The sequence below is a fragment of the Triticum urartu genome, chromosome 2, assembly GCF_003073215.2.
Source record: "Triticum urartu cultivar G1812 chromosome 2, Tu2.1, whole genome shotgun sequence".
Lineage (NCBI taxonomy): Eukaryota > Viridiplantae > Streptophyta > Magnoliopsida > Poales > Poaceae > Triticum > Triticum urartu.
The window spans coordinates 10892753-10964841 of NC_053023.1; the positions used below are offsets into that span (position 1 = coordinate 10892753).

Genomic DNA, 72089 nt, shown 5'->3' on the forward strand with positions numbered 1-72089 from the left:
TTAGTCCTGGTAGTATTTTGCAAATTATGTTGTAGATCAATAGCTCGCATTGTTGCTTCCCTGTGTTTATTTTGATATGTTCCTAGAGAAAATTGTGTTAAAAGGTGTTAGTAGCAATGATGCGGATTGGATCCGTGATCTGAGGTTTATCCTCATTGCTGCACAGAAGAATTATGTCCTTGATGCACCGCTAGGTGACAGACCTATTGCAGGAGCAGATGCAGACGTTATGAATGTTTGGCTAGCTCAATATGATGACTACTTGATAGTTTAGTGCACCATGCTTAATGGCTTAGAATCGGGACTTCAAAGACGTTTTGAACGTCATGGACCATATGAGATGTTCCAGGAGTTGAAGTTAATATTTCAAGCAAATACCCGAGTTGAGAGATATGAAGTCTCCAACAAGTTCTATAACTAAAAGATGGAGGAGAATCGCTCAACTAGTGAGCATGTGCTCAGATTGTCTGGGTACTACAATCACTTGAATCAAGTGGGAGTTAATCTTCCAGATAAGATAGTGATTGACAGAATTCTCTAGTCACCATCACCAAGTTAGTAGAACTTCGTGATGAACTATAATATGCAAGGGATAACGGAAACGATTCCCAAGCTCTTCGTAATGCTGAAATTGACGAAGGTAGAAATCGAGAAAAATATCAAGTGTTGATGGTAGACAAGACCACTAGTTTCATGAAAAGGGCAGAGGGAAGAAGGGGAACTTCAAGAAGAACAGCAAGCAAGTTGCTGCTCAAGTGAAGAAGCCCAAGTCTGGTCCTAAGCCTGAGACTAAGTGCTTCTACTACAAAGGGACTGGTCACTGGAAGCGGAACTACCCCAAGTGATTGGCGGATAAGAAGGATGGCAAAGTGAACATAAGTATATTTGATATACATGTTATTGATGTGTACTTTACTAGTGTTTATAGCAACCCCTCAGTATTTGATACTAGTTCAGTTGCTAAGATTAGTAACTCGAAATGGGAGTTGCAGAATAAACAAAGACTAGTTAAGGGTGAAGTGACGATGTGTGTTGGAAGTGGTTCCAAGATTGATATGATCATCATCGCACACTCCCTATAATTTTGGGATTAGTGTTGAACCTAAATAAGTGTTATTTGGTGTTTGCGTTGAGCATGAATTTGATTTGATCATGTTTATACGGTTATTCATTTAAGTAAGAGAATAAATTGTTGTTCTATTTACATGAATAAAACCTTATATGGTTACACACCCAATGAAAATAGTTCGTTGGATCTCGATCGTAGTGATAGACATAATCATAATATTGAAACAAAAAGATGCAAAATTAATAATGATAGTGCAACTTATTTGTGGCACTGCCGTTTAGGTCATATTGGTGTAAAGCGCATGAAGAAACTCCATGCTGATGGGCTTTTGGAATCACTTGATTATGAATCAATTGATGCTTGCGAACCATGCCTCATGGGCAAGATGACTAAGACTCTGTTATTCGGAACAATGGAGCGAGCAACAGATTTGTTGGAAATCATACATACTGATGTATGTGGTCCGATGAATATTGAGGCTCGCGACAGGTATCATTATTTTCTGATCTTCACAGATGATTTGAGCAGATATGAGTATATCTACTTGATGAAACATAAGTCTGAAACATTTGAAAAGTTCAAATAATTCCAGGGTGAAGTGGAAAATCATCGTGACAAGAAAAAAAAGTTTCTACGATCTGATCGCGGAGACAAATATTTGAGTTACGAGTTTGGTCTTCAATTAAAACATTGTGGAATAGTTTCACAAACTCATGCCACCTGGAACACCACAGCATAATGGTGTGTCCGATCGTCATAACCGTACTTTATTGGATATAGTGCAATCTATGATGTCTCTTACCAATCTACCACTATTGTTTTGGGGTTATGCATTAGAGACAGCTGCATTCACGTTAAAAAGGGCACCATCTAAATCCGTTGAGACGACACAATCTGAATTATGGTTTGGCAGGAAACCAAAGTTGTCGTTTCTTAAAGTTTTGGGTTGTGATGCTTATGTGAAAAAGTTTCATCCTGATAAGCTCAAACCCAAATCGGAGAAATATGTCTTCATGGGATACCCAAAGAAGACTGTTGGGTACACCTTCTATCACAGATCCGAAGGCAAGACATTCATTGCTAAGAATGGATCCTTTCTAGAGAAGGAGTTTCTCTCGAAAGAAGTGAGTGGGAGGAAAGTAGAAAACTTGATAAGGTAATTGTACCTTCTCCCTTATTGGAAAGTAGTTCATCACAGAAATCTGTTCTTGTGACTACTACACCAATTAGTGAGGAAGCTAATGATGATGATCATGTAACTTCAGATCAAGTTACTACCGAATCTCGTAGGTAAAACAGAGTGAGATCCGCACCAGAGTGGTACGGTAATCCTGTTCTGGAAGTCATGTTACTAGACCATGACGAACTTGTGAACTATGAGGAAGCGATGATGAGCCCAGATCCCGTGAAATGGTTTGAGGCCATGAAATGTGAGATATGATCCATGTATGAGAACAAAGTATGGACTTTGATGGATTTGCCCGATGATTGGCAAGCCATAGAAAATAAATAGATCTTCAAGAGGAAGACGGACGCTGATAGTAGTGTTACTATCTACAAAGCTAGACTTGTCAAAAAGGTTTTTTGACAAAGTTCAAGGTGTTGACTACGATGAAATTTTCTCACTCATAGTGATGCTTAAGTCTATCCAAATCATGTTAGAAATTGCCGCATTTTTATGAAATCTGGCAAATGGATAAACAAAACTGCATTCCTTAATGGATTTATTAAAGAAGAGTTGTATATGATACAACCAGAAGGTTTTGTCAATCCTAAAGGTGCTAACAAAATGTGCAAGCTCCAGCGATTCATCTATGGACTGGTGCAAGCATCTCGGAGTTGGAATATGCGCTTTGATGAGATGATCAAAGCATATAGTTTTATACAGACTTGCGGTGAAGCCTGTATTTACAAGAAAGTGAGTGGGAGCACTACAACATTTCTGATAAGTATATGTGAATGACATATTGTTGATCGGAAATAATGTAGAATTATTCTGCAAAGCATAAAGGAGTGTTTTGAAAGAAGTTTTTCAAAGAAAGACCTCGGTGAAGCTGCTTACATATTAAGCATCAAGATCTATAGAGATAGATCAAGATGCTTGATAAGGTTTTTTTCAATGAGTACATACCTTGACAATATTTTGAAGTAGTTCAAAAATTGGAACAGTCAAAGAAAGAGTTTTTGGCTGTGTTACAAGGTGTGAAATTGAGTAAGACTCAAAGCCCGACCACGGCAGAAGATAGAAAGAGAATGAAAGTCATTCCCTATGCCTCAGCCATAGGTTCTATAAAGTATGCCATGCTGTGTACCAGATCTATTGTATACCCTACACTGTGTTAAGCAAGGGAGTACAACAGTGATCTAAGAGTAGATCACTGGACAGCGGTCAAAATTATCCTTAGTGGAATAAGGAAATATTTCTCAATTATGGAGGTGACAAAAAGGTTCATCGTAAAAAGTTACGTCGATGCAAGTTTTGACACAGATCTGGATGACTCTAAGTCTCGATCTAGATACATATTGAAAGTGGGAGCAATTAGCTAGAGTAGCTCCATGCAGAGCATTGTAGACATAGAATTCGCAAAATACTTACGGATCTGTATGTGACAGACCCGTTGACTAAAATTATCTCACAAGCAAAACATGATCACACCTTAGTACTCTTTGGGTGTTAATCACATAAACGATGTGAACTAGATTACTGACTCTAGTAAACCCTTTTGGTATAGGTCACATGACAATGTGAACTATGGGTGTTAATCACACGGTGATGTGAACTATTAGTGTTGAATCACATGGCGATGTGAACTAAATTATTGACTCTAGTGCAAGTGGGAGACTGAAGGAAATATGCCCTAGAGGCAATAATAAAGTTATTATTTATTTCCTTATATCATGATAAATGTTTATTATTCATGCTAGAATTGTATTAACCGGAAACATAATACATGTGTGAATACATAGACAAACAAATGTCACTAGTATGCCTCTACTAGACTAGCTCGTTAATCAAAGATGGTTATGTTTCCTAACCATGAACAAAAGAGTTGTTATTTGATTAAAGGGATCACATCATTAGGTGAATGATCTGATTGACATGACCCATTCCGTTAGCTTAGCACCCGATCGTTTAGTATCTTGCTATTGCTTTCTTAATGACTTATACATGTTCCTATGACTATGAGATTATGCAACTCCCGTTTGCCGGAGGAACACTTTGTGTGCTACCAAACGTCACAACGTAACTGGGTGATTATAAAGGTGCTCTACAGGTGTCTCCGAAGGTACTTGTTGGGTTGGCGTATTTCGAGATTAGGATTTGTCACTCCGATTGTCGGAGAGGTATCTCTGGGCCCTCTCGGTAATGCACATCACATAAAGCCTTGCAAGCATTGCAACTAATGAGTTAGTTGTGAGATGATGTATTACAGAACGAGTAAATAGACTTGCCGGCAACGGGATTGAACTAGGTATAGGATACCGACGATCGAATCTCGGGCAAGTAACATACCGATGACAAAGGGAACAACGTATGTTGTTATGCGGTTTGACCGATAAAAGATCTTCGTAGAATATGTAGGAGCCAATATGAGCATCCAGGTTCCGCTATTGGTTATTGACCGGAGACGTGTCTTGGTCATGTCTACATTGTTCTCGAACCCGTAGGGTCCGCACGCTTAAGGTTACGATGATAGTTATATTATGAGTTTATGCATTTTGATGTACCGAAGGAGTTCGGAGTCCCGGATGAGATCGGGGACATGACGAGGAGTCTCGAAATGGTCGAGACGTAAAGATCGATATATAGGAAGCCTATGTTTGGATATCGGAAGTGTTCCGGGTGAAATCGGGATTTTACCGGAGTACCGGGAGGTTACCGGAACCCCCCGGGAGGTATATGGGCCTTAGTGGAAGAGAGGAGAGGTGGCCAGAGATGGGCCGCGCGCCCCTCCCCCCCTTGGTCCAAATTGGACAAGGAGAGGGGGCCGGCCCCCCTTCCTCCTCTCTCTCCTCTTCCCCCCCCCCCCCTCCACGAATCCTATTCCAACTAGGAAAGGGGGGGAGTCCTACTCCCAGAAGGGGTAGGACTCCTCCTGGCGCGCCACACCTTGGCCGGCCGGCCCCCCTCCCTTGAACCTTTATATACGGAGGCAGGGGCACCCCTAGAGACACAAGTTGATCCACGTGATCATATTCTTAGCCGTGTGCGGTGCCCCCTTCCACCATAGTCCTCGATAATATTGTAGTAGTGCTTAGGCGAAGCCCTGCGACGGTAGTACATCAAGATCGTCACCATGCCGTCGTGCTGACGGAACTCTTCCCCGACACTTTGCTGGATCGGAGTCCGGGGATCGTCATCGAGCTGAACGTGTGCTAGAACTCGGAGGTGCCGTAGTTTCGGTGCTTGATCGGTCGGGCCGTGGAGACGTACGACTACATCAACCAAACGCTTCCGTTGTCGATCTACAAGGGTATGTAGATCATACTCTCCCCTCTCGTGGCCATGCATCACCATGATCTTGCGTGAGCGTAGGAGAATTTTTGAAATTACTACGAAACCCAACAAACACCATTCTCAAAGTTCTTGGTTCGAAAGCTTAATTTTTGTGAATTTTTTCTATTATATTATTATTCTTGGGTATTATAAAAAGTGCAATTTCTATGAAAATTGTATGCAATTTTTGTCCATATTTTTTACTTTACATTCTTCTTAAAGGGTAATACCGATGCCTTCTTACTGTATGCAAATTTGGCTTACATGACATCCCTTGAGGATGTTAGAGGATCTGGTTCCTTATGTTACACTAGAAGAACGCTCGTGCGTTGCAACGGGGCCACATTAACTTTAAGAGTTCAATATCAATTATGTTAATATTATATTTAATATTCTCATACATATTAAGTGACATTAACGACCTTTTTTACCATCAAATTCTCACCCTCTCCCTCCCTCTTCCTCACTCTCTCTCCTCCTCTCCCTCTCTCTCTCTAAGACACACACACATATCCATCTTATTGGGTACGGGACCATAATCCATCTATTTCACATGCACACACGCTAGTGCATAACAATATGGATTATGTGTATTATATTTGCCACCACAACTAAGGGAATTAAGTTCATGTAATCGGCCGGCCACAGCTCCATGACAAACAATACATCTAAATTCTCAGCGTTATTTTTATGTAACATTGGCGAGAGGTAAACGGCGGTGATTGTTTCCTTTGTTTGTAGATTGATTACCATCCGTGAGTTGAGCTGGGTACTAAAGAAGAATCTGATTGTGATACGTGAATTGATTGTTGCCTTGTATGTTTGGTTTTGGTATTTGAAGATTGATTACCATCCGTTAGTTGGGTTATCAAAGAAGAAATCAATCACCATATGTAGAAAAAGGAACTACATTGCACATGCTTACACCTCATCTACTCGTGAGAATATATAGAATTGGAGCAAACAAAATAAGTGCAGACGAGAGATAAAACATCAATGAGGATCCCTAATGTCTTGACTAATATGTTGTCCTCCAGCTTGAGAAGCACCTACAAGGAAGGGCTAACATACAAAATCACGAGCCGCTCCAATTTATGACTCACACAACTTCATCTTCAACCTATTAATGATGCGTCAACCTCAATGTACCATGTGGTACTGTTGGAGGCCATGATGACCTGGTGCACCTGTGACTCACCAACGTTCCATCATGCGCAACGCCTCCTGAAACGCCTTTGGCATCGCATGGCGGAAGGTAGGAACGCGTTAAGAGCAACTGAGGACAAACAACAAACAAGTGGCACCCCTCTTGTAAATATGTAACATTAATATCTTTTGTTAATTAAATGCAGTAGAAGCCTCTCCTGTCGTTTCCTCTAAAAAGAAGAATGGCGCAATTGAATGGTGGTATCACACAATTCAACTCTTCACGGCAGCGAACTCCTTAATCTGCCTGGCCCTATTCTTATTCAAAAGGTTGTGCAACCAGGACCGGTTACTCCTACAATTTTGCTGTCGAGACACGGCATATGTGATGCAGTAAAGCACATGAAACAGATGACGCCGCTGACGAGATCTTGGCGATTATATGTAACATAATCAAGCGGTGCTAGCTCAACTTTAGTGCCAATCAGCATAGCCTATTTAGCCAATATATTTAGATCAAGTCCAGCACCCCCGCATCAACGTCGCTGCCGTCTTCCTCAACCTTGGGCCACCGCAACATTGCCGTTCCATCCGCGCCGCCCCGAGCTCCCATGTCTTCCCCTAGGGCGCCATTGACACCGCCATGATCTCCTCTTGCATTTCCCCTGTTTCCCCTCACGTTTGCTCCCGTTAGGTATTTCGCCGTGGCCGAGGACCGCCGTCCGCCATGGCCATTGCAGGGGTAGCCACCGAGCTCCTCGGATTGACCCCGTGGCACATGCCCGCTCCTATGCACGCCCATGCCCGAGCCTGCCGCTCTTCTTCCGCGCCCGCGGGGCCACTCCCTCTCCATGCCCACGCCCGTGCTACACCGCGTCGGTCGCGCCCGCCGCTGCTGTCGCGCTCGCCGCTGCCACCGCACCACTGTGCCTCGCGCGACACACACCCTGGCCGCGCGCCACACTCTCGCTGGCTGCGCTCGCCCCGTCTGCTGCCGCCTATCCCTTCGCTCGCCCCGCTGTCGCGCCCCTGCCTCGCGCCGCCTCCAGTCGTGGCCATCTTCTGCCGGCCGCCCCCTCAGCCACGCCGGCCGCATCTCTGCCCTCCACCGTCGGCCGCTCGCCTCGCCTGCTGCGTGCTGCTTCCTGCTGCTATGCGCTGCTCTACCGCCGGTACGCTGCTGCGCCATGCCCTCGACACCACCGTGGACAAATGTGGCGGAGGGGTTGTTAATGGAGTATGAGAAGGAGGTGGCGGAGAAGGTGTGGAGAGGCAGGAGGTCTGGGGTGGTGTCACCTGGCTGTGGTGGAGGTGTTTATGCGAGAAGGAGCCGGAGTGGAAGGAGAGGTCACAATTTGAAATAATCGCAAAAAAAAAAATCATAACCCGGAGATCTCATTCCAAAAAAAATGCTAATATCGATGGAGGGGTGATTTCCTTCAATAGGTGGAAAACATAGGAAATATTGGTTGTTATCAAGGAAAGGTAAAAAATTAGGAAAGTTAGGATTTTTGTACTGATTTGTATGCAAATGGGGTTTTATTGTTTGGTAACGTGATATCAGTACCTGCCCGTTTGTGACGTGTCTGATTAGGAAACTTTGCAAATGTCAAGAAACTATTTATTGGGAGAAAAGTTGTGACGTGTCTGTTATTTGTTTCCTAAAACAAATTTCACTAATAAGAGAAATCGATTGATTTAGATAAGTTAGGAAAGTTAGATTAAATTGTATTACTTGTTTTCTGAAAATCTGTTATTTGTTTTCTAAGACAAATTTAACCAATAAAAGTAATGATTGATTTACATAATTTAAGGAAGTTACATCTGTGATTTGTTATACGTTAGGAAAGTTCTGGTTGTAATAAAGAGTGAAGAGAAAAAAAAACCGATGGACCATGGTGGGAGGGGGTGGTTTGAGGAGAGACGAAAAAAATCCAGCGAAAATAAACCGCGAAGACTATTCACCAACTCGTCCATTAGAAGTAGAGATGGGACTAGTAGTATTCTCCACCAAGAACTAAGAATAGCTCAGGTGGTAAACTGCCTTGTTGGTAGATTCAGTCAGTTCTTGAGTTGTAAAGTGGAAGTAAATCAAGACGTTTCGATAAGAACTAATGGCATGGATTAATATCTTAAAAAGTAACAGTGTCATGGTGCACGGATGTACGCATACACAGATCAGTTTTACTTATCACTACCCCATGATCGCTATGGCATGGTGCATGAAGAACATCGCGAAGGACTGTTGGGAGCCAGCAAGGTGTTGATATGCTTGTGCCTCGTGACGCTGCTTGTCTTGTCATCTGGTACGAATACTTCGGACCCGCACTTCTCCCGAACAGAATGATCCAAGTTAATTTAGTGTTTTTTTTTGCAAGTAGAAGTTAATTTGGTTGATTGTTAATGTGTATTGTTTTTGGACGTATGCAGAAGAGATGGGATCGGATGCCTGTGACACATCATGGAGCCAGACATGGGACAACGACACATCATGTATCTTCCGCGGCACCTGCAACAAGCCCTGTAGAAGAGAGAACTTTGACAGCGGCATATGCAAAGAAATAAATTATTGCATGTGCTACAGGAACTGCACCACTGAATCCATCTAGCCATATGTGTGCCATTTTCATGGATGCTCGATGGAAGCTATTGCTATGAGTTCATGCGTTATGAATGTAATAAATTAATTAATTTAAGCAGCTCTGTCCATCTATCCATGGTATAATAAAGGATAGATCTTGATGGGGCAATGTTCATTTGCTACAATATTTTTTCCACTGTTCCGAATGCTCACTGGGTGAGAGGTTCTCCATTCAAATTGGCCGAAATGTCAATAGGTTTACAGCATAGGCAGTAGCGGAGCCATCCTTTTGCCTAAGGGCATCTCCAACGCCGACTCTCAAACAATTATCAATCTGTAGGTATTCCCCCGTCCTCTCCTCCCGCCGCCACCGTCCCTCCCGCCGGCCGTCGGCCTCGTGCCCCCTCCCCCCCCTTCCGCCCCTCCCCCATCCCCCCATCATGTCCGCCTCGCGCCGCCTCCCGGGAGGTGGCCGGGGCGGAGCTCGAGCTCCTCTTCCTCGGGCCCCTCCTCCCCCGTCTCTCCCCCCGCCGCCGCCGGCGGGCGCCCCCGGCGCTGGCCCGGGTGGTGCCGGCGGCGACGGGCCTTCTCGTCCCCGTGCGCGCGTGCTCCCTTCCCGGGGCTGGGAGGCGGCGGCGGTGATGCTCGGCCTTGCTGCGGTCCGGCGGCCCTGCGGTGGCGGCCAGCGGGCGTGGTGTCGGCGCCACTCCTTGGCGGCGGGGCGGCGTGGTGGTGTTGGGTGGCCGTCGTCGCGCCCCCGGCCCAGATCTAGGCTCGGCGGGACCCATCTGGGTCCTAGCGGGCCGGCTCCCCGGCGTGGCCTCGTTGTCTGCGGCGCGGTGAGGAGGATGAGCGGCTCGGATACGGGGCGGCGGCGCCGACGGCGTGCCGGCACCAGCGCGAAGGCGGGAGCTTTACGAGCCCACGAGGGCTCGGCCGGGCCTGGTGTGCTCCTGCTATTGCGTCCCGACGGCTACCGTCGCGGACGGTGGAGGTGGGGCCCTCCCGCGTGCCAACGGTGTTGATGCCCTAGTCCCGGCTCTGATTCTTCGTCGTGTTGTCCTCACTCCGCATTGCCATGGTGAGACGGTGATACGTCTCCAACGTATCTATAATTTTTGATTGCTCCATGCTATATTATCTACTGTTTTGGACTATATTGGGCTTTATTTTCCACTTTTATATTATTTTTGGGACTAACCTATTAACCGGAGGCCCAGCCCAGAATTGTTGTTTTTTGCCTATTTCAGTGTTTTGAAGAAACGGAATATCAAACGGAGTCCAAACGGAATAAAACCTTCGGGAACGTGATTTTCTCACCGAACGTGATCCAAGAGACTTGGACCCTGCTCCAAGGAACAAAAGAGGCGGTCACGAGGGTGGGGGGCGCCCCCCCTAGGGCGTGCCCCCCTGCCTCGTGGGCCCCTCGGAGCTCCACCGACGTACTCTTTCCTCCTATATATACCTACGTACCCCCAAACGAACAGAGACGGAGCCAAAAACCTAATTCCACCGCTGCAACTTTCTGTATCCACGAGATCCCGTCTTGGGGCCTGTTCCGGAGCTCCGCCGGAAGAGGGCCGTCATCACGGAGGGCTTCTACATCATCATAGCCTCTCCGATGAAGTGTGAGTAGTTTACCAGACCTTCGGGTCCATAGTTAGTAGCTAGATGGCTTCTTCTCTCTCTTTGAATCTCAGTACAAAGTTCTCCCCCTCTCTTGTGGAGATCTATTCGATGTAAGCTACTTTTTGCGGTGTGTTTGTTGAGACCGATGAATTGTGGGTTTATGATCAAGTCTATCTATGAATAATATTTGAATCTTCTCTGAATTCTTTTATGTATGATTGATTATCTTTGCAAGTCTCTTCGAATTATCCGTTTGGTTTGGCCAACTAGATTGGTAGTTCTTGCCATGGGAGAAGTGCTTAGCTTTGGGTTCGATCTTGCGGTGTCCTTTGCCAGTGACAGAAGGGGCAGCAAGGCACGTATTGCATCGTTGCCATCGAGGATAACAAGATGGAGTTTGTTTCATATTGCATGAATTTATCTCTCTACATCATGTCATCTTGCTTAAAGCGTTACTCTGTTTTTAACTTAATACTCTAGATGCATGCTGGATAGCGATCGATGAGTGGAGTAATAGTAGTAGATGCAGAATTGTTTCGGTCTACTTGTCACGGACGTGATGCCTATATACATGATCATGCCTAGATAATCTCATAACTATGCTCAATTATGTCAATTGCTCAACAGTAATTTGTTCCCCCACCGTAGAATACTTATGCTCTTGAGAGAAGCCACTAGTGAAACCTATGGCCCCCGGGTCTATTCTCATCATATTAATCTCCATCACTTTAATCTTGCTTTGCTTTTTTACTTTGCCTTTTACTTTTACTTTGCATCTTTATACCAAAAATACCAAAAATATTATATCTATCAGATCTCACTCTCGTAAGTGGCCGTGAAGGTATTGACAACCCCTAATCACGTTGGTTGCGAGTAGCTATCCTTTTGTGCAGGTACGAGGGACTAGAGCGTGGCCTCCTACTGGATTGATACATTGGTTCTCAAAAACTGAGGGAAATACTTACGCTACTCTCCTGCATCATCCCTTCCTCTTCGGGGAAAACCAACGCAAGCTCAAGACGTAGCAAGAAGGATTTCTGGCGCCGTTGCCAGGGAGTCTACGCAAAAAGTCAACATACCAAGTACCCATCACAATCCCTATCTCTTGCATTACATTATTTGTCATTTGCCTCTCGTTTTCCTCTCCCCCACTTCACCCTTGCCGTTTTATTCGCCCTCTCTCTCTCTCTATCCTCCCTCTCTATTTGCCTCTTTTTCCCGTTTGCCCTTGTTTGCTCGTGTGCTAGTTTGTTCGCTTTATTTGTCGCGATGGCACAAGATACTACCAAATTGTGTGACTTCACCAATACCAATAATAATGATTTCCTTAGCACTCCGATTGCTCCTCTTGCCAATACTGAATCTTGTGAAATCAATGCTGCTTTGTTAAATCTTGTTATGAAAGATCAATTCGCCGGCCTTCCTAGTGAAGATGCCGCTACTCGTCTGAATAGCTTCGTTGATTTATGTGATATGCAAAAGAAAAAAGATGTCGATAATGATGTCGTTAAATTGAAGCTATTTCCTTTTTCGCTTAGAGATCGTGCTAAAGCTTGGTTTTCGTCTTTGCCTAAAAATAGTATTGATTCTTGGAACAAGTGCAAAGATGCTTTTATCTCTAAGTATTTCCCTCCCGCTAAGATCATCTCTCTTAGAAACGATATTATGAACTTTAAACAACTTGATCATGAACATGTTGCACAAGCTTGGGAGAGAATTAAATTAATGATACATAATTGCCCTACTCATGGTTTGAATTTGTGGATGATTATACAAATTTTTTATGCCGGATTGAATTTTGCTTCTAGAAATCTTTTAGATTCGGCCGCAGGAGGTACTTTGATGGAAATCACTTTAGGAGATATTACTAAGCTCCTAGATAATATTATGGTTAATTATTCTCAATGGCATATTGAAAGAACTTCTAATAAAAAAGTGCATGCGATAGAAGAAATTAATGTGTTGAGTGGAAAGATGGATGAACTTATGAAATTATTTGCTACTAAGAGTGTTTCTTCTGATCTTAATGATATGCCTTTGTCTACTTTGATTGAGAATAATAATGAATCTATGGATTTGAATTTTGTTGGTAGGAATAATTTTGGTAACAACGCTTATAGAGGGATTTTAATCCTAGGCCATATTCTAGTAATCCTTCTAATAATTATGGGAATTCCTACAACAACTCTTATTGAAATTTAAGATGCCCTCTGAATTTGAGAATAGTGTTAAAGAGTTTATGAATTCACAAAAGAATTTTAATGCTTTGCTTGAAGAGAAATTGCTTAAAGTTGATGATTTGGCTAGGAACGTTGATAGAATTTCTCTTGAGGTTGATTCTTTAAAACTTAGAACTATTCCTCCTAAGCATGATATCAATGAGTCTCTCAAAGCCATGAGAATTTCCATTGATGAGTGCAAGGAAAGAACCGCTAGGATGCGTGCTACCAAAGATGCCTTTATTAAAGCGTGTTCTTCCAATTCCTATGAAAATCAAGATGAAGATCTAAAATTTATTGATGTGTCTCCTATTAAATCTTTATTTTGCAATATGAATCTTGATGAAACTGAATATTATCTTCCTTTACCTAGAAGGCGTTCTAGAAATTTGGAGTATTTAGATCTTTGTGATGAAATTGATGAAAGTGGGATTGAAAGAAATAAAAATCTAGATGTTGCTAAACCCACTATATTGGATTTCAAGGAATTTAATTATGAAAGTTTCTCTTTAATTGATTGTATTTCCTTGTTGCAATCCGTGCTAAATTCTCCACATGCTTATAGTCAAAATAAAGCCTTCACCGAACATATTATTGATGCCTTAATGCAATCTTATGAAGAAAAACTTGAGTTGAAAGTTTCTATCCCTAGAAAACTCTATGATGAGTGGGAACCAACTATTAAAATTAAAATTAAAGATCATGAGTTTTATGCTTTGTGTGATTTGGGTGCTAGTGTCTCCACTATCCCCAAAACTTTGTGTGATTTGCTAGATTTCCGTAATTTTGATGATAGCTCTCTAAACTTTCATCTTGCGGATTCTACTATTAAGAAACCTATGGGAAGAATTAATGATGTTCTTATTGTTGCAAATCGTAATTATGTGCCCATAGATTTCATTGTTCTTGATATAGATTACAATCCTTCTTGCCTTATTATTCTTGGCAGACCTTTCCTTAGAACGGTTGGTGCGATTATTGATATGAAGGAAGGGAATATTAGATTTCAATTTCCATTAAAAAAAGGGCATGGAACACTTTCTAAGAAAGAAAATAAAATTGCCATATGAAACTATCTTGAGAGCCAATTATGGATTGCCTACCAAAGATGGCAATACCTAGATCTATCTTTGCTTGTTATGCCTAGCTAGGGGCGTTAAACGATAGCACTTGTTGGGAGGCAACCCAATTTTATTTTTATTCCTTGCTTTTTGCTCCTGTTTAGTATAAATAAAGTATTTAGCCTCTGTTTTGGTTGTGTGTTTTTTGTTTAATTAGCTTTTGTGCCAAGTAGAACCGTTGGGAAGACTTGGGGAAAGTCTTGTTGAACTTGCTGTAAAAAACAGAAACTTTAGCGCTCACGAGAACTGCTATAATTTTTATATGGAGAGTGCTATTTAGTTAATTCTTTTTGATGATTAATAGATAAATTCCTCACATCCAGTAATTTATTTTAGAATTTTTGGGGTTCCAGATCTTGCGCTAGCTACAAATTACTACAGACTGTTCTGTTTTTTGACAGATTCTGTTTTTCGTGTGTTGTTTGCTTATTTTGATGAATCTATGGTTAGTAAAATAGTTTATAATCCATAGATAAGTTGGAATACAGTAGGTTTAACACCAATATAAATAAATAATGAGTTCATTACAGTACCTTGAAGTGGTCTTTTGTTTTCTTTCGCTAACGGAGTTCATGAGTTTTCTGCCTTAAGTTTTGTGTTGTGGAGATTTCAAGTTTTGGGTAAGGATTTGATGGATTTTGGAAGAAGGAGTGGCAAGAGCCTAAGCTTGGGGATGCCCATGGCACCCCCAAGATAATCTAAGGACACCTAAAAGCCAAAGCTTGGGGATGCCCCGGAAGGCATCCCCTCTTTCATCTACTTCTATCGGTAACTTTACTTGGAGCTATATTTTTATTCACCAATATGATATGTGTTTTGCTTGGAGCGTCTTGTATTATTTGTTTCTTTGTTTGTTAGTGTGCCATAGTCATCCTTGCTGTACAAACCTTTTGAGAGAGCCATACATGAATTAAAATTTGATAGAATACTCTATGTGCTTCACTTATATCTTTTGAGCTAAGTAGTTTTGCTCTATGTGCTTCACTTATATCTTTTGAGCTAAGTAGTTTTGCTCTATGTGCTTCACTTATATCTTTTGAGCTATGTAATTTTTCTCTATATGCTTCACTTAGATCTTTTAGAGCATGGTGGTGGATTTGTTTTAAAGAAACTATTGATCTCTCATGCTTCACTTAAATTATTTTGAGAGTCTCTTAATAGCATGGTAATTTGCTTAATAATAATATGCTTGGTATTCAAGATTTGTGAAACTTTCTTTTGAGTGTGTTGAATACTAAGAAAAGATTGAAGCATGATAATTGTTTTGAGATATGGAGGTGATAATATTAAAGTCATGCTAGTTGAGTAGTTGTGAATTTGAGAAATACTTGTGTTGAAGCTTGTGATTCCCGTAGCATGCACGTATGGTGAACCGTTATGTGATGAAGTCGGAGCATGATTTATTTATTGATTGTCTTCCTTATGAGTGGCGGTCGGGGACGAGCGATGGTCTTTTCCTACCAATCTATCCCCCTAGGAGCATGCGCGTAATACTTTGCTTTGATAACTTCTAGATTTTTGCAATAAGTATATGAGTTCTTTATGACTAATGTTGAGTCCATGGATTATACGCACTCTCACCCTTCCACCTTTGCTAGCCTCTCTAATACCGCGCACCTTTCGTCGGTATCATACACCCACCATATACCTTCCTCAAAACAGCCACCATACCTACCTATTATGGCATTTCCATAGCCATTCCGAGATATATTGCCATGCAACTTTCCACCGTTCCGTTTATTATGACACACTCCATCATTGTCATATTGCATATCCCGGTACACCGCCGGAGGTATTCATATAGAGTCATATCTTGTTCTAAGTATCGAGTTGTAATTGTTGAGTTGTAAGAAAAATAAAAGTGTGATGATCATCATTATTAGAGCATTGTCCCAGTGAGGAAAGAATGATGGAGACTATGATTCCCCCACAAGTCGGGATGAGACTCCGGACAAAAAAAGAGGCCAAAGAAGCCCAAATAAAAAAAGAGAGGCCATAAAAAAAGAGAAAAGGCCCAAATAAAAAAATAAAAAAATGAGAGAAAAAGAGAGAAGGGACAATGTTACTATCCTTTTACCACACTTGAGCTTCAAAGTAGCACCATGATCTTCATAGTAGAGAGTCTCTCATGTTATCACTTCCATATACTAGTGGGAATCTTTCATTATAGAACTTGGATTGTATATTCCAATGATGGGCTTCCTCAAAATTACCCTAGGTCTTCATGAGCAAGCAAGTTGGATGCACACCCACTTAGTTTCTTTTTGAGCTTTCATATACTTATAGCTCTAGTGCATCCGTTACATGGCAATCCCTACTCACTCACATTGATATCTATTGATGGGCATCTCCATAGCCTGTTGATACGCCTAGTTGATGTGAGACTTGTTTGGGAACGTAGTAATTTCAAAAAAATTCCTACGCACACACAAGATCATGGTGATGCATAGCAACGAGAGGGGAGAGTATGATCTACGTACCCTTGTAGATCGACAACGGAAGCGTTAGCACAACTTGGTTGATGTAGTCGTACGTCTTCACGGCCCGACCGATCAAGCACCGAAACTACGGCACCTCCGAGTTCTAGCACACGTTCGGCTCGATGACGATCCCCGGACTCCGATCCAGCCGATCCAGCAAAGTGTCGGGGAAGAGTTCCGTCAGCACGACGGCGTGGTGACGATCTTGATGTACTACTGTCGCAGGGCTTCGCCTAAGCACCGCTACAATATTATCGAGGACTATGGTGGAAGGGGGCACCGCACACGGCTAAGAATATGATCACGTGGATCAACTTGTGTCTCTAGGGGTGCTCCCTGCCTCCGTATATAAAGGTTCAAAGGGGGGGTGCGGCCGGCCAGGAGAGGGCGCGCCAGGAGGAGTCCTACTCCCTCTGGGAGTAGGATTCCCCCCCTTTCCTAGTTGGAATAGGATTCGGGAGGGGGGAAAGAGGAGAGAGATAAGGAAGGGGGGCGCCGGCCCCCTCTCCTTGTCCTATTCGGACTAGGGGGGGAGGGGCGCACGGCCCAGCCCAGGCCACATCTCCTCTCTTCCACTAAGGCCCATATACCTCTCGGGGGGGTTCCGGTAACCTCCAGGTACTCCGGTAAAATCCCGATTTCACCCGGAACACTTCCAATATCCAAATATAGGCTTCCAATATATCAATCTTTATGTCTCAAACATTTCGAAACTCCTCGTCATGTCCGTGATCACATCTGGGACTCCGAACAAACTTCGGTACATCAAAATGCATAAACTCATAATATAACTGTCATCGAAACCTTAAGCGTGCGGACCCTACGGGTTCGAGAACAATGTAGACATGACCGAGACACGTCTCCGGTTAATAACCAATAGCGGAACCTGGATGCTCATATTGGCTCCTACATATTCTATGAAGATCTTTTATCGGTCAGACCGCATAACAACATACGTTGTTCCCTTTGTCATCGGTATGTTACTTGCCCGAGATTCGATCGTCGGTATCTCAATACCTAGTTCAATCTCGTTACCGGCAAGTCTCTTTACTCGTTCTGTAATACATCATCTCACAACAAACTCATTAGTTGCAATGCTTGCAAGGCTTTATGTGATGTGCATTACCGAGAGGGCCCAGAGATACCTCTTCGACAATCGGAGTGACAAATCCTAATCTCGAAATATGCCAACCCAACAAGTACCTTCGGAGACACCTGTAGAGCACCTTTATAATCACCCAGTTACGTTGTGATGTTTGGTAGCACACAAAGTGTTCCTCCGGCAAACGGGAGTTGCATAATCTCATAGTCATAGGAACATGTATAAGTCATGAAGAAAGCAATAGCAACATACTAAACGATCGGCTGCTAAGCTAATGGAATGGGTCATGTCAATCAGATCATTCACCTAATGATGTGATCCCGTTAATCAAATAACAACTCTTTGTCCATGGTTAGGAAACATAACCATCTTTGATTAACGAGCTAGTCAAGTAGAGGCATACTAGTGACACTCTGTTTGTCTATGTATTCACACATGTATTATGTTTCCGGTTAACACAATTCTAGCATGAATAATAAACATTTATCATGATATAAGGAAATAAATAATAACTTTATTATTGCCTCTAGGGCATATTTCCTCAGTCTCCCACTTGCACTAGAGTCAATAATCTAGTTCACATCACCATGTGATTCAACACTAAGAGTTCACATCACCATGTGATTAACACCCATAGTTCACATCGTCATGTGACCTATACCCAAAGGGTTTACTAGAGTCAATAATCTAGTTCACATCATTTATGTGATTAACACCCAAAGAGTACTAAGGTGTGATCATGTTTTGCTTGTGAGATAATTTTAGTCAACGGGTCTGTCACATACAGATCCGTAAGTATTTTGCGAATTCTATGTCTACAATGCTCTGCACGGAGCTACTCTAGCTAATTGCTCCCACTTTCAATATGTATCTAGATCGAGACTTAGAGTCATCCAGATTTGTGTCAAAACTTGCATCGACGTAACTTTTTACGACGAACCTTTTGTCACCTCCATAATCGAGAAATATTTCCTTATTCCACTAAGGATAATTTTGACCAATGTCCAGTGATCTACTCTTAGATCACTATTGTACTCCCTTGCTTAACACAGTGTAGGGTATACAATAGATCTGGTACACATCATGGCATACTTTATAGAACCTATGGCTGAGGCATAGGGAATGACTTTCATTCTCTTTATATCTTCTGCCGTGGTCGGGCTTTGAGTCTTACTCAATTCCATACCTTGTAACACAGCCAAGAACTCTTTCTTTGACTGTTCCATTTTTGAACTACTTCAAAATATTGTCAAGGTATGTACTCATTGAAAAAACTTATCAAGCGTCTTGATCTATCTCTATAGATTTTGATGCTTAATATGTAAGCAGCTTCACCGAGGTCTTTCTTTGAAAAACTTCTTTAAAAACACTCCTTTATGCTTTGCAGAATAATTCTACATTATTTCCGATCAACAATATGTCATTCACATATACTTATCAGAAATGATGTAGTGCTCCCACTCACTTTCTTGTAAATACAGGCTTCACCGCAAGTCTGTATAAAACTATATGCTTTGATCATACTATCAAAGCGTTTATTCCAACTCCGAGAGGCTTGCACCAGTTCGTAAATGGATCGCTGGAGCTTGCACACTTTGTTAGCTCCTTTTGGATCGACAAAACCTTCCGGCTGCATCATATACAACTCTTCTTCCAGAAATCCATTCAGGAATGCACTTTTGACATCCATTTGCTGGATTTCATAAAATGCAGCAATTGCTAACATGATTCGGACAGACTTAAGCATTGCTACGGGTGAGAAGGTCTCATCATAGTCAATCCCTTGAACTTGCCGAAAACCTTTTGCGACAAGTCAAGCTTTATAGACAGTAATATTACCGCCAGTGTCAGTCTTCTTCTTGAAGATCCATTTAATTTCAATGGCTTGCCGAACAACGGGCAAGTCAACCAAAGTCCATACTTTGTTCTCATACATGGATCTCATCTCAGATTTCATGGCCTCAAGCCATTTCGCGGAATCTAGGCTCATCATCGCTTCCTGATAGTTCGCAAGTTCGTCATGGTCTAGTAACATGACTTCCAGAACAGGATTATCGTACCACTTTGGTGCGGATCTCACTCTGGTTTACCTATGAGATTCGGTATTAACTTGATCTGAAGTTACATGATCATCATCATTAGTCTTCCTCACTAATTGGTGTAGTAGTCACAAGAACAAATTTCTGTGTTGAACTATTTTCCAATAAGGGAGAAGGTACAATTACCTTATCAAGTTTTCTACTTTCCTCCCACTCACTTCTTTCGAGAGAAACTCCTTCTCTAGAAAGGATCCATTCTTAGCAACGAATGTCTTGCCTTCAGATCTGTGATAGAAGGTGTACCCAATAGTCTCCTCTGGGTATCCTATGAAGACATATTTCTCCGATTTGGGTTTGAGCTTATCAGGATGAAACTTTTTCATATAAGCATCACAATCCCAAACTTTAAGAAACGACAACTTTGGTTTCTTGCCAAACTACAGTTCAGATTGTGTCGTCTCAACGGACTTAGATGGTGCCCTTTTAAACGTGAATGCAGCTGTCTTTAATGCATAACCCCAAAACGATAGTGGTAGATCGGTAAGAGACATCATAGATCGCACCATATCTAATAAAGTACGGTTATGACGTTCGGACACACCATTATGCTGTGGTGTTCCAGGTGGCGTGAGTAGTGAAACTATTTCACATTGTTTTAACTGAAGGCCAGACTCGTAACTCAAATATTTTACCTCTGCGATCATATCGTAGAAACTTTTATTTTCTAGTTACGATGATTCTCCATTTCACTCTGAAATTCTTTGAACTTTTCAAATATTTCAGACTTGTGTTTCATTAAGTAGATATACCCATATCTGCTTAAGTCATCTGTGAAGGTGAGAAAATAACGATATCCGCCACGAGCCTCAATATTCATCGGACCACATACATCTGTATGTATGATTTCTAACAAATCTGTTGCTCTCTCCATAGTACCGGAGAACGGTGTTTTTGTCATCTTACCCATAAGGCACAGTTCGCAAGTACCAAGTGATTCATAATCAAGTGGTTCCAAAAACCCATTAGCATGGAGTTTCTTCATGCGCTTTACACCAATATGACCTAAACGGCAGTGCCACAAATAAGTTGCACTATCATTATTAACTTTGCATCTTTTGGTTTCAATATTATGATTATGTGTATCACTACGATCGAGATCCAACGAACTATTTTCATTGGGTGTGTAACCATATAAGGTTTTATTCATGTAAACAGAACAACAATTTATTCTCTTACTTAAATGAATAACCGTATTACAATAAACATGATCAAATCATATTCATGCTTAACGCAAACACCAAATAACACTTATTCAGGTTCAACACTAATCCCGAAAGTATAGTGAGTGTGCGATGATGATCATATCAATCTTGGAACCACTTCCAACACACATCGTCACTTCACCCTTAACTAGTCTCTGTTTATTCTGCAACTCCCATTTCGAGTTACTAATCTTAGCAACTGAACTAGTATCAAATACTGAGGGGTTGCTATAAACACTAGTAAAGTACACATCAATAACATGTATATCAAATATACTTATGTTCAGTTTGTCATCCTTCTTATCTGCCAATCACTTGGGGTAGTTCCGCTTCCAGTGACCAGTCCCTTTGCAGTAGAAACACTTAGTCTCAGGCTTAGGACCAGACTTGGGCTTCTTCACTTGAGCAGCAACTTGCTTGCTGTTCTTCTTGAAGTTCCCCTTCTTCCCTCTGCCCTTTTCTTGAAACTAGTGGTCTTGTCTACCATCAACACTTGATGTTTTTCTCGATTTCCACCTTCGTCAATTTCCGCATTACGAAGAGCTTGGGAATCGTTTCCGTTATCCCTTGCATATCATAGTTCATCACGAAGTTCTACTAACTTGGTGATGGTGACTAGAGAATTCTGTCAATCACTATCTTATCTGGAAGATTAACTCCCACTTATTCAAGCGATTGTAGTACTCAGACAATCTGAGCACATGCTCACTAGTTGAGCGACTCTCCTCCATCTTTTAGCTATAGAACTTGTTGGAGACTTCATATCTCTCAACTCGGGTATTTGCTTGAAATATTAACTTCAACTCCTGGAACATCTCATATGCTCCATGACGTTCAAAACGTCTTTGAAGTCCCAATTCTAAGCCATTAAGCATGGTGCACTAAACTATCAAGTAGTCATCATATTGAGCTAGCCAAACGTTCATAACGTCTGCATCTGCTCTTGCAATAGGTCCGTCACCTAGCGGTGCATCAAGGACATAATTCTTCTGTGCAGCAATGAGGATAAACCTCAGATCACGGATCCAATCCGCATCATTGCTACTAACATATTTCAACACAATTTTCTCTAGGAACATATCAAAATAAACACAGGGAAGCAACAACGCGAGCTATTGATCTACAACATAATTTGCAAAATACTACCAGGACTAAGTTCATGATAAATTTAAGTTCAATTAATCATATTACTTAAGAACTCCCACTTAGATAGACATCCCTCTAATCCTCTAAGTGATTACGTGATCCAAATCAACTAAACCATGTCCGATCATCACGTGAGATGGAGTAGTTTCATTGGTGAACATCGCTATGTTGATCATATCTGCTATATGATTCACGCTCGACCTTTCGGTCTCCGTGTTCCGAGGCCATATCTGTATATGCTTGGCTCGTCAAGTATAACCTGAGTATTCTGCGTGTGCAACTGTTTTGCACCCGTTGTATTTGAACGTAGAGCCTATCACACCCGATCATCACGTGGTGTCTCAGCACGAAGAACTTTCGCAACGGTGCATACTCAGGGAGAACACTTCTTGATAATTAGTGAGAGATCATCTTATAATGCTACCGTCAATCAAAGCAAGATAAGATGCATAAAAGATAAACATCACATGCAATCAATATAAGTCATATGATATGGCCATCATCATCTTGTGCTTGTGATCTCCATCTTCGAAGCACCGTCGTGATCACCATCGTCACCGGCGCGACACCTTGATCTCCATCGTTGCATCGTTGTCGTCTTGCCAATCTTATGCTTCCACAACTATCGCTACCGCTTAGCGATAAAGTAAAGCATTACAGCATGATTGCATTGCATACAATAAAGCGACAACCATATGGCTCCTGCCAGTTGCCAATAACTCGGTTACAAAACATGATCATCTCATACAATAAAATTTAGCATCATGTCTTGACCATATCACATCACAACATGCCCTGCAAAAACAAGTTAGACGTCCTCTACTTTGTTGTTGCAAGTTTTACGTGGCTGCTACGGGCTTAAGCAAGAACCAATCTTACCTACGCATCAAAAACACAACGATAGTTTGTCAAGTTGGTGTTGTTTTAACCTTCGCAAGGACCGGGCGTAGCCACACTCGGTTCAACTAAAGTTGGAGAAACTGTCACCCGCTAGCCACCTTTGTGCAAAGCACGTCGGGAGAACCGGTCTCGCGTAAGCGTACGCGTAATGTCGGTCCGGGCCGCTTCGTCCAACAATACCGCCAAACCAAAGTATGACATGCTGGTAAGCAGTATGACTTATATCGCCCACAACTCACTTGTATTCTACTCGTGCATATAACATCAACATATAAAACCTAGGCTCGGATGCCACTGTTGGGGAACGTAGTAATTTCAAAAAATTTCCTACGCACACACAAGATCATGGTGATGCATAGCAACGAGAGGGGAGAGTGTGATCTACGTACCCTTGTAGGTCGACAACGGAAGCGTTAGCACAACGTGGTTGATGTAGTCGTACGTCTTCACGGCCCGACCGATCAAGCACCGAAACTACGGCACCTCCGAGTTCTAGCACACGTTCAGCTCGATGACGATCCCTGGACTCCGATCCAGCAAAGTGTCGGGGAAGAGTTCCGTCAGCACGACGGCGTGGTGACGATCTTGATGTACTACTATCGCAGGGCTTCGCCTAAGCACCGCTACAATATTATCAAGGACTATGGTGGAAGGGGCACCGCACACGGCTAAGAATATGATCACGTGGATCAACTTGTGTCTCTAGGGGTGCTCCCTGCCTCCGTATATAAAGGTTCAAGGGGGAGGCCAAGGGGGGGGAGTCCTCCTCCTAGTGGAGTAGGACTCCCCTTTCCTAGTCCAATTAGGATCTTAAGGGGGAAGAAAGAGAGGGAGAGGGAGAGGGAAAGGGGGCCGTGCCCCCCCTCCTAGTCCTATTCGGACTCCCCATGAGGGGGGGGGGCGGCGCCACCTCTTGGGCTGCTGCCCTCTCTCTCCCCTCAGGCCCAATAAGGCCCATTACTTCCCCGGGGGGTTCCGGTAACCCCTCCGGCACTCCGGTTTTATCCGAAATCACCCGGAACACTTCCGGTGTCCGAATATAGCCGTCCAATATATCAATCTTTATGTCTCGACCATTTCGAGACTCCTCGTCATGTCCGTGATCACATCCGGGACTCCGAACTAACTTCGGTACATCAAAATGCATAAACTCATAATAACTGTCATCGTAACGTTAAGCGTGCGGACCCTACGGTTCGAGAACAATGTAGACATGACTGAGACAAATCTCCGGTCAATAACCAATAGCGGGACCTGGATGCCCATATTGGCTCCTACATATTCTACAAAGATCTTTATTGGTCAGACCGCATAACAACATACGTTGTTCCCTTTGTCATCGGTATGTTACTTGCCCGAGATTCGATCGTCGGTATCCAATACCTAGTTCAATCTCGTTACCTGCAAGTCTCTTTACTCGTTCCGTAATACATCATCTCGCAACTAACTCATTAGTTGTAATTCTTGCAAGGCTTATGTGATGTGCATTAGCGAGAGGGCCCAGAGATACCTCTCCGACAATCGGAGTGACAAATCCTATTCTCGAAATACGCCAACCCAACATCTACCTTTGGAGACACCTGTAGAGCTCCTTTATAATCACCCAGTTACGTGGTGACGTTTGGTAGCACACAAAGTGTCCCTCCGGCAAACGGGAGTTGCATAATCTCATAGTCATAGGAACATGTATAAGTCATGAAGAAAGCAATAGCAACATACTAAACGATCGGGTGCTAAGCTAATGGAATGGGTCATGTCAATCAGATCATTCACCTAATGATGTGATCCCGTTAATCAAATAACAACTTCTTTGTTCATGGTTAGGAAACATAACCATCATTGATTCAACGAGCTAGTCAAGTAGAGGCATACTAGTGACACTAAGTTTGTCTATGTATTCACACATGTATTATGTTTCCGGTTAATACAATTCTAGCATGAATAATAAACATTTATCATGATATGAGGAAATAAATAATAAATTTATTATTGCCTCTAGGGCATATTTCCCTTCAGTTACTATACCTTTTACCACACTTGTGCTTCAAAGTAGCACCATGATCTTGATGATAGAGAGTCTCCTATGTTGTCACTTTCATATACTAGTGGGAATTTTTCATTATAGAACTTGGCTTGTATATTCCAATGCTGGGCTTCCTCAAAATGCCCTAGGTCTTCATGAGCAAGAAAGTTGGATGCAGACCCACTTAGTTTATTTTTGAGCTTTCACATACTTATAGCTCTAGTGCATCCGTTGCATGGAAATCCCTACTCACTCACATTGATATCTATTGATGGGCATCTCCATAGCCCGTTGATATGCCTAGTTGATGTGAGACTATCTTCTCCTTTTTTTTCTCCACAACCACCACTCTATTCCACCTATAGTGCTATATCCATGGCTCACGCTCATGTATTGCGTGAAGATTGAAAAAGTTTTGAGAATGTCAAAAGTATGAAACAATTGCTTGGCTTGTCATCGGGGTTGTGCATGATTTAAATACTTTGTGTGGTGAAGATAGGGCATAGCCAGACTATATGATTTTGTAGGGATAACTTTCTTTAGCCATGTTATTTTGAGAAGACATAATTGCTTAGTTAGTATGCTTGAAGTATTATTATTTTTATGTCAATATGAACTTTTGTCTTGAATCTTTCGGATCTGAATATTCATGCCAAAATTAAGAAGAATTACATTAAAATTATGTTAAGTAGCACTCCGCATCAAAAATTCTGTTTTTATCATTTACCTACTCGAGGACGAGCAGGAATTAAGCTTGGGGATGCTTGATACGTCTCCAATGTATCTATAATTTTTGATTGCTCCATGATATATTATCTACAGTTTTGGACATTATTGGGCTTTATTATGCACTTTTATATTATTTTTGGGACTAACCTATTAACCGGAGGCCCGGACCAGAATTGCTGTTTTTGCCTATTTTAGGGTTTCGAAGAAAAGGAATATCAAACGGAGTCCAAACAGAATGAAACCTTCGGGAACGTGATTTTCTCAACGAACAAGACCCAGGAGACTTGGACCCTATGTCAAGACACAAAAAAGGAGGCCACGAGGTAGGGGGCGTGCCTACCCCCCTACCCCCCAGGCGCGCCCTCCACCCTCGTGAGCCCCCTGTTGCTCCACCGACGTACTCCTTCCTCCTATATATACCCACGTACCCCCAAACGATCAGATACGGAGCCAAAACCCTAATTCCACCGCCGCAACTTTCTGTATCCACGAGATCCCATCTTGGGGCCTGTTCCGGAACTCCGCCGGAGGGGGCATCGATCACGGAGGGCTTCTACATCAACACCATAGCCCCTCCGATGAAGTGTGTGTAGTTTACTTCAGACCTACGGGTCCATAGTTGGTAGCTAGATGGCTTCTTCTCTCTTTTTGGATCTCAATACAATGTTCTCCCCCTCTCTTGTGGAGATCTATTCGATGTAATCTTCTTTTTGCGGTTTGTTTGTTGAGACCGATGAATTGTGGGTTTATGATCAAGTCTATCTATGAACAATATTTGAATCTTCTCTGAATTCTTTTATGTATGATTGGTTATCTTTGCAAGTCTCTTTGAATTATCAGTTTCGTTTGGCCTACACTAGTAGAAAAAGGGTCAAACGTGAAGCACATTAGCGCCGGTTTGAATTTGAGCCGGCACAATGGTACCATTAGTGCCGGTTCGAACGGCTATGCATTAATGTCGGTTCGTGTTGAACCTTTAGTACCGGTTCGTGCCACGAACCGATACTAAAGGGGTGATGGCAGGCTGGCGTCAGGCCGGGGCCCCACGATCACCTTTAGTACCGCTTCGTGTCACAAACCGGTACTAAAGGGCCAACCTTTAGTACCGGTTTGTGCCACGAACCGGTACTAAAGGGGTCTGACCTATAGTACCGGTTTGTGACACAAACCGGCACTATAGGGCAATTTTCAAACTCTACCCCCCCCCTCGCGTGTCGCCATTTCAGTTCTGAAAAAATCAAAAGAAAATGATAAAAACTTCAAAAAATAAAATCCTTCGAGAGGTAGTTATATTACTACATCTACTAGTTAGGAAAATTTGAAAACTTAAATTTGGACATGTTTTGCAAAAAGTGTAGGGAAAATGTAAAACGGCTATAACTTTTGCATACGATGTCGGAAAAAAACGTATACTATATCAAAAAATTCAGCACGAAAATCCGCATCCGATGGAGACCGCCTATGGCCTGGTTGCAATTTTTTAGAATCCTCAAATTCCAAAAGGAAAAAAAGATATGGTCAAATTTCAGTTTTTTTTAAATTTTTTTTGTTAAATCTGGTCAAACTACTTATTCAAGAAGTATTAATGTTACTACATAATTATTCAAGAATATTAGTGTTACTAAATAATTATTTCAATTTTTTGAATTTTGGTCAAATCTGGTCAAACTATGGTCAAACTATGGTCAAACTTATTCAAGAAATATTAGTGTTACCAAATAATTACTGTTTTTTAGAATAATAGTTTCAAACTCAAATAATGAAATGTGTGACTTCATGCTCAAGCTAAACTCCTGAGGGTTAATAGGATTGACATCTTACTATTGTCAGGAAAACAACAAGTGCAGACTTGGAAACGAAGGAGAATAGAACCCGAAAGTTAAGCGTGCTCGGGCTGGAGTAGTGAGAGGGAAGGGTGACCGGTCGGGAAGTTAGATGATTTGGAATGAGTGATCCACACTTGAGCAGTTGAGAGAGGTGATTAGAGACTAGATCACCAAATAATTAAGAAAAATTAAAAATCGAAAAATAATAAAAAAAATCAAAAAAAAAACCAACCGGTACTAAAGGTCCCCCATACCAGGGCGCGAGCTCACGCCACGTGGTGGCACTTTAGCGCCGGTTCGTGCCGAACCAGTACTAAAGGGGGGCCTTTAGTGCCCACCAATTAGTGCCGGTTATGGAACCGGCACTAAAGGCCCTTACGAACCGGTTTTAAAGCTCCGTTTTCTACTAGTGCTACTAGATTGATCTTTCTTGCAATGGGAGAAGTGCTTAGTTTTGGGTTCAATCTTGCAGTGTCCTTTCCCAGTGACAATAGGGGCAGCAAGGCACGTATTGTATTGTTGCCATCGAGGATAACAAGATGGGGTTTTCATCATATTGCATGAGTTTATCCCTCTACATCACGTCATCTTGCTTAAGACGTTACTCTGTTTTTAACTTAATACTCTAGATGCATGCTGGATAGCGGTCGATGAGTGGAGTAATAGTAGTAGATGCAGGCAGGAGTCGGTCTACTTGTCTCGAACGTGATGCCTATATACATGATCATACCTAGATTTTCTCATAACTACGCTCAATTCTGTCAATTGCTCAACAGTAATTTGTTCACCCACCGTACAATACGTATGCTCTTGAGAGAAGCCACTAGCAACAATTATGGCGATACAAGTCATACTGCTTACCAGCATGTCACACTTTGGTTCGGCGGTATTGTTGGATGAAGCGGCCCGGACCGACATTACGCGTAAGCTTACGCGAGACTGGTTCTACCGACATGCTTTGCACACAGGTGACTGGCTAGTGTCAGTTTCTCCAACTTTAGTTGAACCGAGTGTGTCTACGCCCGGTCCTTGAGAAGGTTAAAATAACACTAACTTGACGAACTATCGTTGTGGTTTTGATGCGTAGGTAAGAACGGTTCTTGCTCAGCCTGTAGCAGCCACGTAAAACTTGCAACAACAAAGTAGAGGACGTCTAACTTGTTTTTGCAGGGCATGTTGTGATGTGATATGGTCAGGGCATGATGCTATATTTTATTGTATGGGATGATCATGTTTTGTAACCGAGTTATCGGCAACTGGCAGGAGCCATATGGTTGTCGCTTTATTGTATGCAATGCAATCGCCCTGTAATGCTTTACTTTATCACTAAGCGGTAGCGATAGTCATAGAAGCATAAGTTGGCGAGACGAAAACGATGCTACGATGGAGATCAAGGTGTCACACCGGTGACAATGGTGATCATGACGGTGCTTCGGAGATGGAGATCACAATCACAAGATGATGATGGCCATATCATATCACTTACATTGATTGCATGTGATGTTTTTCTTTTATGCATCTTATCTTGCTTTGACTAACGGTAGCATTATAAGATGATCTCTCACTAAATTATCAAGATATAAGTGTTCTCACTGAGTATGCACCATGGCAAAAGTTCTTCGTGCTGAGACAACACGTGATGATCGGGGGTGATAGGCTCTATGTTCAAATAGAACGGGTGCAAAACAGTTGCACACGCGGAATACTCAGGTTAAACTTGACGAGCCTAGCATATAACAGATATGGCCTCAGAACACTGAGACCGAAAGGTCGAGCGTGAATCATATAGTAGATATGATCAACATAGTGATGTTCACCATTGAAACTACACCATATCACGTGATGATCGGACATGGTTTAGTTGATTTGGATCACGTGATCACTTAGAGGATTAGAGGGATGTCTATCTAAGTGGGAGTTCTTAAGTAATATGATTAATTGAACTTTAATTTATCATGAACTTAGTCCTGGTAGTATTAGCATATCTATGTTGTAGATCAATAGCTCGCGATGTTGCTCCCCGTTTATTGTGTTCCTAGAGAAAAACTATGTTGAAAAATGTTAGTAGCAATGATTCGGATTGGATCCGTGATCTGAGGATTATCCTTATTGCTGCACAGAAGAATTATGTCCTTCAAGCACCGCTAGGTGACAGACCTATTACAGGAGCAGATGCAGACGTTATGAACGTTTGGCTAGCTCAATATGATGACTACTCGATAGTTTAGTGCACCATGCTTAACGGCTTAGAATCGTGGCTTCAAAGACGTTTTGAATGCCATGGAGCATATAATATGTTCCAAGAGTTGAAATTGGTATTTCATACTCATGCCCGTGTCGAGAGGTGTGAGACCTCTGATAGTACTTTTCCTACAAGATGGAGGAGAATAGCTCAACCAGTGAGCATGTGCTCAGATTGTCTGAGTACTACAATCGTTTGAATCAAGTGGGAGTTAATCTTCCAGATAAAATAGTGATTGACAGAATTCTCTAGTCACCATCACCAAGTTAGTCGAACTTCATGATGAAGTATAGTATGCAAGGGATGATGAAAACGATTCCTGAGCTTTTCATGATGATGAAAATCGATGAAGGTAGAAATCAAGAAAGAGCATCAAGTGTTCATGATTAACAAGACCACTAGTTTCAAGAAAAAGGGCAAAGGGAAAGAAAGGGAACTTCAAGAAGAACAGCAAGTAAGTTGCTGCTCAAGTGAAGAAGCCCAAGTCTGGACCTAAGCATGAGACTAAGTGCTTCTACTGCAAAGGGACTGATCACTGGAAGCGGAACTACCCCAAGTATTTGGCAGATAAGAAGGATGGCAAAGTGAACAGTGCTATATTTGATATACATGTTATTGATGTGTACTTTACTAGTGTTTATAGCAACCCCTCGGTATTTGATACTGGTTTAGTTGCTAAGAGTAGTAACTCGAAATGAGAGTTGCAGAATGAACAGAGACTAGTTAAGGGTGAAGTGACGATGTGTGTTGGAAGTGGTTCCAAGATTGATATGATCATCATCGCACACTCCCTATACTTTCGGGATTAGTGTTAAACCTAAATAAATGTTATTTGGTGTTTGCGTTGAGCATGAATATGATTTGATCATGTTTATTGCAATACGGTTATTCATTCAAGAAGCGATGGTGAGCCCAGATTCCGCGAAATGGCTTGAAGCCATGAAATCTGAGATGGGATCCATGTATGAGAACAAAGTGTGGACTTTGGTTGACTTGCCCGTTGATCGGCAAGCCATAGAAAATAAATGGATCTTCAAGAGGAAGACGGACGCTGATAGTAGTGTTACTATCTACAAAGCTAGACTTGTCGAAAAAGGTTTTGACAAAGTTCAAGGTGTTGACTATGATGAGATTTTCTCACTCGTAGAGATGCTTAAGTCTGTCAGAATCATGTTAGCAATTGCCAAATTTGATGAAATATGGCAAATGGATATCAAAACTACATTCCTGAATGGATTTCTAGAAGAAGAGTTGTATATGATGCAACCAGAAGGTTTTAACGATCCAAAGGGTGCTAACAAAATGTGCAAGCTCCGGCGATCCATATATGGACTGGTGCAAGCATCTCGGAGTTGGAATATACGCTTTGATGAGTTGATCAAGCATATGCAGACTTGCGGCGAAGCCTGTATTTACAAGAAAGTGAGTGGAGCTCTGTAGCATTTCTGATATAATATGTGGATGACATATTGCTGATTGGAAATGATATGGAATTTCTGGATAGCATAAAAGGATACTTGAATAAATTTTTTTCAAAGAGAGACCTCGGTGAAGCTACTTACATATTGAGCATCAAGATCTATAGAGATAGATCAAGACGCTTGATAAGTTTTTTCAATGAGTACATACCTTGACAAGATTTTGAAGTAGTTCAAAATGGAATAGTCAAAGAAGGAGTTCTTGCCTGTGTTGCAAGGTGTGATGTTGAGTAAGACTCAAAACCCGACCACGGCAGAAGATAGAGAGAGAATGAAAGTCATTCCCTATGCCTCAGCCATAGGTTCTATAAAGTATGCCATGCTGTGTACCAGACCTATTGTATACCCTGCCCTGAGTTTGGCAAGGGAGTACAATAGTGATCTGGAGTAGATCACTGGACATTGGTCAAAATTATCCTTAGTGGAATGAGGATATGTTTCTCAATTATGGAGGTGACAAAAGGTTCGTCGTAGAGGGTTACGTCGATGCAAGTTTTGACACTGATCGAGATGACTCTAAGTCTCAATCTGGATACATATTGAAAGTGGGAGCAATTAGCTAGAGTAGCTCCGCGCAGAGCATTGTTGACATAGAAAATTGCAAAATATATACGGATCTGAATGTGGCAGGCCCGTTGACTAAACTTCCCTCACAAGCAAAACATGATCACACCTTAGTACTCTTTGGGTATTAATCACATAGCGATGTGAACTAGATTATTGACTCTAGTAAACCCTTTGGGTGTTGGTCACATGACGATGTGAACTATGGGTGTTAATCACATGGTGATGTGAACTATTCATGTTAAATCACATGGCGATGTGAACTAGATTATTGACTCTAGTGCAAGTGGGAGACTGAAGGAAATATGCCCTAGAGGCAATAATAAAGTTATTATTTATTTCCTTATTTCATGATAAATGTTTATTATTCATGCTAGAATTATATTAACCGGAAACATAATACATGTGTGAATACATAGACAAACAGAGTGTCACTAGTATGCCTCTATTTGACTAGCTCGTTGAATCAAAGATGGTTAAGTTTCCTAGCCATAGACATGAGTTGTCATTTGATTAATGGGGTCACATCATTAGGAGAATGATGTGATTGACTTGACCCATTCCGTTAGCTTAGCACTTGATCGCTTAGTTTGTTGCTATTGCTTTCTTCATGACTTATACATGTTCCTATGACTATGAGATTATGCAACTCCCTTTTACCGGAGGAATACTTTGTGTGCTACCAAACATCACAACGTAACTGGGTGATTATAAAGGTGCTCTACAGGTGTCTCCGAAGGTACTTGTTCGGTTGGCGTATTTCGAGATTAGGATTTGTCACTCCGATTGTCGGAGAGGTATCTCTGGGCCCACTCGGTAATACACATCACTTAAGCCTTGCAAGCATTGTAACTAATGAGTTAGTTGCGGGATGATGTGTTATGGAACGAGTAAAGAGACTTGCCAGTAACGAGATTGAACTTGGTATTGAGATATCGACGATCGAATCTCGGGCAAGTAACATACCGATGACAAAGGGAACAAACGTATGTTGTTATGTGGTTCGACCGATAAAGATCTTCGTAGAATATGTAGAAGCCAATATGGGCATCGAGGTTCCGCTATTGGTTATTGACCAGAGAAGTGTCTCGGTCATGTCTACATAGTTCTTGAACCTGTAGGGTCCGCGCGCTTAACGTTCGTTGACGATATAGTATTATATGAGTTATGCATGTTGGTGATCGAATGTTGTTCGGAGTCCCGGATGAGATCACGGACATGACGAGGAGCTCCGGAATGGTCCAGAGGTAAAGATTCATATATTGGATGATATGGTTAGGCCAAGGGGTCAGGCCCACGGGGCTATAAGTCGGTGCAAAAGGAGTTTTGTGGAGGCCAGGGGGCCAAACGCCGGAGATCCTGGCGTCTGGCCCTGGGCCAGACGCCGAGGCCCATGGCGTCTGGGCCAGTCGCCAAGGATTGTGGCCTTTGGTCCTGGAGTCCGAGTGGGACTCTTGCCTTTCGGGCAAAACCAACTTTGAGGAGGCTTTTGCTCCAAGTTTCGACCCCCGGGCTCAACATATAAATAGAGGGGCAGGGCTAGCACCAAAGACACATCAAGAAACCAAGCCGTGTGTCGGCTACCCCGTCCCCTCTAGTTTATCCTTCATCATAGTTTTCGTAGTGCTTAGGCGAAGCCCTGCGAAGATTGTTCTTCACGAACACTGTCACCACGCCGTCGTGCTGCCGGAACTCATCTACTACTTCGCCCCTCTTGCTGGATCGAGAAGGCGAGGACGTCACCGAGTCGAACGTGTGCAGAACTCGGAGGTGTCGTGCTTTCGGTACTTGGATCGGTCGGATCGTGAAGACGTACGACTACATCAACCGCGTTGATATAACGCTTCCGCTTTCGGCCTACGAGGGTACGTAGACATACTCTCCCCTCTCGTTGCTATGCATCACCATGATCCTGTGTGTGCGTAGGAAATTTTTTTGAAATTACTACGTTCCCCAACACACACTACCTCCAAAAGCAAAACTTTCTACCTATCAACACCATTTTAGTGAAAACCGCTTCATGCATAAGTATGCGAAAGAAAGGGCCATTTGTCTTTACCATGCCTTTTCGAAGTCTATTTTGAAGATGACTCCACTCAAAATTTAAAAGTGAAGCTCATGTATAGTTTCATGCAGCACAACAAACTCCATCTAGTATGCTGCGTCCTTGCATAAACGTTGTTTGTTTTACCACATGGTCAAGCACACTGTTCAACCAATTAGTTGCAATCTTCGTAAAGATTTTAAAGCTTGCATTTACAAGGAAAATCGGTCGATATTGTTGAATATGACTAGCCTCCTTATTCAAGCTGTGGATTTAGTTAAGCTTTGCATACCGAGCTAACTTGGGTCGCTCCTTGCACTAGCCAGGGTCACTATAGATGTGCGTCCGTTCAAGCTAGCCTTAGAATTGTTGCAAGCATAGTTGGCACTTAGCATGGCGTATTGCAGGAGACTAGAAGTGAGATGATTCCGGACTGGGCAAGATGGTGAACAACATATGTACAAGGTAAGGGCATATCCAAGGGCAGTCCTCACACCACCCTCAAGTGTCCAAGAAGAAGAGAGTCGAGACATTGTCCAAACAACTCCCATCAAAGATGCGCCTACCGACTGGCTGTCCCTAAACCTGTCCTATTTCTCAGAATAGTCTGGAAGCCCATATTTGGCGCCAAGTCATGTGTGCATCAATTTGATGTCCAGTGGAGTTTGATTATTAGTTTTTGGATATTGTTAGTTGTTGGATATGCGTGCCATTTAAAAGTTGACCCCATGCACCTAAACATATGAATTGATAATTATGTTATCATTGCAGAAAAATGACTACCTTATCATGAAAAGGAAACCAATATAAGTTCTTTTAGAGTTGAGTTGTGGGACTTAATTTCTCTTTGATTTTAGTTGCTGAAGGAACTCAACGTAAGTTCTTCTAGAATTGATTTATTGGATTTAAGTTCTCTTTGATTTGAGTTACTTGTTCAATTGCTACCTTCCAAACATGGAACAATGCTTTCTTTTATTGTCAATTCTCTTTGTCCTTTGTTTCTTCCTCCCTTTTCCTTCTTTCGAATGGGACTTCATGACTTCATGAAAATGGCTGCATTTGCAAGTGCGGCTTATGCTAATCCTTTATCTATTATATACTAAAAGCACAATATAATGTCCTCTTCGAGGCACCGAGTCAATTCACATCAACTAAATTAGGATTTAGCGTGAGAACCGAAATCATAAGGTGAACATTGATTTTGGTGGAGCTTTGTTAAACTAAAAAATATAAAATTGTAAGAACTACATAATTACATAATACAATCAATGTGTGGTTTAATCTTTGATATTGACCGATACCTACGGCTGTTAGATTGTAACTTAATTTCATCTGCTATAGAAATATCTCAAGCTAAAGGGTTGGTTGATGTAAAAAAATGCATTCTACTTGCTTGTGAGCTACAATGCGATTGTGTAGACAACTAGACATAATTTGTGCCAGATTGGCATAAATAAGTTGTTTTCACTACCTTGTTAAGACTATATTTTCCCGCATGGATCCAGCTCCACATTAGATCTTCTGTATACCTTCGAGGCAAACCGTTAGTCGACATTAAGAAAAATATTTTATAGTCGATTCCATAATTTAGTGGCTATCATCAATTAAAGTACAGAAACAAAATGATACATAAAATTCATAATTATTTAGCAAAGCCTTGCTCTCAAGTCTTCACGTCTTATTTTCAAGATTATACTAATTCCTGGAAGTAGTCAAAATCATTAACAACTGTGATATATATTGACAACATTGGCATCAGATACAAATTGCTGGCAATGTCGTCAGTTAATGTCATGTACAAATGATACATATGCTGATTAATTTGGTGTTTTGGGAACGCCATGACTATTCACCGCCAGACTAAACATGATTAAATATGTTTATCATCTGCATGATATTTTAATTCATATAAACATTTATGGTGGCTTATAGAAGAATATTATGTTTAATCATTTGATATGAGCCAAAATTTATTCTATTACACTTTCGAGACATTATAGACTACAACCTCGCATTTATAGGGGCCAAAAATAGATGTTATTCTACAAAGTATTCACTGAAATTATCTAACTTGGCCAAATATAAAAAATATTATTAAGCCTAGCCAAAGGAAAATAATATAATCAATCTGTGTTAAAAATATTCTACAATTTATTTTATTGTTGTTAAGCAACAGAGTGGTATGCACAATAGTAATGGTCGAAGTTATGTCATAAAGACTATATCCATGCATAGTGGTATGTAAAATGGAATTTTTTTAGCTTTTTATGCACTCTACAAACCATTTTTATGGGAATGCGGTACAGGAAGCAATACTGTTTTTCAAGGAATAAGAACCCATTTTCACCTCCATGAGAACTTGAACCAGGGAGGTTGGATTGTACAGCCACTTCCTAACCAAATGAGCTAGGCCACTTCTTCAATTGACTATACATGAGAAAAAATATTCATTATTATGTCATATGACATGTTAACCACTATGTCCTCCATCTAAAATTATGTCTTTTGATATATTTTCATAACTACACACCATGTTTACTACTCCCTCCGATCCATATTGATTGTCGTTACCTTAGTACAATGTTGTACTATAAGTCAGCGACAATTTACATGGATCGGAGGGAGTATATGCTAAGATTTATGAAGCATGCAATGAAGAAATTGACTAGTGATTAAATAAAAAAAGCAAAATAATCTTCTAGTAGACACCAAAAATCAGTGAACCATGTTGTTTTGATTTGTTGAACCTTATTCTCACATAACATCACCTGACCATTGATTTGATGAACACTTATTTTAGAAATATATCAATCCCCACAATTATAGCTAAACATTACTATAATGTTGCTCTATTAAACCCTAATTATTGGACCACATCAGTTAAATCTTTGTAACTCTACATATAGTATCAATGAGAAGCCGGCATAAATTTTAAACTAGCATAATAATCTAAAATGACATCAAATTTATCAGCTAGCTCACAGTAGCACAAGCGAGATATATGCTCCTTAATATGGTGCTTTTGGGTACAACATGACTATTCACCCCAAAATATGTTCCATTGGGCTAGTTTCCTAAGTATCAAAATTCAAAGTAACTAACATAATTTGGATATGATCTAAATGAGTCTTGAATTATATGGATAACAGGTATTCAAGGATACTAAGGAGAAAGATAATTGCAGTTATAGTCCGGATATGATTGAGCAAGAGAATTTTATACTGAAGAAGTGTGGTGGCCTTCCTCTTGCCATATCCACCGTAGGCAACTTCTTAGCAAGCAAACCTAAAACAGCAATTGAGTGGAGGAATTTGAACAAACACATTAGTGCCGAGCTCGAGATCAACCCAGAGCTTGGGATGATCAAGACAGTTCTCACCTCGAGCTACGAAGGTTTACCGTATCTTCTCAACCCCTGCTTCTTATATTTGTCAATATTTTCTGAAGACCAAGACATCAGATGGAAACGATTGGTTAGACGGTGGATAGCAGAGGGTTACTCAAGGGGGATACGGGGCATGGCTGCAGAGGAAATTGGGACCGGCTATATCACGCAGCTTATCAGGAGGACCATGGTTCAACCATCAAAAGGGGCAACCCGTAGCACTAGAAGGATTGTCTTTTTGCAAGTTCACGATGAAATTGGGATCTCAAAGGCAGTGGAAGAAAACCTTGTCACTACACTGGAGGGAAGCTGCAACATAAACACCGAAGGTAAAATTCGTCACCTTGCTGTAAGCAGTAGCTGGAGAAGGGATCGGGATGCTTTTGAGTGTGCACTGGATCTATCATGCTTAAGATCGCTAACAATATTTGGAGCATGGGAATCATTTTTCATTTCTGATAAGATGAGATTCCTCCGAGTGCTGGATCTTGAAGACACAGAGGGTATAGCAGATCATGATCTCCATCAAATTTGTCAGCTTTTTCTTCTGAGCTACCTCTCTCTACGGAGACGTGATGGTATTTTACGGTTACCAAACAAATTCATTGTGATGGTATTTTACGGTTCCTGCAGACGCTAGATATCAGAGATACAGAATGTTAGTTCCCAGATCAAAACGTGAAGTAGCTAGCTTAGGAAAATAAGGACAGAGACGATGGTTTTGGTGCTGCCCAAATTCGCAGCTTTTCAATCTCGTTTCGTTTGCTTTATATATGGCTCAATGAACCGACCTCACGTCCAACACGGCCTCCTAACTTGCCCAAGACGACGTGACCCAGATCACAGGTCAATCTGGTTTAGGACTCTACTTAACTCCTAGAGATTGGATGGAAAACGACTAAGGAATCACCTTATACTTCGGCTATCCTGTACAGACTCGACGAACTCGATTCAGCCTAATATATAGCATGTGCTGTAACTCACATTCACCCCCCTAAGCACAAATGCGACTACTTAACAGCCACGACTCCAATCTTCTCGCACATCTCCTGAAACTTCAGTCTTCCCAACGACTTCGTTAGTATATCTGCGAGTTGATCTTTAGTGCTGACATAATCCACCTCCACCTTGCCTTCTTCTACACATTCTCTGATGTAATGGTACCTTATATCAATGTGCTTGCTGCGATCATGATGAATGGGGTTTTTGCACAACGATATTGTGGATTTGTTATCAACTCTAAGCTTTACTTGTTCTGGCTGCTGGTTCGTCAAATCAGCAAGGAGTCTACTGAGCCACACTCCTTGACACGCCGCTGTCGCCGCTGCAATGTATTCGGCTTCACAAGATGAGAGGGCAACCACCTTTTGCTTCTGCGATAACCAAGTGATCAGATTTTCTCCCAGAAAGTATGCAACGCCCGATGTACTCTTTCGGTCATCTACATCCCCTGCCAAGTCACTATCGCTATAGCCCACTAGAAGTGATTTGTCTTCCTTCCTCCTTGTGTACTTGCAGCCATACTTCAGAGTCCCTTTCACATATCTCAAAATTTGTTTCACAACAGTCAAATGCTCAGTGGTAGGGTTCTCCATGTACCTGCTTACTATGCCAACCGAGTATGCCAAATCTGGCCTAGTGTTCACAAGATATCGTAAACTTCCGACAATACTTCGGTACTCGGTTGAATCAACAGTCGGCGCCTTGCTCCTCTTGCTCAACTTCAGCCTCGCCTCCATAGGCGTTTGTGAAGGATTACAATCCTCCATGCCACAATTCTGCAAGATCTTCAAGGCATATGCCTCCTGGCACAACGTGATCCCGTCTTTACTTTGACGCACCTCGATCCCGAGGTAATAGCTTAACAAGCCCAGATCACTCATTTTAAATAATTCATTCATTTGCTTCTTGAACCTTCCAATTTCCCTTTCATTAGCTCCTGTGATCAAGATATCATCTACATACACGCCAATAAGGAGACAGTCTGAACCGGTGCCTCTCTTGTACATAGCGTGCTCAAGCGGACACTTCACAAAACCGAGTGAAATCAAGGTGCTATCAAGTTTGGTATTCCATGCCCTAGGTGCCTGTCGCAAGTCATACAAAGCTTTATGCAATTTGAATACTTTATGCTCTTCTCCCTTCTTGATAAAACCAGTGGGCTGCTTCACGTACACTTCTTCCTCTAGTTCTCCATTCAGAAACGTAGACTTCACATCCATATGGTGTAAAAACCAAGCTTCTTGGGCTGCTAGAGCAATCAACAACCGTACTGATTCCATTCGTGCAACTGGAGCAAATACTTCTTCAAAATCTACACCCTGCTGCTAGACATATCCTTTGGCTACCAAACGAGCCTTATGCTTCACCACGGCACCCTCTGAGTTCTTTTTAACTTTGAAGACCCACTTGAGACCTATTGCTTTGTGCCCATCAGGAAGATTAACAAGACTCCATGTGTCATTATCCTGGATTGAACCAAGCTCGTCATCCATAGCTTTACGCCATGATTCTTCTTCATTCGCCTCCTTGAACGTGGCTGGTTCTTCTGTGATGAGTAGACACTCCCTTCTGACCTTTTTCATCCTCACTGGATTGATCTTCCGAAGAGCCTCCTTAGGGTAGAGATCTAGGACTCGCCGGAGTTTCACCGGCGTTGCTGCTCTTCCCGGAGTCCGCTCAGGGGACCCAGCCACCGTGCTTTGTCCCACTGAACTTGGAGAGTCTTCATCTACTGTTGTGGACATTGTTGGCTGCTGCGTGTCGACCGTGGCACTAGGTGCTGCACCACCAGTAGCTGATCCTGTGTCGCCGTCTTCAGTCCACCATGGATCGTCCACCCACGGTGAGGAGCAGCTCGGCGACCCATAACTTGGCACTTTTGTTTGTGCTGATGGAGTAGCCGGCGCACCGTCACCTAGGTCGTCGTCGTCGTCGACATCATGGCCATCTCCGTGCCCGTCGTCGTCATGGTTATGGCCTGCATGGTTGATGTGATTATATGTCACAACAAAAATATCATCACCTTGCGTGGGGCGATCTGCTACTACTGCGTCGTCCCAATTCCATGCCTTTTCTTCATCAAATACTATGTCACGTGACACTTGCACTTTCTTCATCACGGGATTGTAGACTCGATATGCTTTGGACCCGGCCTCATAACCGAGTAGGATAGTTGGGGAGCTCCTGTCCGCCAACTTGCCAACATGCCCTCCCACGGTCTTCACATGTGCTATGCATCCGAACGTGCGGAGGTGATCGACTGTGGGTTTTCTGCCGCACCATGCTTCATACGGCATTCTTCCGACAACACTCTTCGTCGGAGCTCTATTGAGTAAATACACTGCGGTAGTCACGGCTTCTCCCCAGAATTTTCCTGGCAATTTCTTGCTTTTTAGCATACTTCTTGCCATTGCGACTATGGTCTGATTTCTGCGCTCCACAACGCCGTTTTGCTGCGGAGTATAGGGTGCCGTCAAGTACCGCTTAATGCCATGTTTTTCACAGTATGCCTTGAACTCATTAGAGTTAAATTCCCCACCACGATCTGTACGTAACGCTTTCAGCTTCTCTTCTGACTCCACTTCAGCGGCAGTCTTGATTTTCCTGAAAGCTTCCAAAGCCTCATCTTTGGTCTTCAGTAGTACTAGCCACATGTACCGACTGAAATCATCAACAATCAGCAAGAAATACTTCTTCCCTGCAGGAGTCGCTGGTGTGATTGGTCCACACAAGTCACCATGAACAAGCTCCAGTACCTTCGAAGCTCTAAACTTTGCCTCCCTCGGGAACACGGCTCGCCGCTGCTTGCCAACAAGGCAGCCATTGCACAGCTGATCAACATGATCTACACATGGCAGCCCTCGTACCATATTCTTCTGGCCGAGCTGCCGTAGGGCATGGAAATTAAGATGCCCATAGCTGAGTGCCACCTCCAAGCTTCTTCATCAAAGTTTGCCAACAGACACACCGGATCAGCACGGTCTAGGTTCAAAACATACAGCCTGTTCCTCGACCGCTTCACATGCATCATCAGTTTTCTCTCGCGATCATACCCCCATAGGTATCCATCCTCGAGCACAATTTTACACCCACGCTCCTCAAGCTGTCCTAGACTTATAATGTTTGTCTTTAGACGGGGGATGTAATACACATCTGTAAGCACCTTGTGCTCACCACTCTTTGACTCGAAGATGACAGTCCCTTTACCTTTGATTGGGACCGTCGTGCCATCGCCAAACCTGACTGTTCCGTTGACTGCTGCACTCAACTCAGAGAACTGTGCACTGTCCCTGTCATATGGTTGCTAGCGCCTGTGTCCAGGTACCAAACATTGCTGGCCCTCTTCTCTTCTTCCTCATGGAGATATACTTTTTTCTCCACAAGTGTGACGGTCTCGACTTCCTCTGGCTGCGTGTCATCCTCCGTGTACTCGCATATCTCACATAACAGGAGGTTCGCCGGATCGTCATCCTTGTCGCCTTTCTTGGCAACATATGCCCGCTCCTTTACGGGTTTCCGGCACTCCGACTTGAAGTGCCCCATCAGGCCACAATTGTGGCACTTTATCTTGCGCTTGTCGAATTTCCTTTTCTTTGGAGCACCATCGGCACCGGTGCCCTTCTTGTTCTGATCTCGTGGTGCCCAGTCCTGCTTCGAGCCGCTGCCGGATGCCTCGCTGCCTCCCTTCTTTTCCCTTAAGCTTAGTGCTTGCCATTGTGCCAGGGTGAGCATTACTTGCTCATCATGCTTCGCATCTCCTTCGCTGTAACGCATACGTTCGTCGTGCGCCTTGTAGCGCCCGACTAGGTCGTCGATACTAAGCGTCGCCAAATCGACGCACTGCTCAATTGCAGTCACGATCTGCATATACCGAGGAGGCGCAGCGCGCAAGAATCTCCGGACAATAGATGTTTCAGTCAGATTTTCACCAAGCGCACGAATTCCGTTGACAAGTGTGACCACCCGTGACGCGAACGCATCTACGGTTTGATCATCAGCCATCACCAGTGTCTCGTAATTCCTCAACATAGTTTGCAGGTTGGCCTGCTTCACACGAGCATGCCCCTCGTACAGAACCTTCAGGGCGTCCCATGCTTCTTTGGCTGTTTCCTTTGAGATCAAATGCTGCAAGACATGCATTGGCATCACAGAGTAAATTGCTGATGTTGCATGTCTATCCTTGCGATGTTCTGCTCCATCTTTCTTGAAAGCATCACCGCCGGGATCGATGGCGTCCCACAACTCATTGGCTCGGAGGGCGCACTCCATCAAGACCTGCCAGACCTTGAAATTCTCACGATCGAATCGTGGGTACTGCGACCCGGGCACTGCAAGTAATTTAGCGGCGCCGGACGCTTCTGCTGGGCTCTTCGTCTTGTCCCCCATCGCTGATGCAGGCTGCTTCTGGACGAGTTCCTCCTGTCCTGGGCGTGTTCTTTCCGCCCTGGATGAGTTCCTCCCATCCTGGACGAGTACCTTCCGCCCCGGACTGCACGATCCTCGTCGATGAGTTCCTTCCGCCGAGAAGATACGTACACGCTGGCTGCTTCCACGCTGAAGCTCTGATTACCAATTGTTAGTTCCCAGATCAAAACGTGAAGTAGCTAGCTTAGGAAAATAAGGACAGAGCGTCTCTGTCCTTATTTTCCTAAGCTAGCTACTTCACGTTTTGATCTGGGAACTAACACAGAAATAATCAGCCTGCCAAGAACAATCGTCAAGCTTCAGAAGTTACAGTACCTGCGTGTGGGTTTCATGCCAGATATTGACGATGGGAGAAAAACAAATTGGATTTGTGCAATATGGGAACATGGTTCCTTTTGCAACCACTTCTGCCTCCAGGTCTTTCAAAGATTGTTTTTCGGCCATACATGCTGCTACTACGTGAACAGGCAGTTGATCCGAGTTTTAAACGCTTGTGTATATTTTGTACTGTGGGGCCTCGTATGGTTGCTGCTTATCATGGGATTCGGCTAACTGCTTCTTGTAGCGAGCTGCTCATGGGTACTTACGAAAGATGGTTTTGATGGGCTGCCTGTCTTCTTTTTTAAGCTAAAACCTCATGGTGTCAAGTTTCCAAGAGGAATACGACAACTGAAGGCCCTCCATACATTGGGTGTTGTGAATATTGATGGGGCGGACACCATTCTTGAAGAGCTGAAGTATCTTACCGAGCTGCGCAAATTAAGAGTGACTGGTCTCAACAAGAGCAATTGCACGAAGTTTTTCTCAGCTATCACCGAAATGGAATGTTTAGAATCCTTGTTCGTACGGTCAGAGGGGAATCCAGGTTTAGCCGGCTGCTTTGATGAAGTGTCTTCAGCTCCCGAAAATCTTGGGAGCCTCAAGCTATATGGCAACCTGAATAAATTGCCAAAATGGATCGAGGGGCATCAAAACCTTGGAAAGTTGGAGCTACGGAGCACCATGATATGGGAGCACGATGAGGCCATAAAATTCCTTGGGAAGCTACCAAACCTGACCAACTTACACCTATTGTATGACTCATTCAGCAGTATTCGTGTCTCCTTCAGTTTTTCCTCTGGTGCATTCCCGGGTCTGCAGGTGTTGGAACTGAGTCTATGGTCTCAACGACAATGGAAGACGACATAGGAAAGCTACGAGGGGTGAAGTTTCAAGATGGAGCAGCCCCTAAGCTTGAGGTGCTGCTGTTTTCTACCCCGCCTTATGAGAGAAACTCTGGTTTGTTTACTGGGTTAAAATATCTCACAAGCCTCCAATAATTCGTGCTGCACAACAAACGCCATGAGGAGGACGCCTTCGTCGAGGGCTTGCGGAGAACCCAAGTGGACCCATTTTGAAGAGGTACGACTACGACTACCACAAGACTGGTTGGTGGTGAAGGGCGGCCGAAGTGGACACCCATAAAATTGGGCCCCAAAATCAGCAGGTAAAATGGAGAAGGCATTCCATTTAAATTCTCCGATTCTGCATGTTGGAAAAATCTTCTAGAATTAGAGATGTTTTCTTCGTTCGTAGAAAGCTCCATCTGAAAGATGGCAGTGATGTAAGATTATGGAACCTTTTTTTGTGCACTCATTTCCCTTATCTCTTTGATATCTGTGTTACCTGATAATACTATCCAAAAATTTCTTGAGTTCAAGTCAAAAGAAAAATCCTTGAGTTACATGGCAATATCCTTCCCTAGCCTTTCCCATTGCTACTCCATCAACGGCATCATCCTTCTTTTCCAGGCTAGTTCCACATTGAAAGTAGCAAAAAAATTGTGACAATAAATTGAAAATACAAACTTTACAGTACTCCAGTCCCGGCTTTTCAAAAATGAAACAAAATAACAAAATATAGGACAGAGCAGGCATGCTGTGCCCATGCACAACCCTGGATAAAAAAACAAAATTAATTACCAAAGAAAAGGGCTAAGAAGCAAAAGTAGAGGGTGCTGACCATCATCAACCCCATGCGTTCCTTCCCTAAGAAACCGGTGGGAAGAACAAAGTAGGGTGGGTGGTGAAGAAGCAAACCGTCACTCGTTGTAAAGCTTGGCAAGAATTGTGCACCGTCCAAAAGGACGCCTTGGATTATTTGCGTCAACTCCCCTCCTCCAACGCCTCAGATTCTAATTAAGAAAGGGACCAAAAATGACTAGTGAGCACCCTTCATCAGTGTATAACCAGGGTAGCATTCATTAATGTAACAGAGTTCAATCAGTGTCTGGTGTACCAGATTGGACTGGTAGCCTGCCGATGACACACTGCTGACATATCACTCGTCAACTGAAACTTGGCCTGTCTCAGATCAACTCGTGCGCAATCTCAAGGCTCGCAACGATGTCTGATATGGCTGGCCGGTCATCCCCGTGCAATTTCAGGCAGAGTCCTGCAGTCACACTTCAGCGGCTGCAGCTACCATGGCGTTGGCTCTGGTACAAGTCGCCTGTGCAGCAACTTCTTAATATCACCGGCCTCGATGATGTGGAGTGCCAAGGATGCCAGATCTCTATTCATCTCCACCTACCCTTGGAAAATGCCTTATTCCCTGTAAGAACCTCGAGCATCATCACGCCCAAGCTATACACGTTGCTTGCCTCTTCGACTTGTGTGGAGGTACTCAAGGTCGATGTACCCAATTGTGCCTCTAACGGTGACATCCAACCATGACACCTCACTCTCCATGCCCCAGATGACCCACAAGCCAAAATCTGAAATATGCGGCACCCAACTGACATCGAAAAGGATGTTACTTGACTTGATGTCACGGTAGATGAACAGAGGGTTGGCATGGTGTAGACCAAGAATTTGGTTACCGAGGAGGACATTTTTCTCGTGGGTGACTGGGAAATGCGGATACCACGGTAACCCAGAAATTCTGAGAAAAATTTCGGATGAAATTTGAATTCAAATTTTTTGGACCAAAGACTAAAAAATTCGATTTTTTGACTGCATGCCTACTGTATTTATAGCATATCAGCATGCTTACACAACACATACAACAACAGACTATACTTCATAGACCAACAGCATGGACGCTCCGATTGATGTCATCCGTGATGCCTGTGGCTTGTCCTCCTCCTCCTGATGAACGGTCAACAGGGATGGGCGCACTGCCACTGCCATGACCTCTGCCTCCGGATCTGCTTGGTTGGCCATGAAGGAACACATCCCCTCTGCCCTGACCGACGACCTCTGCCTCCGGATCTGCTTGGTTGGCCATGAAGGAACACATCCCCTCTGCCCTGACCGACGACCTCTGCCTCCGGATCTGCTTGGTTGGCCATGAAGGAACACATCCCCTCTGCCCTGACCGACGACCTCTGCCTCCGGATCTGCTTGGTTGGCCATGAAGGAACACATCCCCTCTGCCCTGACCGACGACCTCTGCCTCCGGATCTGCTTGGTTGGCCATGAAGGAACACATCCCCTCTGCCCTGACCGACGACCTCTGCCTCCGGATCTGCTTGGTTGGCCATGAAGGAACACATCCCCTCTGCCCTGACCGACGACCTCTGCCTCCGGATCTGCTTGGTTGGCCATGAAGGAACACATCCCCTCTGCCCTGACCGACGGTGATGGACGCATGACCCGCGCCACGGACGCCGGCGACGATAGCCATCCCTACAGTTCGCAGCTCACCATCTCCATCGCCATCACCCCGCCCCATCCCCCTTGCAACACCAGCCATGACAGGGAGCGCCCCAGGAGGCCGTGGAGGAGCTAAAGCACGGCCGAACGGGAGCCAAGGGGTGGATTGGGCGCCGCCGCCAAGTTTTTGTGGGAAACGATTTGGGGAGAAGAGGACGAGAGAGACTGGCGTTTTCGGTTTCTAGGGTTCGCGTTTGGGTGTGTGAGTAGCGAGACGCAGCGTGGCAGCCGTGGCTTCTCGGGCTCTCGCTGGGCCGGACAAAAAATAAAAAAAAGGCCGAATTTATTTGCACGAGAGGCCCATTTACCGGAGGGCAGCGAGAAACGCGGTAACCGCTCGGTTACACGTTTTCTCGAGCGGTACCCAAAACCGTGGTGTAGACTACAATGTACCCTCTCCTTAAACCGGGTAGTTTAGTCTATTTTACGTGAAAAAAATTAAAAAGATAACCCAGTCAATTTCATTTCTTATGAGACTGACAAGACAACCTGACCAAAAAACAGTTCAAGAGGAACTCTACCTCCAGGTTTTCAGCCGCAGCCAACTCTGCTTTATGGAATTATGGTTTCACCATACAATACTAGAACTCAGCAAAGAAACAAGGCGAAAGCAGGCCGAACTGCCAACATCAATCCATGCGCAGTGCATCCTACAGCAGAATTCTAAACTACAGCAACATATGTATTTGGACATCATCATTTTTCTTTCCTGAAGAAACTGCTTGCACGGAGAGGAAGAAAGACCTTCAGCCGTTCTCTAACCTCTGCACCAGTGGCCCCAGCCACGACTCCGATGCAACATTTCACTCACATCTATTTCCAAATAAATTAAACATAGGTTTGGCTCTTTCGGATTGGGTCAGCATCACAGTGTACAATTGGGTCCAGGCTCTGAAATTCCGGGAAAAAAAAATCCGACCACCGAACTAGAGAGCTAATCAAATACTCAATCAACAAATCCAGGTCCTCTGTTCCTAAATATAAGTCCGTATGTAATCCGTGTTGAAATCTCTAAAATGACTTATACTTAGGAACGGAGGGAGTAGTTCAAAATCAAAAGTACCAACTTTATACCAGATATAGTCTTATTTTTATCTAAAATCCTACCTTTCCAAAATAAAAGAGAGATAACAAAACTACCACTTTCAGGAATGAATGGCTTTGAAAGAGAAGCTACACGAATAAAGTAGGCTACTGTACCCATGAACAGCCCCAGGGTAAAAAAAAACAAGATATATTACAAAAAGAAAGTGATGAAAAAACAGAGTCAGTGCTTACCATCAACCCCATGTTCCTTTCCTAAGAAGCCACTGGGAAAATCAAAGGAGGGTTGGTTGTGAAGAAGCAAACTATAGTGGGATCGATCCGGTCATAAACCACCCGAGCTAACAAGCGCCCGTAGATTTACCAAAAGTGGGCATTACCTATGTGCAGTAATGGGATGCTCATCGGGTGATTGAAGCAGATGACGGTCACCTGTGACCCGTTGTGGAGCCTGCTCCAGTGCAATGCACAGTTCCAAAGGACGCCTTCAAAGATCGGTGTCAACGCCTCTCCTCCAACACCTCAGCTGGTGCATGAACATGATTCAATGCATCAACGTGAATAGAATTCAATCAGTTTGTGGTGTACCGGATCGGACCGGGAGCCTGCTGATGACGCGTGGTGAGTAACTCGTCAACTGAAGCTGGCTCGTCTCTGCTGATTATCAATTTGTGTGCCATCTCGAGGTTGGCAACCATGTCTGATATGGCTGGGTGGGCCTTCATGTGCAACTTGAATAAAAAATATCGACATTCAAAAATAAAATGAGAATATATAGGACGGGGTCTACACAATGACTGGCTTTTTTTTGCAGGGATACACTATGAATGGCTTTGAAAGAGAAGCTACACAAACAAAGTGGGACTACTGTGACCATGTGCAACTCAATCAAGTCTAAAAAACAAAAGTGAGGTGGTGACCATCAAGCGGGTGTGTTCCTTTCCTAATAAACTGCGAGCAACAACAAGCATTATAATGCACCTTCATCAGTGTATTAAGAGAACCACCTTCCGAGGACGCCTTCAACGACGATTGTTGTCAACGCCCCTCCTCCAACACCTCAGATTCCTAATTAAGAGACCTCAAAGTGAGTAGTGAGCCCCCTTCATCACCGTATGAACATGGTTGAATTTATGTGAACAGAGTTCAATTATTAGTTTGTAGCGTACCAGCTCGGAATGGTAGCCTGCCGATGACGAGCTCCTGGAGTGTGGTGAGTCCGATGGGAGGTCAACTTGTTCGACGAAGGGCCACAAACATGGCTCGTCAACTGAACCAGCCTCGTCTCGGCACATCAACTCGTGCGCCATCTCGAGGTTGGCAACAATGTCTGATATGGCCGGCCGGTCCTTCGCATCCAACTTCCCGCAGCTGCATGCAATCTGCGCCACACGTTTCATCGCCTGCAGCTGCCAAGGCGTTGGCTCCGGTACAGGTCGCTTGTCCAACAACTCCTCAATATTACCGACTTCAATGATGGGGAGTGCGAAGTCTGTCAAAGGTCCATATGCCCGATCGTTCAATTGAGAATATGCACTTTTCCCTGTCAGAACCTCGAGCATCACCACGCCCAGGCTGTACACGTCACTCGCCGGCTTCAGAAGACCATAAAAGTGGTACTCAGGGGCGAGGTACCCAAATGTTCCTACAACCCGGTGGACTTTCAACTCCGACTCCTCACTTGCCATGTCCCAGACGACCGACAAGCCAAAGTCTGACACACGCGGCACCCAATTGGCGTCAAAAAGGATGTTAGCCGATTTGATGTCCCGGTGGATGATCGGCGGGTTGGCATGACAGTGTAAGTGCTCGATGGCGCGTGACACGCCGAGGAGCACAGCGATGCGCATCTTCCAGGACCCCCTCACCGGCGACATCGTGGAGGAGCCGTGATCAGAATGCATGTGGTCGAAGAGCGTACCGTTCTCCATGTACTCGTAGACAGTGAACCTCTGTAGCTCTTCCGACTCTTCGGGTTCTTCTGGCTCCTTTTTCCACCAGGTCAGCTGGCGCTTTTTCTTCTTTTGTGGGGTGGATAGCAGACACTTGTCCTTGCTCACAGTCACACACGATCCAAGGAGGCTGATGATGTGTTTGTGCCGGAGCCGTGATAGGATGTCGAGCTCCGTGCAAAACTCCTCCTCTAAATATTGCGACTGTGAGTTGTTTAAGCTCTTGATGGCCACCTCTCGCCCATCGTAAAGCCTGCCCATGTACACCTTTCCGGACCCGCCTTCACCGATCACGGTGTTAGGGGCGAAGTTATTGGTGGCAGCCACGATCTCCGCCAACGTGAATTCCTGGGTTCCATGTGGCAGTACCTCCTGAGCAAGCTGTGTAGATTCCTGAAAAAGAGACCACAAGAAATGAGATCATAAATGAGCAGTGAGAGCGTGTGCTCCGTAACTCTGTATCAATTTCTGTATTGTCTTGTCAGGGAGCCGCACGATCAATTTACCTGCAGCTGCAACGACTGTGGAAATGGAGACGGTTCATCTCTGGTGGAGCCATCTTGAACAAGGACATTGTAGATCCGTTCAAGGCGGCGTGTTATGCCGATGTGGCTGATCACGGGGAAGAGGATGAGGTAGGAGTCGATCTTGCTCTGCACCTCCCTGAACTTTTCGGCTGTCCTGCTGGCCATGACGAACTGGTATGCCGCGCTCCGCCCTTGGCACGACACGACGAGCTCGTGGGTGTCCCGGAGCGTGTCACCCAGCCCGGCCAGCGGCTGCGCCGCCTCTGGCTCCTGCACGTGCGGCAGCAGCTGCGCGATCATGAGGACACGACGAGCAAGTTGCTCACACTCACTCTTGTTCTGACGAGCCGTCATCGCGGCCTGCACAATCATGGAGATGAGGCCGCCGACATCCGCGCCGACCAGCTGCGCCACTGTCGCCGCCTGACCCAGCCCTGTCCACAGCGCCATGGCAACCGCGTGTAAGGGCGAGATTCAGACTAAATAGATGGCTCCTGTTTTCTGCTCCCTGTTGCCCTGAAACTTCTGCAAGGGAGACATAATAGATCAGTACAGTAAGCAGCAAGCACACCGGCCGCGCGCACGCACACAGCCCTCAGATGTTGGCGTCGTCTTCCCCTCTGCCTCCTCACGCGGCTGCCTCCCCCCTCAGATCCTCGCCACCGCCGCGCCCCCAAAACCCGCCCCACCGCACCGGACCGCCGCGCCCCGAAATCCGCCGGACCGTCACGCCCCAAGATCCGTCGGACCGCCGTGCCCCCGAAATCCACCGGACCGCCGTGACCCCAAATTCGCCGAACCACCCGCGGCACCAAAATCCGCCGGGATATAGGAGATTCGAGAGGAGAGAGAACCGGGAAGGCCGGGGAGAAGAGAGGGGATCGGAAGCTGACCTCTGTTCGCCAGCCGCCGCCACAAGTCGCCCGCGAGAGTGAGGAGGAGAGGTAGCGTCCGTCAGTCCGTCTCCGTGGGTCAAGCAAGCAGCTTTGTGGTCGCGGTTTGCGGGGCGGCGGCGGCGGCTTCGCGGAAACTCCCCGGAGGGAGGGCGCGACGGCGGCTTCCCGGAAACTCCCCGGGATGGAGGCTCCCGCGCGGATACCGGTGACCGACCGACCACGACCACGGTCACGCGGCTGCCGGGGCGCACCATCATCAGTCATCCCAAGGATTCTTCCTTGCCTTATCCGAAAATTCTACAGTATTTCACACTTCCTTCATATCAGATTTTTTTATCACAAACGATAAATGTCAAACATGTGCCGCGAAGCACTTCTACAGCTAAAATTATCATTCAAAACGAAAAAACAAACAAAAAAATGAAAGTTAACATAGAAAAACATTGTCATGCTTGACAACTAAAGTTGTTGTCATCGCGTCACCAAATTTATCATAAAAACGTCTGTAGTTGTCAAGTGTTTGTGTCACACGTGTACATGAAGCACTTGTCACGGTCTTTTTTATTTAGTAAAAGAGAGACTACTATCTCTTATCAGGGTCTCTTGTTTCTGATGGAATGGAACCCCGACGGATGCCCTTTTCCTCTTAAAAAAAAGAGGCTATCATCTTCGATTTTTTTCTCCTTTCACTATTACTCCCTTCAAAATTACTTTTGTTAGATTTATCTCGATATGTATGCATCTAGACACGTGATGGAGGAACTATTATTATTTAAAAATAATTTAAGCTTTCATGTTTCACTTTTCTTTTCCCACCACCTCTTGGTCTAACCTTCGCCGTAAAGTAATCAACCACCTTAATCTATTTTATCTCCTGAACCAATTTCATTTTAATTTATTTACTAAACTTCTCATAGCCAAATCGCATGTAAGATTTGATAAACATTTATTTATATAATCACATAATATGAATTGGTACATCACAAGCTAACGTACTAGGATATTTATATCCCGTTGTAAACACACACGGTACTATGGTACTATCCTAGTCAGTATAGAAAATCATGTGTCTTGAGACAGACTACAAGCATGAAAATATAAGTTGGGTAAATACAGACCGGGAGCCACGACGACCCGACCAGTCGCCATTTTTGCTACTAATCTTGCAATATAAAACGAAGGCCAGCACTTCGGGGGACAAAATATGGGCATAAAGTCTAGAGTTTAGTACCAACATCTACTACTACCATCAGTAACAAGATCGGCCTTATTACAGACATGCAGAAAAAGAGACCCCCAGGAAGGCCTCTTTAGGATGAAACTAGAACTTAGTTGAAGCAACCCCAGCCTCCATCCCTGCGATGCTTTGTAGGTCGCACTTGCTACTCGTTCGCCAGTAATTTTGTGTCGGGCTCCTTTATCTGCAAAACGGACCAGTCGAAAATTCAAGCACACATCATTTTCTTCAGAGTCATGGGATCACAAATCAATCTCCTATTAAAACACATATCATTTCTACATTTCCACAAAGATCAAAACATACCAGAAATCCCCACCATGACCAATTTCCTATCATGTTTTGGGAATGTTTTGATACAACTAGAGAAGCACTCATCTAAATTCACAGGGGTAGAGTCCAAATCAAAAGCACATTTCAAAAGATCCCAAACCGGTCAAGCAGTAGAGCATTGAAAAATAAATGATCTATAGATTCGTCACACACAAAATGCACACCCTCCGTCGAAAAGTGCGCGGTATTAAAGAGGCTGGCAATGGTGAAAGGGTAAGAGTGCATATAATCCATGGACTCAACATTAGTCATAAAGAACTCATATACTTGTTGCAAAAATCTATTAGTTATCAAAACAAAGTATTACACGCATGCTCCTAGGGGGATAGATTGGTAGGAAAAGACCATCGCTTGTCCCCGACCGCCACTCATAAGGAAGACAATCAATAAATAAATCATGCTCCGACTTCATCACATAACGGTTCATCATACGTGCATGATACGGAAATCACAAACTTTAGAACAAGTATTTCTCAAATTCACAACCACTCAACTAGCATGAATCTAATATCACTATCTTCATATCTCAAAACAAATATCAAGCATCAAACTTATCTTAGTATTCAACGCACTTATAAGAAAGTTTTCACTCATCTTGGATGCCTATCATGTTAGGACTAATATCACAATTAAAGAAAATTACCATGCTGTTTTGTAGGACTTTCAAAATAATATAAGTGAAGCATGAGAGAACAATGATTCTATAAAACAAACCACCGCCGTGCTCTAAAAGATATGAGTGAAGCACTAGAGCAAAAACTATATAGCTCAAAAGATATAAGTGAAGCACATAGAATATTCTAATAAATTCCGAATCATGTGTCTCTCTCAAAAGGTGTGTACAGTAAGGATGATTGTGGTAAACTAAAAGCAAAGACTCAAATCATACAAGACGTTCCAAGCAAAACACTTATCATGTGGTGAATAAAAATATAGCTCCAAGTAAAGTTACCGATGGACGAAGACGAAAGGGGGATGCCTTCCGGGGCATCCCCAAGCTTTGGCTTTTTGGTGTCCTTGGATTTACCTTGGGGTGCCTTGGAAATCCCCAAGCTTAGGCTCTTGCCAATCCTTGTTCCATAATCCATCAAATCTTTACCCAAAACTTGAAAACTTCACAACACAAAACTTAACAGAAAATCTCGTGAGCTCCGTTAGCGAAAGAAAACAAAACACCACTTCAACATACTGTGTTGAACTCATTCTTTATTTATATTGGTGTTAAACTTACTGTATTCCAACTTCTCTATGGTTTATAAACTATTTTCCTAAGCATAGACTCATCAAGATAAGCAAACAACACACGAAAAATAGAATCTGTCAAAAACAGAACAGTCTGTAGTAATCTGTAACTAACGCAAACTTCTGGAACTCAGAAAAATCTACCAAAATAGGACGGCCTAAATAATTTGTTTATTGATCTATTGGAATTGGAATCAGTATGTTATCACGTTCTGGTGATTTTAAACAATTGTTTTCGTGAACAGAAAGTTTCTGGAATTTTCAGCAAGATCAAATAACTATCATCCAAGAAGATCCTATAGGTTTCACTTGGCACAAACACTAATTAAAACATAAAAACACACCTAACCAGAAGCTAGATCAAAGAATTTATTCCTAAACAGGAGCAAAAAGCAAAAAACTAAAATAAAATTGGGTTGCCTCCCAACAAGCGCTTTTCTTTAAAGCCTTTTTAGCTAGGCATTGAGATTTCAATGATGCTCACATGAAAGACAAGAGTTGAAGCACAAAAGGAGCATCATAAAGCATGTGACAAAGACATCTAAGTCTAACATACTTCCTGTGCATAGGCATTTTCTAAGCAAACAAATTATCATAGCAAGCAAACAAATTATCATAGCAAGCAAAAATTAGCATATGTAAGGAAGAAGAAAGAGACGGTAGCAATCTCAACATGACGAGAGGTAATTTAGTAAGATGAAAATTTCTACAACCATATTTTCCTCTCTCAAAATAATTACATGTGGGATAATATTCAAATTCAACAATATAGCTATCACATAACATATTCTCAACGCGATCCACATGCATGCAAAGTTGATACTCTTGCAAAATAGTGGGATTAACATTAACTAAAGTCATGACCTCTCCAAACCCACTTGTATCAAAAACTTCATAAGATTGAACATTCTCTAAATATGTGGGATCTAAAGTCGAAACTCTTCCAAACCCACTTTCAATATTATTGCAAACACTATTATCAATCTCATATTCATCATGGGGCTTAGATAAATTTTCAAGATCATAAGAAGAATCAACCCAATCATGATCATTGCAACACGTAGTAGACATAGAAAAACTAGCATCCCCAAGCTTAGGGTTTGGCATATTATAAACACAATTGACATTAATAGAATTTATACTATCATCATTGCAATCATGCTTTTTATTCAAAGATCCATCATGAATCACTCCATAAAGTACTTCATCACAATTTTCAGATTCACGAATTTCAAGCAAAACTTCATAAAGATAGTCTAGTGCACAAAACTCACTAGCAATTGGTTCATCATAATTGGATCTTTTAAAAAGATTAGCAAGCAGATGAGGATCCATAGATCTTAGGTTCTCTGTTTGGCAATAAATAAACAACTATTCCAACCAAACGAGCAAACGAGCCAAGTGAGACATCAAAGCAAACGAAAAGACGAACAGAAGAAGGGCGAATAAAGTGGCAAGGGTGAAATGGGGGAGAGGAAAACGAGAGGCAAATGACAAATAATGTAATGCGAGGGATAAGAGTTTGTGATGGGTACTTGGTATGTCTTGACTTGTGCGTAGACTCCCCGGCAACGGCGCCAGAAATCCTTCTTGCTACCTCTTGAGCACTGCATTGGTTTTCCCTTGAAGAGGAAAGGGTGATGCAGTAAAGTAGCGTAAGTATTTCCCTCGTTTTTTTAGAACCAAGGTGTCAATCTAGTAGGAGACCACGCTCGAGTCCCACGCACCTACACAAACAAATAAGAACCTCACAACCAACGCGATAAAGGGGTTGTCAATCCCTTCACGGTCACTTACGAGAGTGAGATCTGATAGAGATGATAAGATAATATTTTTGGTATTTTTATGATAAAGAGTAAAAGTAAATAAAGCAAAATAAACGGCGCCAGAAATAGCTCGTTGGTGGGAGATTAATATGATGGAAGATAGACCCGGGGGCCATAGGTTTCACTAGTGGCTTCTCTCAAGATAGCATAAGTATTACAGTGGGTAAACGAATTACTGTCGAGCAACTGATAGAATTGAGCGTTATGAGAATATCTAGGTATGATCATGTATATAGGCATCACGTCCGTGACAAGTAGACCGACTCCTGCCTGCATCTACTACTATTACTCCACACATCGACCGCTATCCAGCATGCATCTAGAGTATTAAGTTCATAAGAACAGAGTAATGCTTTAAGCAAGATGACATTATATAGAGGGATAAACTCATGCAATATGATATAAACCCCATCTTTTTATCCTCGATGGCAACACTACAATACGTGTCGTTTCCCCTACTGTCACTGGGATCGAGCACTGCAAGATTGAACCCAAAGCTAAGCACTTCTCCCATTGCAAGAAAGATCAATCTAGTAGGCCAAACCAAACTGATAATTCGAAGAGACTTGCAAAGATAACCAATCATACATAAAAGAATTCAGAGGAGATTAAAATATTGTTCATAGATAATCTTGATCATAAACCCACAATTCATCAGATCTCGACAAACACACCCTAAAAAGAAGAGTTACATCAAATAGATCTCCAAGAGAATCGAGGAGAACTTTGTATTGAGATCCAAAGAGAGAGAAGAAGCCATCTAGCTAATAACTATGGACCCGAAGGTCTGAGGTAAACTACTCACACATCATCGGAGAGGCTATGATGTTGATGTAGAAGCCCTCCGTGATCGATGCCCCCTCCGGCGGAGCGCCAGAAAAGGCCCCAAGATGGGATCTCACGGGTACAGAAGGTTGCGGCAGTGGAAATAGGGTTTTGGCTCCTCGTCTGATGGTTTGGGGGTACGTAGGTATATATAGGAGGAAGAAGTAGGTCGGTGGAGGTACGAGGGGCCCACAAGGGTGGAGGGTGCGCCCAGGGGGGGGGTAGGCGTGCCCTCGTGCCTCGTGGTCTCCTCATTGATTGCTTGACGTCCACACCAAGTCCTCTAATCATGTTTGTTCCGAAAATCACGTTCCCGAAGGTTTCATTCCATTTGGACTCCGTTTGATATTACTTTCCTTCGAAACACTGAAATAGGCAAAAAAAATAGCGATTTGGGCTGGGCCTCCGGTTAATAGGTTAGTCCCAAAAATAATATAAAAGTGTATAATAAAGCCCATTAAACATCAAAAACAGAACGAGAAAGCTAAATTCCTGCCGACTGTAATTTTGCAACAGATCCGCACGATTCGGTTGCTGTTAAATTCGGATCGAACCCGGTCGCCCCATGATTCCCGCTCCCGCTTCGCACGTCCCGTGATTCCCGCTCCCGTTCGGGACTTTTTTCCCCCTCTCGTTGCCCGCTTCCCCTTTTCCTTCCTGAAAAGAGTACAAACTTGGGAGGAAATGGAATCGAACCCAGTACCTCCTTGGTATCTCGCAGTGCCCCTAACCACCAGGACTAGATTGAGATTGAGACTACATTCAGATTTTGTAATTTTTGTACCTGTAAAAAACGAGGCGTGAATAATAAAATGTCCTTTTCCCCTTTTTTACACCGAATTTTCCTTCTTTTTCCTACTGTTTTTTCTTCATTTTAATAGTCAAATGGCTCGGATGCTCTGTTAGTATTTTTAGGTTGAGGCATTTTTAACCCTAAATTTCTTGGGTTTAGTAGGAAGAACACTTACAAGAAAACAAATGCATAATATTGGGTATAAAAGCTATCAGTTCATCATGATTTTTTGCTACATTTCTCCATTGTATCATTCACAAGGTACATACACTTTGTTGTACCTCCTTGAACACTACAATGATAATGAGGACAATTTTGATGAGGCATACGAACACTATGATAACTTTTGACCCGGGAAAAATTGTTGAAGTACACCCCGCAATTTCTGTGTAAATAGCATTATAATATAGGAACCCCGGACCTGATAACTTACATACAAATACCGCGGTAACTTCGACCGCGACCCCGGGTTGGGGGGCGGGGGGGGGGGGTTGAAAACATATCCCTATAACTTATGTGTGAAGAGCATGATAATTTTTGCATCACACACACGATAACTTATGTACTAATACAATGATAAATTTGGCGGGGGTGGGGGTTCTTGTAATACATCCCCGATAACTTCTGTGTGAATAGCATCGTAATTATGCACTGATAACTTGTGTGCAAGATGTTTGATAACTTTTGACTTATGAAAACAAAGTTGAAGAAACATGTCCTCGGTAATTTTTTGTGCGAATTACATGGTAATTTATGCACCGCAGACCTGAAAACTTACGTACAACCACGATGATAACTTTGACCCGATAACTCATAATTAAATAACATTATGATATATGCACAACTGACTTGATAAGTTACTTAGTCTAGGTGTGATAACTTTTGACCGGAGGGGGGGCTTGTTGAAAAACACCCTTCGGTAACTCGTGTGTGAATAGCATAGTAATACACACACACACACACAAGAGAGTTGATAACTTAGTTAACCCAGGCTTGATAAACTTTTGACCAAAAGAAGTTGTCGAAACATACCAACATGAGACCTAGTTTTGAAGGTCTCATCGCAACGAATTTTTTATGTGAAAATGATTTTTGTATCTGAGCGACTGTTTGAGTTACAAAACATTTTTTTCTTTTTGAGTTTCGGTGGGATCCTCCCTGACATTAGCATTTTTCTTTCCCTAGGGACACACGAATGTGCTTGTGTGGAGAATGTAGAAGAAATCAGTTTTTATGCCCTGGTAAATTATGTGTAAACAACACGATAACTTACGCTCAACTGGCATGATAACTTGTGTTGCACATGCGTGGTAATTTTTTATCCGGAAAAAGTCGTTGGAACATACCAACGTGGAATCTAGTTTCGAAGATCTCGTTGCGACAAATCTTTTATGTGAAAACGATTTTGATCAAAGCGACGGTTTGAGCTATAAAGATTTTGAAAATTCGAAATAGGAAGAATTTAGAATGACATCTTAGTTTTATCATAGTGAATATATGCATGTGCACGTGGAAAGAAAAGTTGGAAGACCATCTTTTCATACCGGGTAGTTAATACGAAAACAACTTGGTAACTTATATGTCGCAGTCGTGATAACTTACGTCGCACATGCCTGGTAACTTTTTATCCGAAAAAAAGTTGTCGAAACATACCAACATGGGATCTAGTTTCGAAGGTCTCGTCGTGACGAATCTTTTATATGTAAACAGTTTTTTGATCAGAGCGACAGTTTGAGCTAGAAAACATTTTAAATTTTGAAATTTGACGGAATCTTCGCTGATGTCAGCAATTCTGTCTTACATACATGCATGCATTTTTTGAGGCATAAGTATGCAGTGCCTTCTCTCGTTTATCTACGTCAGCCACAGTTAAAAAAAGAAAGAAGGGTTGATCGATGGAATATACAAATCGTGTGGATCTGTTGCTAATGACCGCACGGTTGGACGTTGGTCACGTCCAAAACAGAATATATAATAGCATGGAATAATCAAAAATTATAGATACGTTGGAGACGTATCAGTTATCAAACGTCACAACGTAACTGGGTGATTATAAAGATGCTCTACAGGTGTCTTCGATGGTGTTTGTTGAGTTGGCATAGATCGAGATGAGGATTTGTTACTCTGAATGTCAAAGAGGTATCTCTGGGCCCTCTCGGTAATGCTCATCACTATAAGCCTTGCAATAAATGTGACTAATGAGTTAGTTGTGTGATGATGCATTACGGAATGAGTAAAGAGACTTGCCGGCAACGAGATTGAACTAGGTATGATGGTACCAACGATCGAATCTCGGGCAAGTAACATACCGATGACAATGGGGACAACATATGTTATTATGCGGTTTGACCGATAAAGATCTTAGTAGAATATGTGGGAGCCAATATGAGCATCCAAGTTCCGCTGTTGGTTATTGACCGGAGAAGTGTCTCGGTCATGTCTACATAGTTCTCGAACCCGTAGGGTCCGCACGCTTAACGTTCGATGACGATTTGTATTATGAGTTATGTGATTTGATGTACCGAAGTTTGTTCGGATTCCCGGATGAGATCACAGACATTACGAGGAGTCTCGAAATAGTCGTGACATAAAGATTGATATATTGGACCATGTTATTCGGACACCAGAAATGTTCCGGATGGTTTCGGGTAAAAACAGAGTGCCGGAGGGATTACCGGAACCCCCCGGGGAAGCAATGGGCCATCATGGGCCATAGGGGAGAGAGAGGACAACCCACATAGGGGAGGCGCCCCCCCATGGGGAGTCCGAATAGGACTAGGGGAGGGGTGCGGCCCCATTTCCCTCTCCCTCTCCCTTCCTATCCCCTTCCACCAAGTGGAATCCTACTAGGACTTGGAGTCCTAGTAGGTCTACCTCCTCCTTGGGTGCGCCCCTAGGGCCGGCTGGCCTCCCCCTCCCTCCTTTATATACCGGGGCAGGGGGCACCCTAGAACACACAAGTTGATCTTTTAGCCGTCTGTGGTGCCCCCCTCCACAGTTACACACCTCGGTCATATCGTCGTAGTGCTTAGGCGAAGCCTTGCGCCGGTAACTTCATCATCACCGTCAAGATGCCGTCGTGCTGACAGAACTCTCCCTCGGCCTCAACTGGATCAAGAGTTCGAGGGATGTCACCAAGCTGAACATGTGCATATCGCGGAGGTGTCATGCGTTCGGTACTTGATCGATTGGATCGTGAAGACGTTCGACTACATCAACTGCGTTACTAAACGCTTCCGCTTTCGGTCTACGAGGGTACGTAGACACACTCTCCCCTCTCGTTGCTATGCATCTCCTAGATAGATCTTGCGTGATCGTAGGTAATTTTTTTGAAATACTGCATTACCCAACATGCACTAGCAGGGGCTTACCCAGTGTAGCTTCGCCGAATGACCATTCCGGCAAGGAGGCATAGGAGAATGGCCAGGAGCATAAGGAACTCCATTGGCGTCGTTCTCAAGTGAATGATTTGCTGTGGTTATGTAGTGTTAGAAGGGAGAGAGGATTGGTGGAATTATTGATGTATTGCTTGAGCCTCATGGCATATATATAGGAGTACAATGATCTACTTGGAGTACAAAAACAAGCCAGAACAAATCCTACGCTATCCTATGTTTCCATAATAACAATGATACTCAACATCCCCCCGTAGTCACAACGATAGCGACGCAGACGGTGAGACTGGAGAAGAATCCGAAGGCAAGCCGATGGACACCCCCCACAGTCGTAACAGTTGATGCATCACGGAGCAGTGGTTGGGGTGGAAACCGAGGAGGTTGCTCAAGCACGGCGGTAGCCCTTTGTGCCGTTTGTCGAGGTAGCCGAGAGTGTAGGTGGTGTAGCCGTAGTCGAGGTAGCCGTGTGAAGAACGCCATAGTCGGTGTCAAGTCGTGGGTCGCCGGTGTCGAGGTAGTCGCCGTGGAGCCGTGGAAGAAGAGCAGCGACAGACTAAGGAGGCGGCGGCGGCTAGAGAAGGAGTGCGGCGGCGGTGCCCGAAGTAGGCGATAATGAACCCGACGGCGTGACGAAGACCGGCGCGGACGGTGACGTTCCTGCGCCAAGGGAGGCGGTGCGGCGCATATCACGTGGAAGTCAACGCGCGTCGATGGTGGTGGACCGCGGTCCGCAGCGTTACGGTCCGAAGGGGCGACGCAACTGCAGCGGTCAGGTTGGGGCAACGGCGGGGAAGACCTCAGGGCGGTTGCAGGGATCGCGTGCCATGCTCGCTACGGCCCGACGGGGCGACGTAGCGGTAGCGCGAGGGTCGGTGCAGCCTTGGGGACGGCCTGGAGCGGACGGCTGATACATCTCCAACATATTTATAATTTTTGATTGCTCCATGCTATATTATCTACTGTTTTGGACTATATTGGGCTTTATTTTCCACTTTTATATTATTTTTGGGACTAACTATTAACCGGAGGCCCAGCCCAGAATTGTTGTTTTTTTGCCTATTTCAGTGTTTCGGATAAACAGAATATCAAACGGAGTCCAAACGGAATAAAATCTTCGGAAACGTGATTTTCTCACCGAACATAATCCAGGAGACTTGGACCCTACTGCAAGGGATCAAAGAGGTGGTCACGAGGGTGGGGGCGCCCCCCTAGGGCGCGCCCCCTGCCTCATGGGCCTCTCGGTGCTCCACTGACGTACTCCTTCCTCCTACATATACACACTTACCCCCAAACGATCAGAACAGGAGCCAAAAACCTAATTCCACCGCCGCAACTTTCTGTATCCACGAGATCCCATCTTGGGGCCTGTTCCGGAGCTCCGCCGGAAGAGGGCCGTCATCACGGAGGGCTTCTACATCATTCTAGCCCCTCCGATGAAGTGTGAGTAGTTTACCTCAGACCTTCGGGTCCATAGTTAGTAGCTAGATGGCTTCTTCTCTCTCTTTGAATCTCAATACAAAGTTCTCCCCCTCTCTCGTGGATATCTATTCGATGTAATCTTCTTTTTGCGGTGTGTTTGTTGAGAACGATGAATTGTGGGTTTATGATCAAGTCTATCTATGAATAATATTTGAATCTTCTCTGAATTCTTTTATGCATGATTGGTTATCTTTGCAAGTCTCTTCGAATTATCCGTTTGGTTTGGCCAACTAGATTGGTAGTTCTTGCCATGGGAGAAGTACTTAGCTTTGGGTTCGATCTTGCGGTGTCCTTACCCAGTGACAGAAGGGGCAGCAAGGCACGTATTGTATCGTTGCCATTGAGGATAACAAGATGGGGTTTATTTCATATTACATGAATTTATCTCTCTACATCATGTCATCTTGCTTAAGGCATTACTCTGTTTTTAACTTAATACTCTAGATGCATGCTGGATAGCGGTCGATGAGTGGAGTAATAGTAGTAGATGCAGAATCGTTTCGATCTACTTGTCACGTACGTGATGCCTATATACATGATCATGCCTAGATATTCTCATAATTATGCACAATTCTATCAATTGCTCAACAGTAATTTGTTCACCCACCGTAGAATACTTATGCTCTTGAGAGAAGCCACTAGTGAAACCTATGGCCCCCGGGTCTATTCTCATCATATCAATCTCCATCACTTTTATATTGTTTTGCTATTTACTTTGCCTTTACTTTTTACTTTGCATCTTTATATCAAAAATACCAAAAATATTATATCTATCAGATCTCACTCTCGTAAGTGACCGTGAAGGGCTTGACAACCCCTAATCGCGTTGGTTGCGAGTAGCTATCGCTTTGTGCAGGTACGAGGGACTTGAGCGTGGGCTCCTACTGGATTGATACCTTGGTTCTCAAAAACTGAGGGAAATACTTACGCTACTCTGCTGCATCATCCCTTCCTCTTCGGGGAAAACCAACGCAAGCTCACTACGTAGCAAGAAGGATTTCTGGCGCCGTTGCCGGGGAGTCTACGCAAAAAGTCAACATACCAAGTACCCATCACAATCCCTATCTCTCGCATTACATTATTTGCCATTTGCCTCTCGTTTTCCTCTCCCCCCAATTCACCCTTGCCATTTTATTCGCCCTCTCTCTCTCTATCCTCCCTCTCTATTTGCCTCTTTTTTCGCTTGCTTTTTGTTTGCTCGTGTGTTAGATTGCTTGTTTGTCGCGATGGCTCAAGATACTACTAAATTGTGTGACTTCACCAATACCAATAATAATGATTACCTTAGCACTCCGATTGCTCCTCTTACCGATGCTGAATCTTGTGAAATTAATACTGCTTTGTTGAATCTTGTTATGAAAGATCAATTCGCCGGCCTTCCTAGTGAAGATGCCGCTACTCATCTGAATAGCTTCGTTGATTTATGTGATACGCAAAAGAAAATAGATGTCAACAATGATGTCGTTAAATTGAAGCTATTTCCTTTTTCGCTTAGAGATCGTGCTAAAGCTTGGTTTTCATCTTTGCCTAAGAATAGTATTGATTCATGGAACAAGTGCAAAGATGCTTTTATCTCTAAGTATTTTCCTCCCGCTAAGATCATCTCTCTTAGAAACGATATAATGAACTTTAAACAACTTGATCATGAACATGTTGCACAAGCTTGGGAGAGAATGAAATTAATGATACATAATTGCCCTACTCATGGTTTGAATTCGTGGATGATTATACAAAAAATTTATGCCGGATTGAATTTTGCTTCTAGAAATCTTTTAGATTCGGCCGCGGGAGGCACTTTTATGGAAATCACTTTAGGAGATGCTACTAAACTCCTAGATAATATTATGGTTAATTATTCTCAATGGCATACTGAAAGAACTTCTAATAAAAAAGTGCATGCGATAGAAGAAATTAATGTGTTGAGTGGAAAGATGGATGAACTTATGAAATTATTTGCTACTAAGAGTGTTTCTTCTGATCCTAATGATATGCCTTTGTCTACTTTGATTGAGAATAACAATGAATCTATGGATGCGAATTTTGTTGGTAGGAATAATTTTGGTAACAACGCTTATAGAGGGAATTTTAATCCTAGGCCATATCCTAGTAATCCTTCTAATAATTATGGGAATTCCTACAACAACTCTTATGGAAATTATGTCCTCTGATTTTGAATCTAATATTAAAGAATTTATTTTTTCGCAAAAGAATTTTAATGCTATGATTGAAGAAAAATTGCTTAAGATTAGTGATTTGGCTAGGAACGTTGATAGAATTGCTCTTGATGTTGATGCTTTGAAACTTAGATCTATTCCAGCTAAGCATGATATTAATGAGTCTCTAAAAGCCATGAGAATTTCAATTGATGAGTGTAAAGAAAGAACCGCTAGGATGCGTACTTCCAAAGATGCCTTTATTAAAGCGTGTTCTTCTAATTCTTATGAAAATAAAGATGAAGATCTAAAAGTTATTGATGTGTATCCTATTAAATCTTTATTTTGCAATATGAATCTTGATGAAACTGAATATGATCTTCCTTTACCTAGAAGGCGTTCTAAAAATTCGGATTGTTTAGATCTTAATAATGAAATTGATGAAAGTGGGATGGAAAGAAATAAAAATCTAGATGTTGCTAAACCCACTATATTGGATTTCAAGGAATTTAATTATTAAAATTGCTCTTTGATTGATTGTATTTCCTTGTTGCAATCCGTGCTAAATTCTCCACATGCTTATAGTCGAAATAAAGCCTTCACCGAACATATTGTTGATGCCTTGATGCAATCTTATGAAGAAAAACTTGAGTTCAAAGTTTCTATCCCTAGAAAACTCTATGATGAGTGGGAACCAACTATTAAAATTAAAATTAAAGATCATGAGTTTTATGCTTTGTGTGATTTGGGTGCTAGTGTCTCTACTATTCCCAAGACTTTGTGTGATTTACTATATTTCCGTAATTTTGATGATTGCTCTCTAAACTTGCATCTTGCGGATTCCACTATTAAGAAACCTATGGGAAGAATTAATGATGTTCTTATTGTTGCAAATAGGAATTATGTGCCCATAGATTTCATTGTTCTTTATATAGATTGCAATCCTTCTTGCCCTATTATTCTTGGTAGACCTTTCCTTAGAACGGTTGGTGCGATTATTGATATGAAGGAAGGGAATATTAGATTTCAATTTCCATTAAAAAAGGGCATGAAACACTTTCCAAGAAAGAAAATAAAATTACCATATGAAACTATCATGAGAGCCACTTATGGATTACCTACCAAAGATGGCAATACCTAGATCTATTCTTACTCGTTATGCCTAGCTAGGGGCGTTAAACGATAGCGCTTGTTGGGAGGCAACCCAATTTTATTTGTATTCCTTGCTATTTTCTCCTGTTTAGTAATAAATAAATTATTTAGCCTCTGTTTTGGTTGTGTTTTTTATGTTTAATTAGTGTTTGTGCCAAGTAGAACCGTTGGGAAGACATGGGGAAAGTCTTGTTGAACCTGCTGTAAAAAACAGAAACTTTAGAACTCACGAGAAGTGCTGTCATTTTTATTTTAAGAGTGATATTTAGTTAATTCTTTTTGCAGATGATTAATAGATAAATTACTCACATCCAGAAATTTATTTTAGAATTTTTGGAGTTCCATATTTTGCGCTAGCTACAGATTACTACAGACTGTTCTGTCTTTGACAGATTCTGTTTTTCGTGTGTTGTTTGCTTATTTTGATGAATCTATGGCTAGTAAAATAGTTTATAATCCATATAGAAGTTGGAATACAGTAGGTTTAACACCAATATAAATAAAGAATGAGTTCATTACAGTACCTTAAAGTGGTCTTTTGTTTTCTTTCACTAACGGAGCTCACGAGTTTTCTATCTTGAGTTTTGTGTTGTGAAGTTTTCAAGTTTTGGGTGAATTATTTTGATGGATCATGGAACAAGGAGTGGCAAGAGCCTAAGCTTGGGGATGCCCATGGCACCCCCAAGATAATCCAAGGACACCAAAAAGTCAAAGCTTGGGGATGCCTTGGAAGGCATCCCCTCTTTTCGTCCACTTCCATCGGTAATTTACTTGGAGCTATATTTTTATTCACCAACATGATATGTGTTTTGCTTGGAGCGTCTTGTATTATTCATGTCTTTGTTTGTTAGTATGCCACAATCATCCTTGCTGTACACACCTTTTGAGAGAGCCATACATGAATTAAAATTTGATAGAATACTCTATGTGCTTCACTTATATCTTTTGAGCTAGATAATTTTGCTCTATGTTCTTCACTTATATCTTTTGAGCTAGATAATTTTGCTCTATGTGCTTCACTTATATCCTTTGAGCTAGATAATTTTGCTCCATGTGCTTAACTTAGATCTTTTAGAGCACGGTGGTGGATTCGTTTTAAAGAAACTATTGATCTCTCATGCTTCACTTAAATTAATTTGAGAGTCTCTTAATAGCATGGTAATTTGCCTAATAATAATATGCTTGGTATTCAAGATTTGTGAAACTTTCTTTTGAGTGTGTTGAATACTAAGAAAAGATTGAAGCATGATGATTGCTTTGATATATGGAGGTGATAATGTTAAAGTCATGCTAGTTGAGTAGTTGTGAATTTAAAGAATACTTGTGTTGAAGTTTGTGATTCCCGTAGCATGCACGTATGCTGAACCGTTATGTGATGAAGTCGGAGCATGATTTATTTATTGATTGTCTTCCTTATGAGTGGCGGTCGGGGACCAGCGATGGTCTTTTCCTACCAATCTATCCCCCTAGGAGCATGCGCGTAATACTTTGCTTTGATAACTTCTAAATTTTTGCAATAAGTATATGAGTTCTTTATGACTAATGTTGAGTCCATGGATTATACACACTCTCACCCTTCCACCCTTGCTAGTCTCTCTAATACCGCGCACCTTACGCCGGTATCATACACCTACCATATACCTTCCTCAAAACAGCCACCATATATACCTACCTATTATGGCATTTCCATAGCCATTCGAAGATATATTGCCATGCAACTTTCCACCATGTTGTTCATCATGACACATCCATCATTGTCATATTGCTCAGCATGATCATGTAGTTGACATAGTATTTGTGGCAAAGCCACCGTTCATAATTCTTTCATACTTGTCACTCTTGATTCATTGCATATCCCGGTACACCGCCGGAGGCATTCATATAGAGTCATACTTTGTTTTAGTATCGAGTTGTAATCATTGAGTTGTAAATAAATAGAAGTGTGATGATCATCATTCAATAGAGCATTGTCCCAAAAAAGGCCAAAGAAAAGAAAAGAAGGCCAAAAAAATATAAATAAATAAAAAAGGGGCAATGCTACTATCTTTTTTTTCCCACACTTGTGCTTCAAAGTAGCACCATGATATAGCGAGTCTCATATTTTGTGCTTCAAAGTAGCACCATGTTCTTCATATAGAGAATCTCATATGTTGTCACTTTCATATACTAGTGGGAATTTTACGTTATAGAACTTGACTTGTATATTCCAATGATGTGCTTCCTCAAATTGCCCTAGGTCTTCGTGAGCAAGCAAGTTGGATGCACACCCACTAGTTTCTTTTGTTGAGCTTGCATACATTTATAGCTCTAGTGCATCCGTTGCATTGCAATCCCTACTCACTCACATTGATATCTATCGATGGGCATCTCCATAGCCAGTTGATACGGCTAGTTGATGTGAGACTATCTTCTCCTTTTTTGTCTTCTCCACAACCATCATTCTATTCCACCTATAGTGCTATATCCATGGCTCACGCTCATGTATTGCGTGAAGATTGAAAAAGTTTTGAAAAAGTTAGAGTATGAAACAATTGCTTGGCTTGTCATCGGGGTTGTGCATGCGTTAAATACTTTGTGTAGGGAAGATGGAGCATAGCCAGACTATATGATTTTGTAGGGATAACTTTCTTTGGCCATGTTATTTTGAGAAGACATAATTGCTTTGTTAGTATGCTTGAAGTATTATTATTTTCTATGTCAATATAAACTTATTTCTTGAATCTTTCTAATCTGAATATTCATACCACAATTAAGAAGATTTGCATTGAAATTATGCCAAGTAGCACTCCGCATAAAAAATTCTCTTTTTATCATTTACCTACTCGAGGACGAGTAGGAATTAAGCTTGGGGATGCCTGATACGTCTCCAACGTATCTATAATTTTTGATTGCTCCATGCTATATTATCTACTGTTTTGGACTATATTGGGCTTTATTTTCCACTTTTATATTATTTTTGGGACTAACCTATTAACCGGAGGCCCAGCCCAGAATTGCTGTTTTTTGCCTATTTCAGTGTTTCGGATAAACATAATATCAAACGGAGTCCAAACGGAATAAAATCTTCGGAAACGTGATTTTCTGACCGAACATGATCTAGGAGACTTGGACCCTACTGCAAGGGATCAAAGAGGTGGTCACGATGGTGGGGGGGCGCCCCCCTGCCTCGTGGGCCCCTCGGTGCTCCACCGACATGCTCCTTCCTCCTATATATACACACGTACCCCCAAACGATCAGAACAGGAGCCAAAAACCTAATTCCACCGCCGCAACTTTCTGTATCCACGAGATCCCATCTTGGGGCCTGTTCCGGAGCTCCGCCGAAAGAGGGCCGTCATCACGGAGGGCTTCTACATCATCCTAGCCCCTCCGATGAAGTGTGAGTAGTTTACCTCAGACCTTCGGGTCCATAGTTAGTAGCTAGATGGCTTCTTCTCTCTCTTTGAATCTCAATACAAAGTTCTCCCCCTCTCTCGTGGAGATCTATTTGATGTAATCTTCTTTTTGTGGTGTGTTTGTTGAGAATGATGAATTATGGGTTTATGATCAAGTCTATCTATGAATAATATTTGAATCTTCTCTGAATTCTTTTATGCATGATTTGTTATCTTTGCAAGTCTCTTCGAATTATCCATTTGGTTTGGCCAACTAGATTGGTAGTTCTTGCCATGGGAGAAGTGCTTAGCTTTGGGTTCGATCTTGCGGTGTCTTTACCCAGTGACAGAAGGGGCAGCAAGGCACGTATTGTATCGTTGCCATCGAGGATAACAAGATGGGGTTTATTTCATATTGCATGAATTTATCTCTCTACATCATGTCATCTTGCTTAAGGCGTTACTCTGTTTTTAACTTAATACTCTAGATGCATGCTGGATAGCGGTCGATGAGTGGAGTAATAGTAGTAGATGCAGAATCGTTTCGATCTACTTGTCACGGACGTGATGCCTATATACATGATCATGCCTAGATATTCTCATAATTATGCACAATTCTATCAATTTCTCAACAGTAATTTGTTCACCCACCATAGAATACTTATGCTCTTGAGAGAAGCCACTAGTGAAACCTATGGCCCCCGGGTCTATTCTCATCATATCAATCTCCATCACTTTTATATTGTTTTGCTATTTACTTTGCCTTTACTTTTTTACTTTGCATCTTTATATCAAAAATACCGAAAATATTATATCTATCAGATCTCACTCTCGTAAGTGACCGTGAAGGGCTTGACAACCCCTAATCGCGTTGGTTGCGAGTAGCTATCGCTTTGTGTAGGTACGAGGGACTTGAGCGTGGGCTCCTACTGGATTGATACCTTGGTTCTAAAAAACTGAGGGAAATACTTACGCTACTCTGCTGCATCATCCCTTCCTCTTCGGGGAAAACCAACGCAAGATGAAGACGTAGCAACGGCCTCGGTGCGGCGGTTGACCGCGGGCCGTGGCACTACGACCCGAAGGGGCGACGCAGTAGTAGCGCGCGAGGTGGTGCAACCACGGGAACAGCCTCGGGGTGGCGGCGGAGATCACTTGCCGTGGCACTACGGCCTGAAGGGGCGATCCAGCGGCGGCGCGGATCGGTGCAGCCACTGGGAGAACCACGGGGCAGCGGCGCTGTGGCCCAAAGGGGGATGTAGCGGCAGCCTGTTGCTTGATCGGCAGAGGGGCGCTGAACTCGAGGACAGGGCTGTGATGGCTGGTGTAGATCGACGAGCGGGCGGACGCGTGGACGACGCGAGGCCGCCGGGTCGGGGCGATGGGCGGGCAGACGCGCGGACGACACCCGTTAGGGGCCTCCTATCGCGCGAGGCCGCCGGGTCGGTGAAGAGACCGGCCGGTCGCGCCGGTGTCGAAGTAGAGGCGCACGGGGGTCGACGGCGGCGGCGGGCGACACAAACCGATCAAGTATAGATCGGAAAACCAAAAAGAAAAACGCCGATCAAAATGACCGGGGAGAGAGCGGAGAAACCCAGAGCAAGGGCTCGGGAAAAAGACTCTCTAGGGCAGCCGGTCAACACGACCGGCGGACGAACCCTAGGTATGAGCGGCGCGGCCCCCGGCGGCGGTCATGGAGGCCGACCGCCCCGGGGGCGGCGCGTAGGTGCGGAAGTGGCGGCGGCTAGGGTTTAGAATCCGGAAACTGATACCATGTGAGAAGGGAAAGAGGATTGGTCGAATAGTTGTTCGTTGTATTGCTTGAGTCTCATGGGCATATATATAGAAGTAGAATGGTCTATTTGGAGTACAAGACAAGTCAAAAGAAATCCTACGCTATCCTATATTTCCATAATAACCATGATATTCAACATGTAGTGCTGCATACATGCATGTCTCTCTGTATATAGATATACTCGTCTCTCTCTAAGCAACACTGATCTAGTCCACTAAGCAAGTGGTCGTGCTGCAATTAAGTGATCTACTCCACTACGCAGACGCCCAATCACTGAGCAGTGCTACATGTAGTGACAACTTTTCATCCGATGTTGTACGACATTTTTTTTGAACAAAGCAAGGCACCTGAAAGGTGCCTAAATTTCCATTGACAGCTTATGGGGTCATTACAAGTTACAGGGGCAACAGACTGAAGAATAAGAGACAGAGCCCGAAAAAGAGGCTGCAATGGAGAAGCAGAGATAGGTTGAAAACTAATCAACCAGATGAACTGCAGCTTAAAGAAAAGACCAACAGCACCGGTAGAGATGTGTTGTCATATGCTTGTGGTAACACCAGAGTCCAACTATTCTTGCAGGCAGGAGGACCCTTGCTTTGAGTGCTGTTTTTAGTAGCAATACACCTTGTGTAGTTGGAACCCTGTGCCAGAGAATTGAGCTAGAGCAGCCGCAACAGGACAGAGGTTTGTGTCATGTGATCTTGTAGAGCAAATCATGAGTGGCTGATCTGAAGCCTGGTACACCTGTTGTGCAAGATTGTGAGCCACTCCATTTAGATTCCTGGAAATGTGGAACACCTGAGCATTTAGAATAGAATAAATGCTATTAAAAGAGGCTAATTCATTTCTAATATTCCAAGGAGTAGCAGGGTGGGAAATGGTCTTAGAAGCAGCAGCAGAAGCGAGAGGAAGACAATCAGTGAAAAAAGTAGGTTGCTGCACATTCAATTTGTTTGCAATAAGAGCAGCGCAAGAAAGAGCTTTGGCTTATGCATGAGTAGGATCTGTGGTTACAGGGGCAGATGCCTGAATCTGAATATTAATCTCACCATGATCAACGGGAATAGAAAAGTAAATTCCAATACCTGTACCAACCTGTCCCCTCATAATACCTGGAATTTTTGAAGATCGAAAGGCCGCATTAGAATAAATTTTATTCCCTTTAATGATGAGATCAGACTTGATAGTTGTACCCTGCAGAGGTATATGTTATTCATTATTCAAACTGTGTGAAAAACTGTTGTACACTTGTCCTGACACCAGTGCCTCAGCCTGCAACGCGCAGTCTGTATTTGCAGCCATGATGTGAATCCTGTTCGGGTGTACTTCCCTGTGCTAAAAAAGGAGCTCATTCCTTTCTTTCCAAATGCACCATAAGAAATTGAAAATATTTTGCATGGAAGCAAAAGGATGACCAGAATTCAGAAAAGAAGTAATGGTTGAAAGGAGAGAATCATGATT

The 72089-nt window shown here is 43.1% G+C and overlaps 2 protein-coding genes and 2 pseudogenes across 3 annotated transcripts in view; 2 read left to right on the forward strand and 2 right to left on the reverse strand.

The window, feature by feature from the left end:
• Window positions 1-8923: 8923 nt before the first annotated feature.
• Window positions 8924-9322, forward strand: LOC125540651 (annotated as a pseudogene).
• Window positions 9323-9734: 412 nt separating this feature from the next.
• On the forward strand, window positions 9735-44098 carry LOC125534738 (annotated as a pseudogene).
• Window positions 44099-47823: 3725 nt separating this feature from the next.
• Window positions 47824-51314, reverse strand: LOC125535076 (putative serine/threonine-protein kinase-like protein CCR3). Of its 2 annotated transcripts, XM_048698134.1 has the most exons (5): window positions 51022-51314; window positions 50108-50653; window positions 48819-49994; window positions 48709-48717; window positions 47824-48170 (listed from the first exon to the last, which is right to left on the reverse strand). In XM_048698134.1, the coding sequence occupies exons 2-5, from the start codon at window positions 50576-50578 to the stop codon at window positions 48150-48152; spliced, it is 1677 nt and encodes a 558-aa protein (XP_048554091.1). In that variant the 5' UTR covers window positions 50579-50653; window positions 51022-51314; the 3' UTR covers window positions 47824-48149. The 2 variants fall into 2 exon arrangements, with proteins under 2 accessions (XP_048554091.1, XP_048554089.1); XM_048698132.1 differs by lacking the exon at window positions 47824-48170 and having other exon boundaries at window positions 48396-48717.
• A 19515-nt stretch (window positions 51315-70829) lies between these two features.
• Window positions 70830-72089, reverse strand: part of LOC125535078 (uncharacterized mitochondrial protein AtMg00310-like) — a 2528-nt gene continuing 1268 nt past the window's right edge. The window contains exons 2-3 of the mRNA XM_048698136.1: window positions 71741-71822; window positions 70830-71409 (exon numbers count right to left, since the gene is read on the reverse strand). Of these exons, the coding sequence (XP_048554093.1) occupies window positions 71320-71409; window positions 71741-71822 (172 nt within the window). The 3' untranslated portion in view covers window positions 70830-71319. The remainder of the gene's footprint in view (window positions 71410-71740; window positions 71823-72089) is intronic.

Excerpts from the sequence above, each read along its gene's own strand:
- LOC125535076 (XM_048698134.1), bottom strand. The coding sequence starts at position 50,578 with ATGGCGCTGTGGACAGGGCTGGGTCAGGCGGCGACAGTGGCGCAGCTG. Across the intron at positions 49,995-50,107 it reads CACAGTCGTTGCAGCTGCAG|GAATCTACACAGCTTGCTCA; the intron begins GTAAATTGATCG and ends TCTCTTTTTCAG.